General features: G+C 44.6%; 10 protein-coding genes across 10 annotated transcripts; 4 read left to right on the top strand and 6 right to left on the bottom strand.

Annotated features, from left to right (window-relative positions):
* Positions 1-11,686: 11,686 nt before the first annotated feature.
* On the bottom strand, positions 11,687-15,138 carry LOC128719225 (fumarate hydratase, mitochondrial-like). Its single transcript, XM_053812849.1, has 3 exons — positions 15,034-15,138; positions 12,026-13,169; positions 11,687-11,949 (listed from the first exon to the last, which is right to left on the bottom strand). The coding sequence occupies exons 1-3, from the start codon at positions 15,136-15,138 to the stop codon at positions 11,687-11,689; spliced, it is 1,512 nt and encodes a 503-aa protein (XP_053668824.1).
* A 282-nt stretch (positions 15,139-15,420) lies between these two features.
* On the top strand, positions 15,421-16,728 carry LOC128708186 (telomerase Cajal body protein 1 homolog). The gene has a single exon (XM_053803147.1). The coding sequence runs from the start codon at positions 15,421-15,423 to the stop codon at positions 16,726-16,728; it is 1,308 nt and encodes a 435-aa protein (XP_053659122.1).
* Positions 16,729-18,724: 1,996 nt separating this feature from the next.
* Positions 18,725-23,679, bottom strand: LOC128719430 (WAS/WASL-interacting protein family member 2). Its single transcript, XM_053813054.1, has 8 exons — positions 23,491-23,679; positions 23,222-23,411; positions 22,572-22,897; positions 22,412-22,470; positions 21,058-21,447; positions 20,609-20,733; positions 20,122-20,537; positions 18,725-19,168 (listed from the first exon to the last, which is right to left on the bottom strand). The coding sequence occupies exons 1-8, from the start codon at positions 23,677-23,679 to the stop codon at positions 18,725-18,727; spliced, it is 2,139 nt and encodes a 712-aa protein (XP_053669029.1).
* A 10,096-nt stretch (positions 23,680-33,775) lies between these two features.
* On the bottom strand, positions 33,776-34,355 carry LOC128706819 (biogenesis of lysosome-related organelles complex 1 subunit 1). The gene is made up of 4 exons (XM_053801760.1): positions 34,295-34,355; positions 34,140-34,212; positions 33,942-34,074; positions 33,776-33,877 (listed from the first exon to the last, which is right to left on the bottom strand). The coding sequence occupies exons 1-4, from the start codon at positions 34,353-34,355 to the stop codon at positions 33,776-33,778; spliced, it is 369 nt and encodes a 122-aa protein (XP_053657735.1).
* A 1,238-nt stretch (positions 34,356-35,593) lies between these two features.
* On the bottom strand, positions 35,594-37,475 carry LOC128719460 (alpha-(1,6)-fucosyltransferase). The gene is made up of 3 exons (XM_053813084.1): positions 36,367-37,475; positions 36,153-36,306; positions 35,594-36,082 (listed from the first exon to the last, which is right to left on the bottom strand). The coding sequence occupies exons 1-3, from the start codon at positions 37,473-37,475 to the stop codon at positions 35,594-35,596; spliced, it is 1,752 nt and encodes a 583-aa protein (XP_053669059.1).
* A 3,437-nt stretch (positions 37,476-40,912) lies between these two features.
* Positions 40,913-42,575, bottom strand: LOC128718846 (arrestin domain-containing protein 2-like). The gene is made up of 3 exons (XM_053812462.1): positions 42,461-42,575; positions 41,997-42,140; positions 40,913-41,910 (listed from the first exon to the last, which is right to left on the bottom strand). Exons 1-3 carry the CDS (start codon positions 42,573-42,575, stop codon positions 40,913-40,915), a joined length of 1,257 nt encoding a protein of 418 aa, XP_053668437.1.
* Positions 42,576-43,961: 1,386 nt separating this feature from the next.
* Positions 43,962-45,359, top strand: LOC128718847 (arrestin domain-containing protein 3-like). The gene is made up of 3 exons (XM_053812463.1): positions 43,962-44,082; positions 44,175-45,137; positions 45,238-45,359. The coding sequence occupies exons 1-3, from the start codon at positions 43,962-43,964 to the stop codon at positions 45,357-45,359; spliced, it is 1,206 nt and encodes a 401-aa protein (XP_053668438.1).
* A 3,008-nt stretch (positions 45,360-48,367) lies between these two features.
* LOC128719301 (arrestin domain-containing protein 3-like) lies at positions 48,368-49,660 on the top strand. The gene is made up of 3 exons (XM_053812926.1): positions 48,368-48,485; positions 48,549-49,427; positions 49,497-49,660. The coding sequence occupies exons 1-3, from the start codon at positions 48,368-48,370 to the stop codon at positions 49,658-49,660; spliced, it is 1,161 nt and encodes a 386-aa protein (XP_053668901.1).
* A 1,551-nt stretch (positions 49,661-51,211) lies between these two features.
* LOC128706672 (arrestin domain-containing protein 3-like) lies at positions 51,212-53,893 on the top strand. The gene is made up of 3 exons (XM_053801611.1): positions 51,212-51,326; positions 52,654-53,655; positions 53,739-53,893. Exons 1-3 carry the CDS (start codon positions 51,212-51,214, stop codon positions 53,891-53,893), a joined length of 1,272 nt encoding a protein of 423 aa, XP_053657586.1.
* Positions 53,894-57,208: 3,315 nt separating this feature from the next.
* LOC128719247 (jmjC domain-containing histone demethylation protein 1) lies at positions 57,209-68,344 on the bottom strand. The gene is made up of 4 exons (XM_053812870.1): positions 68,291-68,344; positions 62,596-62,756; positions 59,009-61,133; positions 57,209-58,870 (listed from the first exon to the last, which is right to left on the bottom strand). The coding sequence occupies exons 1-4, from the start codon at positions 68,342-68,344 to the stop codon at positions 57,209-57,211; spliced, it is 4,002 nt and encodes a 1,333-aa protein (XP_053668845.1).
* Positions 68,345-69,277: the final 933 nt, after the last annotated feature.

Raw genomic sequence — 69,277 nt, 5'->3', positions numbered from 1 at the left:
TTCTCATAAGCAGCATAATGCAAAGCGCAACATAACAGCGACTGGCTTTAAAAAAAATACACACACACACATCAGTGCGCAGATTGGGCACTCGAGCACGCTTCTTGCGCTTTGTTCGCCCGTACCTATTGTTTTCCTGCAATGGCGGAGCATGCCGCATTACAAGCAGCCATAAACAATGTAAACTGAAATGAAACTCAGGTACTTTGCAGCGTGTGTAGTGTGAAATTCGAGTGCTACACAAATAAAGTGTATGCCTCTCGTTGAAGTAGTCATTCGACGCGCCGCGCTGGTGGAGCAGGATGAATTGCTGCGAGCTTTTGCTTTAACACAGCTTCACATACATCCAGGCGCGCTATCGCTATCCTCACGGGTGATAAGGATAATGGTGCGCAGGCGCACAACCGCTGCAGTCTTGCCGTCAACACCCGCGAGGAAGCAGTTGGCGGGTGATGATGGAGAAACTCTTTCTTCAATGAACTTCCTTTCAGCTTCGGGAAGCCTTCGCATCCTTCCGGGCGGGATGCATCCGTACAACCAAAAATGATGAGCAAAAATAGGTCCCTATCGGTAAAGTCTCGATTGTTCATCTTTGCCCACCGGATGTAGTTGGATCGATAAAGTTCTTTTTCTCTCAGGGGTTCTTTTTTATTTTGCTACCGTTGCGAACTGCAGAAATGTTGCGTTGTTGAAAGTTTTCATCTCACAATTCTTTCTCAGGGGTCGGAAAAATATATCGACTTCATTTTTAAAGACTAAGCTATAATGTTTCACACTTGCATCCGGAGTGTGATGCAAAAAGACAGTCCGATCCATCCCTCAGGAAATAGCATACGGGTTGGCAATATGATGTTGCATGTCACAGAGTTTTTGTTGCACATTCGCAGCAATATATGCATACTGCCGGATGGAACAGCTATTATATGTTCTAATCGGCCGGAAACGGGGAGTTAATCGTGTTCGAAACCATGCGAATGGAACGAAGTAGTACAAACAGTACCCAAAGCTACAAAATGAATAGATAATATTTCCAATACTTTGCCTTACTACTAACGCTTAAGATTTGAAAATTACTTGATTAATATACACGGTGTGCACAATAAATTTGACAGTTCTTCTTGGAATTGAATTATTTTTAAATAAACAAATAAGAAAAAAAAGTTGTTCTACGAAGTTTATCTACGACAGCCCTGAAGTTTGGCTTACCCTGTTGGCTGTATAAATTACTCGAAGTAGCCACCCTCCGCATCGATGACTGCCTCTATCCGTTTCCGGAACCTGAAGCAAGCCATCATGGCCCTGGGTAGGGCCGCCAAAACGGACTTAATTTTTCGGATCAGTCCCGCTTTTGTGTTGCACGACGTTCGTTTGGTGTCGACCATCCCCACACGAAATAGTCCATCGGGTTGAGGTCCGGGCAGCTGGGAGGCCAAACCTTGAGGGCGCTGAAGTCGTAAAAATGGTCCACGAGCCATTTTTGCGATTTTTCGGCCGTATGGTAAGGTGCCGAATCTTGCTGCCACACATACGGCAATGGCCATTTTGGTCAACCAGGACTTGACGACCGTGGCCAGCAGGTTCACATAGACGTCCCCGTTCTGCCTCAGGCCCTGCTCAAAGAAATGTGGTGGCATCGCATCCCCTTCCGATGACACCACAGTGCTTGCGGCACCCGTTGTTTGTTTTGAACGTTCTGTGTCTGGTCCTGACAGAAACAGATCGTTCCTGGCTACGTCGGATGCTTGATCTTGTTCAGCATTTTTTTTAGCATGTGCCAGACGCTTCTCGCGGCATTTTTTTGTGTCAAAAACTGCTTGACAGTGTTTGGAACCGCATCAATTTTGCGCGAAAAGGCCCGAACGCTGAACCACGGATCCTGCTAAACTCGCCCCCTGCAATTCAGCAATTCAGTACTCGTCGTTGCGTAAGCAATCCGACCGTCTAGTGTGCTCCTTTCTTCGTGCAACATACTCAAAATCAGGTTTCAACCAGCTTTCGGATTATTTTAATCGTGTTTAACGCACACTGCGCCGATATCTTAATGTCCCGGTTTGTGTGTCCTGTGTCGCGGTTCATCATAATACAGGTTATCCTTTTCCATTATCCGGACGCGTTTCACTTATTCATTGCACTTGACATTTTTTTCATTTTTTGTGTACACTTGTGGCAAACGTATCGCTCGTTTTGATACGTTAACTCAATCGCGAGCTATAAACGAAATGGCCAAGTGTCGAATTTATTCTGCACACGGTGTACGTTGCAGCTTCCTTTCAGTCTTCAGTTCAAAGCTTCGCTTCTTTTAAACCATGAAAGTGCACTCACCCCGGGAGTGCAATAATGTAAAACATTTAAACATTATTTTAAGTATTCAAAGTCTTGCCAAGTTTTGGGGTCCTGCCCGACAAGGAAAGAGCAAGCGAGAAACAAAACAAAGCAACGCATTACGTTGTCTAGATTAAATAGCGTCATTGTACCAATAGTAGTGCTAGTATAGTTCACAACACAATTGGCCGCATTTTTTGGTATAACGGCTTAAATATCGAAGTTTTTCCAATAGGCTGCATTACGCAGAACTTCTTAAGATTTCATAGTGAAAATCATCTTTTTCTTAAGGTTGTGCATAACAGGAAAATCATTAATATCATATGGCATATGTCCACGAATATACCAAAAATAAATTAAATTGTGCAAAATCACGGCCTTTGAGGGTAATTTCATCATTTTTGACAATTTTGCCACTATAGGAACCAAAAAAAACTGGCTTGAATTTTGATCGTAGTAGGATTTGCATCGAAAACTCCTGTCAAACATAATGCAGCAATAATAGCAGGCTACTAGGATTGAAATTAACAAACAACCCAACGGACGGGAGAAGATTTACGGGACGAAACAGTATCCCATTTCTTGCCAATTGAGGGACAAACTGATCTCCAGAGTTCGGAAAAAATAGCACACAGGAAGATCGACCTACGGAAGATGGAGAACGAATCTGGATCATAACCTCAGCAGATAAACAGATATGGATATAGCTCGAAAACCTTTTTTCTAGCTAATATTTACTGTCTATAAAACACTTGACCATAGCGTATTGCCATATTGCGCGTGTGTGCTTGTCCATCCATGTGGTGCGTCAACCGGCCACTAGGCTAGTACATAACATGCAGACAATGACAAAACTATGAAACATTGCATTACCGCGTCCAAATCCGATAACAATCTCGTTGGAATCATTTTTCCCCCTACAGCGTTCCCCTGCATGTCACACACACACACACACACAGACCTAATGGGTACAAACTAAGGCCTAACCCCCGGTTTTACCAGACCGAGACGAGTGTCCTTTTAATAGGCAGCTTCGTCCAGCACCGGTCTGCGGGTGAAGAAGGTGCGCAAAGGGTGTGGAATGTGTGGCTCGTGGCTAAGACCACTGCTCTAAGCAACATTTTAGCAGGACCGCACACATATAAGTGCAGCCGGCACAATATGGCAGGACGAAAGGATCTAAACCCTCTGGCGTTTAACCCACACCCTACGCCAAATTGCAACCGTACACGCCGAACGTTTCGCGTGCGTGTATTTGTGCGTTTGCATCAGAAACACAATTGATTAAAGGGAAAATGTATGTTTTGCGGGGTAAAATATGCACGGAATGGATGCAATGTATGATTTTGATTTTTATGGCAGGACCAATGCACTGGCGCCGCAGTGCAATGTAAGCGAACTGTTTGCCTCATATTAGGTTTTGTATTACTTCTAACTGAGAAAATGCTTTGAAGAATAACGAATATAGAACCAGGCATGCAATGTGGCCATTAAAACAATAAAAAAAATCATTGCATGATTTTCGAAGGGATTTATTAAATGAACTCCCAGCATCATATTGATGAGCATTGTTTCGTCCTATGCAGCTGCCTTATTGTACACAGACAAAATGGATAACGTTGTCAGTTAATTTGTAACTCCCATTATGAAAACTATCAGACAACTTCGCTCGAAGTGTCTGCCGCAGCGTAGCGACATGCGGAATTCCAGATCTAGCCAATTGGGAATTCGTTTAAAAAAATCTCCCTTCTGGAGAACGGCCAAAGAACTGGTCGACATAGAAATCTAATTTCGACCAAACAGCAACATACGTGACAAAGACAAAGACAAATTGACTTCATCGTTCCCCCGTGAGTTCGGAACAGTAGACCAAAAGGTTAAGAAAAATCTGTATTTGTTGGAATCTGTTATACGAATGTTTTAGTAGAGGCCTTCCGCATCCGTGTCCACAAGGAGCATCAATTTTGCTCAGTGACCCACTGTCTCGTTGAGCTCGAACAAATACTCACACAATCAAAATTAACACGCTAATCGTTACTTTAGTCCTTTACCTACTCTACCCTACTCTGATATCATAGGCTTCATATACACTTAGACCCACAGACTTCCCGAAATCCAATTCGCCGTTTACAGAGAACTTACTCGTTCCCGCTCACACCACCTTGTCACGGTTGCTAATAAAGAACTGGTCACACACACAAGAAAGATCATGATCGATTGTTACTAGGAAGAAGTTACTTACTTACTTATCAGGCACTACAATCGCTTCGTAGTCTTGGTCGTGCAGTGTCCTCTTGCAGTGGTCCTCTAAACTGTTTATCTAACAGACACATCAACGCAATCACTCCATCTCAATTTGGGCCTACCACGTCTCCGCTGCCCATGCGGACGACCTAAAAGGACTTTATGGGATAGTTCGTCCGGTGTCATTCTCATGACGTGACCAGCCCACTTGATCCTGGCGAATCTAATCCGCTGTACGATAGTGAGTTCGTCGTCCGGCTCGTAGAGTTCGTCAGTGTAGCGTTCTTCCACAAATACGGGGCCAAACATCCTTTTGAGTATCTGCTAAGGAACTATTTTTTTCGATGAGTGTTTTGGTATATTTGGTTCATAGTATATTTGGCGCAAGAGGTTTAAACTTCGGGGAGCATCTCCTATAAGTCAACACGCTTTAACTGGCACACGCTTAATGGCATAGACATCATTGGTTTACGGTACTCCTACGTAGCGCATGCTTACCAAAGGATTGAGCAGGCGGTGGAAAACCTCGAGTAGGAGCACCAACAACAATGTTGATGTTGAAATACGCGCTAAGTTGCAGTCTACCAACCGGTCTTTCTACAGTCTGAAGAAACTTCTCCACTCAAAACACCTGTCGTGACGAAAGAAGCTGGGTCTATATAAAACCTATATAGTTCCAGTACTAACATACGCCTCTGAGACATAGACCTTGTCCAAAACTGACGAAACCCTCTTAGTCGCGTTCGAGAGGAAGATGCTCAGAAGGATCTTTGGCCCCGTATGTGTGAAAGCACAATGGAGGAGCTGATATAATGACGAGCTCTACGAACTGTAGGGCGAATTTACTCCGGTGGATCTGGTGGGATGGTCACGTCATGAGAATGACACCGGACGACCCACCCCAAAGAGTCCTTCTAGGTCGTCCACATGAGCAGAGGAGGCGTGTTAGGCCCAAATTGTGGTGAAGTGATGGTGTTGATGCGTCCGCCTGAAAGGTCGGAAAAATAGATTGGCAGACGAAGGCGCTCGACCGTAAACGACTCTCCTATGACTCCTGCAGCAGGCCAAGACCGCGAAGCGGTTGTAGCACCGGATAAGGAAGTAAGTAAGGTAGATAGATTAATAAATAATTTAAAACGGTTTCCGATATTGTGAAAACATTTTTTTTTCAAACTATTAGACTTTTTTTTAATATGTTAGTATTTTTTCTAAATTTTTTTTTAACGAGGCAGAATTCATGTTATATCAGCAATGTATAACAAGAATTTTACAGGGACCCCGTTCATTCCCCAGCTTAGGACCACCAGGAGTGTAAATACGCTACTACCAAAGCTGTTGCTCTCATCAGTAAGGATCACGTTAATGGGAATGGGCATTGTTGGACTGACCAGGCCTTGCCCCCCATGCCAAGAAATCTCTGGGGCTGAGATGGGCTGTGTAGAATTAACCTTTTACAGAGGACCTTGGGAGGTGCTCAGCCTATGGTCACGAAATATGGCCATCAGAACCTACATGTCCGAAACTTTATCGGATAATCTACTCCAATCGTTTTGAGGCCGTATGGGCGGGTCAACCGACCTTAAAGACCGGGAAAAAGCTTAACCTTAAGTCAACATGTTCGCAGTAGCCTTGTCATAAAAAAGTCCATTAGGTTGCAGACACATTTCCGAAAATCCTTTCAAAATAATAAACTAAGCTAATGATATGAAGCGCTGTAGCTGTAAAACACACAAAAAAGGATATGAACCTCTCCCGACACCGTCAAATTGTACCAAACTTCCCAAAAGGTTTTTGAAGCATTCAATTGCATCGTCAGTTGCTGCTGCTTGTGCGGAAACATGGCCGCAAAGGGGTGCAGCTGTGGACAACGGACGACCGGCTTGGGGTTGAACGTCAGACATGGACGGGATTGCCACGGGAACCAGGCCCACCATTCGTCCACCCGAAAATGTGTTTTCCTCACACTGAAATTGCGTGCTTGCATGTACGCTGGCCGTGATGAATCGTGCTACGAACGAACGCCTGGGACACCCGGGCCCACCATGGCAAACTATGCCCAAGCATGCCACGGCACAAGCGTGTACAAAATCGAAATGAAAAATGTCAAGCCTAGCACAAAACAAAAACCGGAGCGACTTCAATTATTCCCCGCAGAGCGGTATGGGCCCGACGTGCAGCGTTTAGGAAGCAATAGTGAAAAATTTGAAAATTAACAAACAAAAAGCAAAATGCCACGAGCCACCGTGGAGTTTGATTAGTTGCGAGTTGCTTTGGCCAGCTTTCGCGGATGGCTGACGGTGTAAAGTTTCTCTATTTCAATTTCCACCATCGGTCGTCGTCAGAGTCTAGCTGTCCTGTTTAACAGCGATTCCCACTTAACAACAACAAAAAAACAAGCAAGAGACACGCATACAGACACACTCCCGCGAGGCATATTTAGTTACGCACGTTGCGTTTCGCTGTCGTACATTTGCATGCAACGCTAATCTCAGATGGTGCAACGGGGTTCAAAACGTCATGGTTTCAGGCCGAGGATACGCAAGTTTAGAGCCGTTTCTTGTATCTCATTTAAATCGAAAGGACACGCCATCCATATGGCACAAGCCGAATGGAGTGCTGGTGGGGAAACAATGGCTGACCGCAAGCCGCAACCGCGGAGAACTGGCCTCACTTCATGCTTGTAACATAAATATTCAACATGTACCGGAAGTTGGTAGGAAAAATGGCTTCATTACCAACAAAACACTAACTGCTTTGGGTGATATTCAATTGTTTTAAAATTTGCATGCGTAAAACATTTTTTTTTTTCTACGTTTTAATAAGTAATTTCCCTTTGTAGTCTGAAACAGCGCAAACATATCTAAACGGCACATAGTTTTTAATTTTCTATCAAAGAAGGAGTTGAACAGAGGAATAAAAATGATGAATAAAGCATATAAAATACATAAAACCAATAAAATAAATGGAATGAATAAAACTTGCACAATAAAATATGTTAAACAAAAAAATATTCATCATTGTTAAAAATATGATTGATTATGAGGTTTGATTTAATGACTTATAAATATAAAGCTTGTGCAGTAATTACAGTACTTCGCAACATTTAAAGCGATGTAAGCATTCCAATTTTATTTATTTTTTTATACATTCCTTTTTCTTTATGCACAGGGTGTTCATGAAAAAAAAATCGATAATGGTTTAACTTGACTATGAAGTTTCATTTTGGTTCATTCTTGGGTTGTTTATGTTTAGTTATAGATAGTTCTTCACAACATCCTACGTGCTTCATTGCAAATTTGTGCGTATGGTAAAGCAGTTATAAGTTTCATACTCGTCCAGTACACCCTTCAACGATGACAGTCGCCACCATTGGTTTGCATTATAAATTGTCTATCAAAAATTGTGTAAAGTTAGCCTGGTTAGCGTCTAACGGATAAAAACCTCGTAAGAAATCATTCAGACTGGTGTTTAAATGAATACCGAAGTGTATATTGATATTAGGCAAGGCCATGTACTTCCCTGGATGAAGGACAACTGCTCCGAGAATCAAATCTTTGTCCCATCTCAGAATGGAGTACCATTCGATACAACAATACGCACCGCTGATGATAAACTGAAAGCCAGCGATTTCTAGTCCGCTAGTAGGTCGTACTTCAACCCGATGGGTCATTTAATTTGAGCGCCTATTTAAGCAGCATCCTAAAAAAAATATTTCAGTCTATTGGGAAGACCTTGGAGAGATACCTGACAACACGCCCATAATAGGCGATATCCAAGGTCTGATTTGGAGCCAAATGTGTCCTAGCTTTCAGCGTAGTCGTCCGTAAATTGTAAAATGAATACATATAAAGTACGGTTTTTTGTTAAATCACTCCTACATGCGAGTCGTTAAAAATGAGTTTTTTCTATAAAATTACTTTTCGCATTTTGTCATGCCACACCCTGTACATGTTGTGGGCACTGTATATGCAATTTTATCTTTTAAAAGCTGGGTTCCTTACACCTGCTTTATTGAAAGAAAATAAAATGATTTGACTTTGCAAGTTTTTTTTAACTACCACTTATAATTAATCTAAACAAAATAAGGCGTCTTATATTTATGTTACTAACTGTAGCAAAAGGCTAGTGTTATTTTTTTTTTGCATAAATTCTGTTAATGTTATTCACCAGCGTTTTGTTAAGAGTTCTAACTCTACACAAATAAACCCAAATCCCCGAACATTCTCCGGTGTAATTGCGCCTTCAAAAGGTTTGCGATGCAATTTACCCCTTTTCAACACGTGATAACTTTCGTGAAAATCTATTGCAATCAGATGCAATTTGGTTATAGCTACGGCACAAAAAGAGAACAAAGAAAAGGTAGAACATTTGTTTCCAATCGAATTTTCAGCCCAGCATCCGAATGGAAATCCTATCTCCCGGGCCCATAAGTTAGACGATAGACGGCACCACAAAACTCACCGATCGACCGACAAGGATTACACAATAAAGGCAGAACAGAGTTCGCACAAACAGTGGTACGACTGGCGCCGGCAGCAGGTTTACCCCTGCCTGTGTGTGAATTATATGAATGGGAAGCAAAAATGAATTTTGATCCCGGCTATAAAGCATCGTATTAATGAGATACGTCCGAGATGGGTTTTAAAAAGAAGAACCGAACCGGAATCGCAAACACCACCATCACTCACCGCGGGACGGGGTGTAGTGACGGCCGGTACGGTAAGGTAGGTTACAAATCATGATGGGAAGGTCGCAAAAAAGCGATGAAAATACCGTCCGATAGGACAACAAAACACGACCAAAGCCAAACCGGGAGGAGAGCAAAATCATTACGCTGGGATAAGGAGATTAAACTTTATGTCTTTTTTGCATCCCTCCATCCCCCGTTACATATACGTAACACGCAGCGAGGAAGGCACCGGAGTAACAGACAGTGGATGTAAATCCCGAACGCATCCATCCAACAAGGGCGAAACAGAGCGACATCGAATTGGCGTGGTAAATGTTCGATTCCACGGAAACTGCTGCGCTATGGCTACGAAGCGAACCATCGGATGCATCGAAGGGACCACGCTCTTCACGGTGGAAATGAAACGGTGGAAAACCCCTTTCCAGGGACGGACAGAATAATGCGGCCGCCCCGGTTTGCAGTTCGTTTGCGAGTCGCACATGCTCCTGCACTGTTCGTCCTTTGTGCCCCGCAATAATACAATTCGATGCGCTGCGTACGACGAAATCGCGCTTAGGGTGCAGCCACCAGGCCGAGGGTGAGATTATGATCGGTGCGTGCATAAAACAAACGCAACGACGACGACCGATGAAATTGAAAACGATCCTTGGCCCGTCTGTGTGACGATGATCGTGCCGTATCGCGCACATGAACGAACTGTTTCTCGTACCAGGGCGGCGGCACAAAGCGCAGACATGAGAGGTCAATGCTCTCGGTGTGGAATGCTCGAAAAAAGGACGAGGGTGCCTCGAATGGTTCGGGGTTTGTACGGAGATAAACTGTGTGCCGTAGCATCTCCTCCGTGCGGCAATCGTGCTGCTTACACGCACACACACTCGCACGGAACCGCGTGCAGGACATTTGCTCGACTGTGCACGCTCCCGTTATCCTGCCACTGACTGTGTGTTAACAAGCTAGCAGCCCCGGGATTTCCCTGTAGCACACACACACACACCCAGACAACTGCCAAGAAGAAATAGGAATTGATGGGGGAAACTAATAACGAGTGAACAAGTGCTCGGTGTTTGGAAGTTTGATCAATATTATGCATGTTTTTCACATACAAACATTCGCGTTTTGCACGAACCTTTGATGTTGAAATACATATTAGGTTTTCGATAATGCATGTATGTGTTTATAAAGAAAAACAATTAAAGCCTACGAAAGGATTTGCCGAAGCGCTGGAACGACTCGGGCTTCTCTGCCGTAGATGCAAATTGTGCAACAGTACACAAACGCTGTGGTTAGAAAATAATTTTTAAATTAGCTAAATAATGTTTCATAATCTATGGAAACGCTAACCAAGCTTGGTGTTTGCAAAATAAATATAGTTTGTTCCTACCCGTATTTGGTTTTAATGATCATGCCTCACATAATTAGAGTAACTCATACAATCCCAGGGATATAAAATCTTAATCCAAATGGGATTTAGTAGTCCTACTAAGAATTTCGCTTAACGGGGGGCACTGTTTATCTGCAGAAGTCGAGATATCTAAAAAATAAAATCTTAATTTTCCATACAAAATTTTTGCTTTTTTGTTGCTTTCCTCGAACTTTTTTCAGAAATATATTCTTACGGTTGTGTATAATCATTTGTTCCAGCATTAAAACAATATAAAATTCTTGAGAATGCAAATTTTTGGCATTTTTGATGCTCGCTTTTTGAACTCGATTTTACGTCAACTTTGTACATTAAAAACACAATAAAAACGACCAAAGGCCCGGCTCTAAAGGCACTTTTATACAATCAACTGACATCATTTGAAACAAGCTGATGATAAGAGCAACATTCAATTGCAAAATTTCTTACACTGTGATACGTGGGGTTAATATTTTGAAGATTATATCGAAATATAATATGTTCATTGTGTTTCATTTCTCATTTTCATTCATTGCTTTGCTGCCAAAATATAAGCGCGTGTTACAAAAAGCGCCTAACAGCGCGCTGTCTGAACGCGCCCTAACATGTGTGGTTTCTTTGATTCTTTTGTGTGCATGTTAGCGCCATCTGAACGTGAAAAATGGAGCAATTTAGCTGTTCCAACTCTCACAGCTTCTCTCGTATAACAATATTCCATGTAGTACAGCTCGACTATTGATTAATTCCGTATCTCGTCCACATATCCTTCACCCATTTCGGTTAGTTCGGATGTTACAAGACATATTTAAAGCGCAACTCACCAATCTACATGAAGTACCATTCCGCGTTTTCTTCACCTTGCTTCTCAATACATATTTCACCAAGCAGGATGAACACATCATTACGCCTGTTGTAAATAAATAATGCATTCTGTCTACTCGTTCATTTTGTTTTCAGTATTACACCACATTGCATCACTGCAGCATCATTGCCGTGAAAGATCCATTTATCCTTTACGGAAAATAGCAACTTTACTTTGGTCCGAGCATGTTCTCCGGTTTCACCCAGTCGGCAAACTGCTGTTCGTTTAGGTAGCCTAGCTTGAGGGCCGCCTGCTTCAAGGTTGTGCCTTCCTTGTGCGCCGTTTTGGCAATCTTGGCCGCTTTATCGTAGCCAATATGTGGGTTTAGAGCGGTAACAAGCATCAGTGATTCGTTCATAATTTTGTCAATGTTGGCTCGGTTTGCCTCAATGCCCACTACACAGTTCTTCGTGAATGTTCGCGCGCTGTCGGCTAAAAGAATGTAAAAAGAAAACATTTCGTTATGATTATTGAAATTTGTCACCTTTGTCCATCCTCGTGTACTCACAAAGCAACCGGATCGATCGCAACACGTTCGACACTACCAAGGGTTTGAACACGTTCAGTTCGAAGTGGCCGTTCGATCCACCCACAGTAACGGCTACATTGTTGCCCATAACCTGAGCGCATACCATGGTCATCGCTTCGCACTGGGTTGGATTAACCTTGCCCGGCATGATCGAACTGCCCGGTTCATTTTCTGGTAGGCTCAGCTCACCCAAACCGCACCGTGGGCCCGATCCGAGGAAACGGATATCGTTCGCAATCTTCATACAGCTAACAGCAATCGTATTCAGACATCCGGACACTTCCACCATCGCGTCGCGAGCAGCGAGCGCTTCGAATTTGTTCGGTGCCGAAACAAACGGTAATCCCGTCAGCTCACCGATCTTGGCCGCAACTTTCTCGGCGAATCCGACACGTGTGTTCAAGCCCGTACCAACGGCGGTGCCACCGATCGCCAGCATGTACACACGCGGCAGCACGGCTTCGATGCGATCCAGCGCAAAGGCCATTTGCTGCACGTAGCCACTGAACTCCTGGCCAAGCGTTAGAGGCACTGCGTCCTGCGTATGCGTGCGACCGATTTTAATGATGTCCTTGAATTCGTGCGACTTTGCCTTAAGGGCATCATGCAGCGTTTTGATGGCCGGGCGCAAATTTCCCGTCAGCTCACGGGCAACCGAAACGTGGATCGCCGTCGGGAACGTATCGTTGGACGATTGCGACTTGTTCACGTGGTCGTTCGGATGTACGGGCGTCTTTGAGCCGAGCTGTCCGCCAAGAATCTCGATCGCACGATTACTGATCACCTCGTTCACGTTCATGTTCGTTTGCGTACCCGAACCCGTCTGCCAAATAACGAGCGGGAAATGATCATCGTACAGCTTGCCCGAGATCACATCATCAGCGGCCTGTGAAATTGCATCGGCAACTTTGGGATCCAGCCCGTACTCCTTGTTGACGAGGGCAGCCGCCTTCTTCAGGATACCCATGGCAGTGATAACGGGCTGCGGCATACGTTCGGTTGGACCACCGATCGGGAAGTTCATCGTCGAGCGAACAGTCTGTGCGCCATAGTATTTATCGTTCGGCACCTTCAACTCACCGAACGTGTCTGACTCTGTGCGGAAGCCAACATCTTTACTTGCCTGCAAAAAATAATAGAATACATTAAAGCATAATGAAAATTATCAGAATGTTTGCCTTGGCATCCACGTTATCAGTGTTCGTTATCAACTGGATGCTGCAAGTTTAGTTGTTTATTCTGTTACTAGAAGAGAATGAACAAAATCGGAATAACAGTCCTCGTTGAATATGTTACACAGAGTTGAACCCCGTAAACGACGCTTAAAACACATCGCAACAACACAAATTTACATTCCTACCGATGACGTTTTGCCCTTCCAATAAATAAATCGTGATACAGATCAATGTCCAGCGTTTGCTTCATTGCATAGTAACAGCATGTTGCACCTAATCTCGTGTACGAATGCGTGTTTTTGCATTTTTCATTTGCATATTTACCATCTTCTATTTATCACTGGCCTTTTTATCACAATAAACAACTTGTTAGGTACACGTGTTAAAAGCAACTCGAATCGATCATTCAATCAAAGCAACCTTATTCCGTATGCAAGCAACAGGCAGCAACCTTCGCCACGAGAAACTTCTACGAGGTTCGTACGCGTAAAAAATCGTTTGTGTCTTCTCTTCTGAACACTTCTTCGCAGACTGAACGGACGCTTCGTGTGCTGCTGCTGGAAGGATGGTGTGGTAGATCCATCAGCGACTCACGAGCAATTTAATCGCGGAGTCCAACGCATGAGAATGATCGTCTTTGTGGTGGTGGTTCGTGTCTGGGTTTCGTACCAATTTCCATTGTTGCTTCGATAGAACCGGTCCACCGTGAAAAGGAGTGTAAACGTTGCAAAGGGCGAACTCACAGCAGGTGAGTGGTTTTTATTTTAATACAGTGTTTCTCAGCCCAACCCAAGACTGTCGCCATGAATCTCAACAAACGGTTGCCAAACTCACATTGAAATCGACAGTGTGAACGGTATGCAACAAAAGTTGTCCTATTTTCCTTAGTGGGTAAAGGACATTTGTGGGTCCGATTGGATACGTACATTTTCACTCACATCACTAGTCACGCTCGTACTAACGACCGAACCCACCGATGTCGTACTTTGTTTCATTTTTCTAAAGCGAAGCTATGAAATCGTCTGGAATAAGCACCCACTTTGCCCTTTTCCCTCGCTTGTGAGTTATAGAAGAGTTGTGACTTCAAGCTAACTACCGCGACCATTTTATATAGAAGGCTACAACAGAAACCTACATGTTTAAGATAACATCCCAAGAAAACCACTGTTTATTGTTGTTCGAGACTTAACCACAGAAGATTATGTGAACCATGCACATTGACCTAAAGCTAATAGCAATGTTGTAAGCATTATCACATCATGTGCTTATTTCCATTTAACCACCAGGACGAAAAATGTATAATCTAACCACAATATCTCACATACCGTCTAATAACGAACTGATTTCGCATTATACTACTAACCAATTTAATCCTTTTGATATCAGGTTCATCCATCTCGTGTACCTTCCACAAATTATTTTATTATGTTCAGTTAAGAAATACGAGCGATGTTGATCCGAAATGTGCTAACGCAATTAGTCTGTATCCCTAACAACTGTCAAGCGGATATCAAACAAGCCCCAGCAAACTGCCGGCTGAATCGGGATGAGAGTACTCGCGCGGTGAAAAAAAATGTACACCTGAATAGATGCGAAAATTTGCACTTCCTGCGCCCAAACAACAAACTAGGAGTTTGCCGCATATAAAAGTATCGTTTTGTTGGTTATTCTTGCCAATCCATCGCACCGCACCAAACACAATGCATTGCAAATAAATCTTTATGAAACGGATGGATCCAAAGTTATGTAATTTTCCCACTTTTACTTTTCCCACTACAGTCCGATTGGGGAGCATTTTGCTATCTAACTTACCGTGCGGCTGGTAGTGATGTGGCGGCTGGACTGGAGCGCGGCCAGCCGGGCACAAACCTTCACGTGTGCCTGACCACGAACAACGAATCGAGATACGTGGAACATCTTGATTTTCGCGTTTTTCCTTCGGCTGCTACCCCAAAATTACGGCACCGCTATTCAGACTTTGTTGACTTCCGAATGCGATCGACTGATACCAGATCTGTCGCTGCATTTACGAGAAAATCTTCCGTAGTCACGCACACACATACGAAACTGTATGCTGCAAAAAAAGCCTACCTTGCTGTCATAACATTCCTGCAGTGTTGCCAGCTTCCATCACCGGCTAATTTGACAGCAGCAGGTATTTTTTAGCGTTGTGCGAGCAAATTTTGTTTACGTTTCGAAATGAACCAAGACGAAATCGATCGGATCGAAAACAACTCAGATGGTGGTAGTACTGAAGAGCCAAACTCCCACGCAGAACAAGATGTTCCAATGCAGATCGATGAACCCATACCAGAAGAGGAGCAGCAGAGTACGCGCGTGATGGAAAATGATTTCTTCCAAGACAACACCTGCATTGAAGTGGCGCGCTGTTCGTGGGATCGACCGGTGCGACAAAACTATCTGCAGGGATGCCATTGGTCACCGGACGGAACATGTGTGCTTACAACGGTTAATAACGACGGAATGCACATTGTCGAGCTACCGAACGATCTGTACAGTAGCAATATGGTCTCCGACGACCGGCCCGTTGATCTGTTGACATCCGCCGTTCACGTAAAGGAGGGTGGCCTCGTGTACGATTGTGCCTGGTATCCGGGAATGAACAGTTTACAGCCGGAAACCTGCTGTTGGATCGCATCACGCCAGCACGAACCGATACAACTATGGGATGCGTTTACAGGCAATTTGCGTTGTTCCTACAAAGGTTACGATCAGTACGATGAGGTTGAGGCGGCCCTTTGCGTTGCGTTTGCGCCTCTTGACGGAGCCACAATATATGGCGGGTATAAAAAATCGATTAAATCCTTTGACAGCAAGACACCTGGGCGGGAATCAAGCAGCTGGCGAACGAAATCCACCGCGTCCTGTTTGGCAATCGCACCATCTATGCCGGACACCATCATGTTCGGCTCATGGAACCGTAGCATCACTGCACTGGACGTCCGGTCAGGAGACTGCTCACCCGTCGGCAACTATAACCCGGAAAACAGTCATACGGCAGGTGTTACATGTATTGTATTCGCACCGAATAAGGAACAATTATTCGCTAGTGGTGCACGGAAGGATCCTAAAATTCTATTCTGGGATATACGGTATCCATCACAACCGGTGCGAACATTGCAGCGAACGTGCACTACCAATCAGCGCATATCTTTAGATTTTTCTCCACTTGGACAATGGCTGATCAGTGGTGATACTCGGGGAATTCTACACGCCTGGAATCTGCACGAGTTAGGTGAAAACGAACGGCCCAAGGAGCTATTGTTTCCTCTCCACTGGGACTGCTTGAACGGAGTTTCGTTTCATCCACACATGCCTATTATGGCCACCGCCAGTGGTCAGCATCATTTCGCATCTGCAGGAAAAGATGTGGAAAATGGTGAACCAGACGTCAGTGCATCCGAAGAACCAACTTCGAAGGAAGTCAAAGTGGAAAATTCCCTTACCCTTTGGTGGATTGGTAAAGGGCAATTTTCGGATGAATGAACAGTATGGGAATTTTTAAATATTATTGTTTAATTTTGTGTCTGTTTTTTGTTCGCAGTCGTTTTGTTTTGCACTGACTTAATGCTTCTCTCCACCAGTATCTATGAACCATACGTGTTTAAATATTGTTCTGATTTTAATGCATATGTACAACAGATTGAAATAACAAATTGCGATTAATAAAGAAACACGACCACGAATATATTAAACTTTCCTGTTTCTTAACTTCACATTACCTTCGCTACGTTTTCTGTTCAGTTTCATCCATATGCTTCATGGCCATTTCTTCTAGCTTTCGAATAGCGAACCAATCCGAAACTGTGCCTGGTTTTTGTTTTCTAGCGAGGCTCGTTATTGCGCAAACTGTTACCGATCAACACGATTTTAAAACTGTTTCTCCCTCGATCCAAACTCACTGTTGTGTCTTATTTGTCCTTTGTTTTTTTTTGTGTTTGCAATGATTGTTCCCCAATGGTTTAATTTCTCTACCATATACAACACGATCTTCAACTGCTTGCTATGCCAGCGACTAATGTGTACCGGATCGATAGACATTATTGATGTTGATTGCTTTGTTTGTTAGTAGAATTGTACAACATGACGTTCTCTTTTTCCCTTTGCCACCCAGTTAACGTTGTGTCGCCGCTCCTTTGGATCTCTTGTGCCACATAGATAATTGCTTGTTAATTTTGTGTTACGAATCCTAAAATAAAAACAATTCAACCTTGCCCCTCTCATCTTCCTTCCTCGGTTCCAAGGTTCTGTATGTATGCGTTTAAGTGCATTCTTCCTTTTACATTCCGAATATTTTGACACAATGCTAAATAAAAGGTCTTTTTCGCGCTAGCGAAATTGTAAACCCGGTACGAAAATTTCGCTTCGTACGCAATGTATCCACTAGCCATTCGCTACCAGTGAACCGATGGTTCCTGCAAACAGGGACACTAGCTGTCCGTTAGTTCTCTCATGGGAATCCTTTCATCCTACACATAGAAGAGGTAAACATGTGTATTTATGTGCGGAACGGATGTAGAAACGGTTGTAAACGATCATCTATCGCAACATGTAACAGTGGGTTTTAGTTTACGGTCTACTCCGATAATCCTACATACGATTTATAGCTACATCCTGCTAAATTTTGAAACGAATCTTTAACTAAAAATCAACAACGTCCGATTGTATCACTATGTACATACACACTTTACTCTGTTTTCTCTATATTTCGTTTCACATTCGAATGACATACATGTATTTCACCCGAATGTCTGCTCTCTAACTCAACGTTCGCTTTATGATGCTCGAAAAATATTGTATTATTTTTTACTGAAAGTTTAAGGTTTACTATTATTTTTAAGTAGTTTTAGTTGTTGCTTTTAGTTAGATACTTTAATTTTTTTTTTCGAATGTTTCGAATGCTACTGTTGTTTTGTTTGCCTTTGATATGGTTTGATGATTTTTCCTCAAATTTAACCGTTTCACCATTGCGTTATACTAAATTGTTCACTGTGTTGTGTGGTTTGATGTGCGGATGTGTGTGTGTCAGTTTAATCAACCGAATTACGGGCAATGCACATACCACACTAGTGTTAAGTTCTTGTAATGCATATGTAAATCACGTTTACCTTCGTGCCTCGTTCGCGCTGCTGTAGCATTCACGATCGATCGGTAATGTATATGGATATATGATATACGTAATAATTGATTGAGCTTGATAATCACGTCCGTTTTGCTCCTTTTCCAGCATAGATGTATATGCGTAGTGTATGAAAGTATATATGTGCTTTGCGACGTCCGTATATACCGTAAATACTGTTTTTCCTACCGGATACACATTCCCCCATCCAGTTTCCAGTCAGTAAGCGATGTGCTAAATAAAATAAGAAATGACTTGTTAAGGAAGGTTGGGCAAACGAAAGGCCATACAAACGTACGTACCACATCAAACATGCATCTCTTAGGTTGATCGTTCCCCGCGCACTGTGACGCACTGATCGCCTTATTGCCGATGCGGTTGCTGCTGTGCACCTTGTGCGGACTGCTGTTGCTGGCGCAGTTCGCTTTGATAGACTTTCGGCACATTGAGGAACGGTATCGGTTGCGGAAACTCCGTCACCTTGTGGAAGTAGAACGCATACTTCGACTCGAGGTCTATCTCCGGCAACGGCATCTTAGTTATGGTACCACCGGTCGACGCACCTGTCGTCACCGTCGATGAACTGCTGCTGACCGACGTTAGCGATGTGTCCTTACGGTGTAGACTACCACCCGTTGACGTGGTGCTCGTGATGATGACGGTGCTGCTTTGACTATAATGACTCTGATTGTGACTACTGTTGTTACTGCTACTAGTGACAGAGGCTACGGCCGGTAAGCTACCGCTCCCGGTTGAATTGCGGATTGACGAAATTCGTTGTGGGGGTACTGGCGCCTCGCTCAAGTTCTGTAAAAATGTACAAGAGCAACAAAGCGCACGATATTGTAAAAAACAGTATATCACGCAGACACTCGCAAACTTGAACCTGGAGCGAGCAGTGCAAATTGTTGCACATTAGCAAACACTCTTCGCGCCGTTTATCTTATCGCTTATCTGCACAGGTGGGATAACAAATTAAGCTCGTCTACTAAACAACGAACGTTCGCTGTATGTGAGTAAATCAAATTTCTAGACGCGTTGTACTAACTTAACTTTTTTCAGTGCTATTCGAGATATAAGCATCATAATTACTGCACAAAATTACAACGCGGATCAGACACAAGTGCTACTGACGCAATTCTAAAACCACTGTGCTAAAGGTATCCACAAACAACATATGGTGTTTCTTCCAATGATGTTTGTTTGTTTCAATTATGTTTACGGCATTCGATTTTTAGTGTATTGCTTTTCTGATAATCCGTTTGATAGCTGGTCTACGTTTAACAATCAATATTAGGTTTTACCAAATACTACTAGAGGATAAAAACGAATTCTTCATACGATTTTAACCTCTCGCTTTGTTGTGAAGGACGACATACAGTACGTTTAATACGGCTCAAACTTGTCGGAAGGCGGACGTAATATTGTCCAATTCTTAATTCGTTTTCTATCTTTCCTAGGACAGAACTTTCCGACATTTCCTCTTCGTTCGTTAATTATCAAGTTAATGTAGCGCCATTTTGTAGCTTTTCATTCCGAAAGATTATCAATTATTTTAAAAATATAAGCAACGAACTAAATATAGCCTCCGCAAATGAAACATGGGACGATTGTACAAGGGTTTTTACAAAGCTCTCATAAGATTCAATACGTAGATACTACCCATAGAATTAGCTTTCATTTAATATTTTCTTCGACCTAATAACATTCTGTCTTGTCAAGCCGATTAGAAAGTGCTCAATGAAGATGTAATGTCTTACCAGTACAGATGTTACCGCAACCGGTGGCGGTGGCGCTGGGCTTGTTCGATGGGGAGGTAACGGCGGTGCTGCCGTCGTTTTTAAACTGCCCCCTTTCGTCAAAGTGGTTCCACCGCCAAGAACGCTTAAGTTGCCGGTAGAAATGGAATTTGCGGATGATCCACTCACTGACAGATTGGCGTTCGATACCTTTGCCCGCAGCTCATCGGCCAGCGTAAGCGATGACACGTTGTTCACCGAACCGAACGAGGTCGGTTCGGTCGCAGGTGAACTGGTCCCAGTAGTGTCGTGTGACGATGGTGCCAAGCTGAGCGATGGTGGCAGGTGCGTTAGGTTCGTATTGCTGACACTCCGCACCGGAGGCGGTGGAGGCGGTTTCATCGTTGGTGGCTTTGGCGGTGGTGCGGATGGACGACCTGGGCAAAACAATTGAATGATCAGAATTATTCTGTTGCACATGGGTATGCGATCTTAAGTTCATTCATACCCGTTACTTCCCGCATTGGTCGTACAATCGATTCCGACGACTGGAACATGGCAGAGGGTGGTCCGCGCATCGTACCGAAATGGTTGGCAGGAAAGACTGGTGCCGTTTGCGAAACCGGTGGAGACCTAAAACAAAACCAATCGAGCAATCAGAACCGATTAAGCGATTCGTTGCATTTCACCCCTGTTTACAATGTGCCTTTCATCACAATCTTCTTACGATTTTCATACAAATTTGCATTCGAAAACACCCGCAATCCAATGCAACAAAAGCTACCCATTCGTTTACTACACACCCAAAACCAAATGCTTTTAAAACGGTTCCTTTACTGTACAGAACATATTACTTGAGCCACTACGGTATTTGTGGGATGTGTGTGCGCGAATCCGTATGACGCATTACGTCCCTTCCAGTCGGTCAGTTTCAAGGGAAAATTTCACTCGGCCTACCTTGGACTTCGCATGCTCTGATGTCGACTCACGGTTGGTCGTGCCGTACTTCCGCCATCTCCGGCCGTCCCACCCAGTTGCATACAGGGAGGTTTCGGTGCTAGATTTGGTTTGCCATAATTTGGTACCGGTTTCGTTGTCACCGTTGGTACACTACCATTACCTATGGCATGGGCCGGCGCCGGGACCGTCGTCGTATTACCACCAAAGAGGGCAGATCGATTCGGGATCGGTGCGCCGCCGGTTGCATTTATTGTGGGACTAGTGTGGGCAGAGGCAACGGTACTGCCGCTGTTGATGGTGGACATCGGTCCGTTCGTTGCCGACGGTTTGTTGAATGCCGGCAGCTTGATGTGGTGGTTCTGGTGGTTCGGTGTTGCAGGTGCTTGGCTATACTTACCGAAACCGGAGCAAAAATATGTTTCCGTTTCCAAAAAAATGCAAACGTAGAAGGAACAAAGGTGTTGGGAAATGGTATGAACATTATGATACACAATGATACATATGATATGGTATACGCGGACAAGGATAATAATTGTGTTCGGTCAAAAGAATTCAACACAAAGAAAGGAAAGGAAATAGCGGAAAAATAATGCAGCATATTAGCAAATTCAAAAATAACACAATAATATTACCGCTGATAAAAAAGATAAAAAATGCAATGCGACTAGTTCGTTAACAACTTCACAAAAAAAACGAAAATCGAAGCACACGAAAGCACAAGCTTTATAAATAGTTTTAAAAAACGGTAAAACAAGCAAATATACAAATATTTCACTAGCATTTTTTTAGCGCTTGGTAATCTTAATCTTTCTTGCAATACGTATTTATAGCTTCAAGCGTCACCCATTTAAATGAAGCATTCAAAAACGTTACCATGTATGCACATAATTATCTCAACGCAATGATGCCCCACTCGTAAATACTTTAAAAATAGTATCGTATAAACATAAACACCATTCGGGTGTCTTATGTGCGGCACAGTGGCGGATCTATAGCACACATAAAACGTAGAAAAATTTCGCAAAACCAAAAATAAACTCTCTCCCACATGGGGAATGGTGTGTAGCAGCAACACGCGTTTGACTACGTTTTGCTACACTGGTGCCGAACTATGCCGAAATTACCTAAAGACTCCCAATCGCAGATTTGGTGAGAGAGATCGCTAACATTCCGCTCCTGTGTGGATGGAGTACTGTGCTCAAGTTGCATACGAAAATGTTTTGTACAAATCATAATGCAATTGCAAACAAATGAATTCAATTCCAAATAGAGCATTCTATCCTTCCGCAGCTAAGCAATTGACCATTGCGATGCGACTAGACGTGTTTGACGAGTGTCACGAAATACCCACCTTTTTTGACTGGAGGCTGCAGCCGTCTTTGACGATGCGGTGTCTTTATCTCCGGAAGGCTAAAAGAAAAGGGAACAAACGTGTATCAGTCAGCAACTCAATACGGGTTCTATTAATTGAAGCCTACCGAAGCGGGAGGGAATAACATTCCGTTGCTTACCCGTTGGATCGATGTTGGTGGTTGCGGTGGTGGTCCTCGGTTCAGCCGCAGATTCGCTTCGTTCGGCACCGCTGCGGGAGGGTTCATCATGGCCGTGGTAGCGTTACCGCTGGTGTTACTACTGTAACTGCTATTACTGCTATTGCTGCCCTGCTGCTGGTGTTTTTGTTTTTTGAGCGTTAACTTTTGCGCGAGCTCGTCGGAGAAGTCAAGTGGCGCTGCGGAACCGCCACCATTCCCAACCCGGCCATTGTTAATCGGCGAACCTTTCGAAGCGTCCGGCGAGGGTGTTTTGTTTTGCTGTAATCCTACCGAAGAAGCGTTTCCTTTACAGGGTGATGTGAGAAAGAAAGAAACAATACGCGTTAGAATGACGCTCGTGTTCGTGTGCACCGTATGGCGAAGGGATCGCTTTCACCCTGGTCCAAACACATCCCGGCCATGCACCACAATATGATACGGGAGAATGATCTTGAACTACTGCAACAGTACCGGCACTGTATTGCCCGGATACGAACAATCAGTGACAGACACGGAGGGGATCGTCAGATAACGTCAAAATCATCCCAACCGGACAAGCTCGTATTACCTACTGCCGGTCAATACCACAAGGCACAGCGTGGAGTACACATTACAGATCTCTTGTTTACCTGTTCCGGTGGCCGTTCTACTACCGACCGGCTTTAGTTTCGGCATCGATGCCAACCCCTCGAACAGCCCGCCCAGCTTCGGTTGTCCAGCACTGGCTGGTCCGGTTGTTGGTGCCGCTGCACTATCATCTCCCGATGGCCGACCGGGAGCACGATTGTTTGCCCTCGTCACTGCTCCATCCGAGGCAACCTGGAGTTGGGGAGAAAAGGTAATCCATTAGAAATAATCCGTAAAACAGCATCAGTTTATTCCGTCGATTGTTCCTTACCTTGCCTTGTATGGCCGGTGCACTTTTGTCCACCGTGACCGTCTTTTTGAGCTTGGTACCCTTCTGGATCGAAAGGAGCAGAGCGTTCCGCCCATCGGCCGACGGTGGTGCACCGCCACCAAGCTTCAGGGCCGGCGGAGGCGGTGGCCCTGGAGGAGGTGGCGGCCCAGGCGGCGGCGGCGGAGGCATTTTTCAGGAAGCTAAATGGAAAAGAAAAGGAAAACAACACATAAGGACGAGAAAAGATTTTTTTTTGTAATTTAACGTCTCAATTCTGTTGTCTCTCGGCGGCCTTCCGTAAATTTGTATTTCAAAGGTTTAATTTTACTTATAGCACGTAGTACATTCTTCTTTATGGCAAATTTATGGCAAACGGGGGACAATTTGCCTTACTGTTCGTCAAACGAGAAGAAACAGAAGTTTGGTATTCCAGGCATGAGCATAGGGCTTGGCATTTAGCCATGCTGGTACGACATTAAGCAAACGTACTCGGTTGTAGTAGTGGTGAAGCCAAACCCTTCTCCACTTGTAGGCTGGCTGGGAGATTAGATTATGAGACTCTTTATCAAAGCACCCCACAAAAATAACAAAAAAAGTAAGCGGCCATACTGTACGGTGTTTCTTCCCTCAAAAGAGCACGTTCTGAGGACAAACGAATGTACAGAACAGAGAACGGATCGGTATCTTGCACTGCGGTATTTAGGGAGAAACTTCCATCGTGCAGCAATTGCATAAGTGCGAATTGTACAGTTAAATTAAACTCGTCACGAGCTGCCGTACCGTTCGCCGGAAAGTCAGCTGCAGGAGCCTAGAAACTAGGTGGACATAGAGCGGTAACCTCCCAACATTTCGCAGAATGCCTTCACTATTACTGATCCACTAGAAAGTGAGAAAGGATGTTGGAATTTTTAATTATCACAATTAAGCAATTACAGGCAGTCCTCGACAAACGCGGTTCCTCTCACAAGCGGATACAAAGTTTCGCGGTTTTGGAAACTTTACAGCTGAGTTAGTTTATAGCACGAACTCTAAGTAAAAAGGTGACAAATTGGTCTTCTTCCTTTGTTGGCTTCCTTTTTTATAAAAAAAATATTTTGTTTCAATTTGATTTAATGTGTTCTTGCGGAAAGTCGCCTGATTTGCTGAATAAATTGAGTGCAGAGAAGGAAGCTAACTATGCAACTTTGAATTTCGACTTACGCCGAAATTCGAGATTCGTGGATTCTTCCCGGGTTATAGCGGTCCGCTATAATAGCGTATCTCTAATTCTAATCTAATTCGATTCATTGCTTTCCAATTGTTGTCAGTCAGTCTTACATATTGGCTGCTTGCAGGATTTAACAATAGATGGGATACAACGAGCACAACGTGCTGAATGGTACAAACGAATGAGATAAACGGTAAAATTGATAATGGAACACAAAAAAAACTCTACTAAAACGCAAAAACTACATATAGAATCACGTGCACCATTTAGTGAATGCCAACTCGGACAGGATTCATGTTTTGAGTTGAGATTTGAGATCAAGATTTGTGTTGAGATATAAAAAAAAAAAATATTTTGCAAAATTGTAAACACATGATGTACAGATAAAAAATTAAAAATTAGGTTTACTTACTTATATACTTGTAAATAATTGCATTTCGTTTCCTAACTAATCTAATCGTCAAAAACATTTCATAACTCAATTCTTGAATCCGGCCATAAGTAAACAGCTTGTTCGAACAGGTGTAAGTTTGTCGTTTTTCAGTATCAATCTCTCTGTTTGTCTTGTTCGTTTGTGCGATTCAGTAAGTTGGGCACGCCGTATCCTATCTACTGTAATACCCTTGTATAGTCTAGTCAAACCCTTTGATTTTGCAGAGTTATTGCGGCATGTAGTTGGACGTAATCGTAGCAAAATGCTGCTGATCGATGGAATTGTAAAGCTGTCCGATCATGTTATCAAACAAAATATATTATGATCTGATTATATACAACTAACAGGCAAGCGGATGTAAACAGCACTTAGCAAGCTGACAGGGAACCATAAAACATAATTGCTTCTATATTTAACATAATAAATTCGTATATCTCTTTATTATCCATAAAGAACGTAGATAATTTACATATTATTTGATATGTGAAGACAACAACAGAAAAAAATCACACCGTCAAACTCAATTATGAATCAGCTGAGTTGAATCCTATGGTATAATGGACTACAACAGTGTATAAAAACAAATCCATCGATCCATCAATTGTTTATTTACAAAGCACTAATAGAAAAAGAACAACGAACATTCAACGTTTTGCAGCAAACAGACGAGTCTATTTTTTGGACTAAACCAAAAGAAACGGTGAGCTTGTCTCACATGCTCCGAAATTAAATGTTTCCCTCAACGTTTCCCAATATACAAACAGTATGCTCATGCATATATGCTGCTCCGTTCGCACCCGATCAGGACGATCACGTTGAATGGGTTGGTGCTCTTTTCGCTTCACGATCGAACTTCTTTTTTTACTTTCGTAGAGTTCATTACCCATTTTCGACAGTTTAATGTTTGCAAAACGACGATGACAAACTACGGTGGCAGATGGTTGCTGCCGCTCCCCCGAAATGTTCCCATTGTGGTAACGATGCTACACACCCTACAGCAGGATCGTTGATAATACAGAAGCTGCAGAAGTGCTGGATGTATTCTCAACCATCCACCAGAGCCAGCGAGTGTGTGATCGTTGGTTTCGCTGCTGATATATGCTGATCAGTGGTAATCGGAGGAATTCCGGATGTCGGCAATCGGCAAAATGCAAAATAAACATGTGACACACATTCGGTGACGATCGTGCTATGGACACCAAACGGAAGGGGAGGGGAGGCGGGATGGGGTTTGGGGATGTTATTCGGTGGTATGTAAATACAGTTCAACGCATTATTCATTGGCAAACAGTGGACAAGGCACATGAATCAAATGCAGTTTGCAGTCAATAGAGTGGAACGATTCGGACCGGAAAGACGAAGTATAATTGTTGTAATGTTTAATTGACGCCATATGAACACCCTCCCTAGGACTGCTCTTGTAGTGTTAGAAAAAAAAACACATTCTGGGGAGGAGCATTTTGTAAACGAATGAATGATATTTAAAAACTTAGTGAAACCATTTTAAAGAAACGGTCAATGGCATCAAATTGTTCGCGTTATTTACTTATTGCCAGACACCGCTCATGTCTGATTGTCAACACGCTGTGATGGTCGAATTATATTGCACTATTCGGCTTTATATTACACTAATAAACGGATGTCTGTCGCTGTTTATCAATGCAATGATCGGTTGATTGACACTCGAAGCGCCAACACTCAGGGCAGAACCGCGACCATCGCTGGTACAACAGATAGGCCCACCGGTCGGTTGCCCATTTGAAGATGTGTTTGTGCTACCAAAACCGTTTGCGACACGATCAATGGTCGCAGGTGAACCATCGTGAAAAGCAATGACTTTAAAAGCAAATACCCCCCTCCCGAACCATCATCTGCCATCATCTTTTTCTGCGAGTTGTGGGGGACAAGTTTCCCAATCGGGCGCTGGTATCCTTGTGCGTATCGGACGGGAATGCCCTTATCTCGAGTGGACAAGTTAAGGTACCATTGCGAGTCGCTGTGCACATACCGTCCCGTCCCGAAACGTAAGATGTACAGTGATAAGATTTTGTAAAAGGCGATAACACTTTCTCCAGTGCTCTTAGTAGTATCGCGGGTGACATCGTAATGTAACGAGATGGAAAACGGGTGCGATGGTGGGTGAATTTCAATATTTAATAATATTTGTAAAGAGTTCAAATATAGTTTCGTGCTGTACGGGCTAAATAAAGCTTTTCCCAATAAAACACAGCTGCCGTTTCGTTCGATGTAGCATAATTTAATCTTATCGGCCGTGTGGCATGTTTGGCGATAATGTGCAAGAAACAAACCCCCCAAAATGTAATTGTATTTCGCTACCACATACAATCGGAAAGCCTACATACAGCGAAAAGAAGAAAAAAAAAAGCGTAACCCCCCCCCCCCAAACAAACGCAGTTTAATCTTTATCAAACCCGACTGATTGGACTTACTGCAGGTCGGTGCGAAATACGGCCTTAACTCCTCGCAGTTTGCAATTAGCCGTTTCGCAGTGCGTGAAACCAACAGCTGGTAAAACGTTGGTACACAACCTGCGTTGGCAAGCATACAACAGTGTCTCAAAGAAGAAAAAAAAACGAACACCTCGATTGCCGCCATGGGAGTATTTGAAGGCTGCACCGGTAACCTCGAGTATCCGATGCCAGCCAGCGTTGGGTTAGGTTTGCAACCGGGTTGTAGCATCGGGTAATTAGTATTGCAAATTGAAATATGACCCGGTTTTAACACCGCCCGCGACCTTCAGCACGCACAACTAACTAGCATTGCGAGGGAATTAGTTAATCAAAAGACATGGCTTCTATTATTGAAATAATCAAAAAACATTGTTTAAACATTAAGAACCCCTTTTCCCCTGCAATGAACCTCAAATCAGCTTGATCACATCAACCGCATAACGCACACATACGAGCGTTAAAAGGTGTAAAGCTGTCCTGATTTGGAGTTGGTTTACGACTTATCTGCGTCCAAAACAAGAAGTCTGGATGTCGACTCAACTCCGACAGCATGCGCAAGGTGCAGATAATTCACGAAGGAAACAGAAAGCAAAAAAAAACAATAAAATTACTACACCAATATTACCCCCCGCCACTGACAACTTTCCGCCACTCGTCGACCGTCGACTAATCGTTGACTGTCTTTATCACCAGAGGGTGGGGAGAGGTAGACAACACACACACACACACCTACCGGAAATGTACGATTGCGTGGTGACGCTGTGGGGTGATAATGTTTTCAAACGACCATGAGTCAATTGATGGGAGTGCCGTTTTGGTGGGGCATAAGACGATTGGGGGTATTCCTCCCGCGGATGATGTCCTCATCATCGGCGCGCGTGACTCATCATTAAGTATTCACGGGTTTCTTCTAGTGTTTTTTTTATTGTAAAACTGACAATTTTTAATTTTTTTTAGTTTTTAACCGTTTTAAGTGGACAAGACATCAGTTTTATTAACTTAAAAAAAACGATCGCGATCGAAACAAATAAGACATAAGTTTTATTAAGCTAAAAAAATCGATCGCGATGGAAATAAATTGTTAACTGCAAACAAAAGTATAATGCAGTTCCACAGATTAGGAATGTATCGTCCTGTTTCTTTGAGTACCACTGAAATAACAAAGGCTACCGGTTGATGACCGGTTTTGGGATACATTTTCTATTAGTTAAGCCATTTATATACCTATACTCTCCTAATGTTAGTCATAGAAATCATTGTGAGGTCTAAACCTGTTGAAGATTATTGAGCCATCGGCTTCTATCGCTGGTTTATGCATAACGTTTTTTTTACAAAAAGTCAATTGATTTACGAAACCCAACATAACATACCAATTATCATATCGAGATGTTTTCGAACGAGTTCTGCCGAATGTGGTTGAGACTTTCCATCCAATTACAAACCTAAATTTAAAGAATAGCAATTTAAAACTTTCCCAATTCCTCATGGGATACATTTATAACACAAAAAAGGGATAGAGAAAGCTCTAAACGTGATACAAAAATGCCCCTCTAGTCAGGTAGCTGCAGGGTTTGCAATATGTTATGGTAATTTGCATTCGAAATGTCCACAAGTCGCAGGTCGCGCTGATCAGGAATATTTCAATCCCAGCCAGAAAAAAATAACTTTGGCAAGTCAATAATCGAAGAAAGAAGTTCAACGGAAAAGAAATGTATGGATTAGGCCAGACTTCTCCAAACCATTCAGGCCACATTTGTTGAAGCTACCGTACATGGGGGCCAATTACTCAGTAACGCGAGCCTTTTAAATAGACATTGTTGTTCTTTAAGAATCACAAAGGTGGTCGGACCGAGAATTATTTTATAACGTAGCCGGTTAGTAGGTCATAACTACGGGAGAAAGGTTGGGATGGGGTTTTTCTTTGGTCCTGTCGTGTCCGGTGTCTATGACCGGTGTCACTATCAATACACCACCGGACCGCATATCTTCTAAATTTTAACAATAACGTCGCGAGGCACACTAAAGGCGATCGACGGCCGTAGTTTGAGGACCTTTGGACAAGATCATGACCACAATTAGAAAAATAAATCGAATAAGCCTCCATGTTAGAACAATTTCTGCGGAGTTAAGCTGTTTAGGGAGTAATACTGTAAATAGGAAACCTATCGGAATGTTCCGGATGTCTAGCAATATGTGCACAACTCTGGGACACAACCAACAACAAAATCTTTTCCCAATTCTACTCTTTAGTGGCACTGCTATGTTACCCTCAAGAGTTCCGAGATTGCCAGTACTGGCTTTGTTTACCCTTAGCGGCTGAATGCTCAAGTCCTCCGTTTGGGAGATGGATCCGGATGGGACTATTTACCGGCACACAGTCGTGTGGTACCGGCGTTATTACCAAACATACCACCGGGATGCCCAGAACTCTCTCAATTGTGCCATTCAGTGATGTTATGTTATGTTATATCTCAAAAAACCCAAGGTCCGGGCAGCACGCAATGAGTAATTTTACACATGGAAGTGTTCCGTCTAAAGCTAATGATCCGCAACTGTTCAATAATGTTCATATGCGATTAGGACGATAGTTCCATAATTTTGGAATATTATTTTTAAAGAGTAGAATACCAAACAATTGCCATGGCTTATGCTACATAACCATGATTGGGTCAACAACCCTGGATGTCACTCGCTTGGGGATGAGAGTTGAATCCTTATCTTAACCTGCACGTTTCCCGACCGGACATGCATTCAACAAACTCTTACTGTTCACTGTTCAACCGAAAACACCCATTCGTCATCGTTCGCTTATGCTCAGCTTCATTGCATAGCAAGCAACGCGTGGCCTTCATGCATGTGGGGGCGCGATATCCATCGTTACACGCGCCATCCCAGACACATACGTTTATGCGACATCCGCGACACATCACACACTATGCGAGGGGGGTGCGCGTACATCGCACGCCGACAGTAGTACGGAGGTGGCCCGTGGGCCGCAATGCCCGTGTAGGCAGCCGTGAACGAGTCGATTACTCACCGCCCGGTTTGGCCTTGCTCCTCGCTGGCACCGCAGGTACAACGCTAGTTGCCGCCGTCGTGCTGGTTTCCGTTGCTCGCCGCAACACGATCCGATCGGGATCGGTAGGAACGGTGTCACCGAATGGACTGCCCGGCGCCGTCAGCTTTAGCAACTCGATGCAATCGAGCGTGGAATAATGCGCGCACAGGAATTCACCGATTTCCTCGCAGTTGCAATAGCTCACTTAGCACACTTTGTACACAAACACTGTTCACTACCGCACTTCTCACTATTTGGATTGTGGCGAAGAATTTTTTTACTTCTTCAAGAGATCTGAAGCTAGTAATTCCATTCCAGCACGGCCAAGCGCTAGCACACACATACACTTATTAATATATGTGATATGTTTTCACGCGATGACAGGCACAAGTCATGTTACTGATTCTTTCGATTTCGTGCCGTTTATCGTCGATCACCTGAGCGCCGATATAGAGTTGGGACGAATACTTGTACACTAGATAAGCTGCTCACTACTGATTTGCTCTCGATTTCTTATCTGCACTGTACATCCAACCATGGGGTTAACATCTTTACACGACACTCGGAACACTTATGATTACACCAACTTTTCATTACACATTTTCATTGCTACGAAGAAGAAATACAACAGAATACAAAAGATGTGTGTTTTGTTAGCATCGAATTCTTCATTTTCTAAAACAATCTTTTTTTCGATTGCTTCGATTGCTTGCTGAATTGGCCACCAACCATAACAAAGCGAAACTGGAAACAACTACGCCTACTACGCCAATTGTAACGAAGGACCCCTTTTCAAAATCAACCCCGCAAGAATACTGGAAAATATGACAAACTGTGTACCGGAGAACTGACTCGTCGTAGTTAAACTGCTTGCTTATCAATTGCAAATCACGGTCCCTACAGGGTAACGACGACAATGGGGACAACAGCGGTGTGCAGTTAAATTCGTTATCAGAAAGTACACCACCCTTTGTTTAAATTTACGGTGCTGGCAATCGTACCGTTCCGCTGGAACAGGACGAAAATCCTTTCGTGAATGAAACAAGACACAGTGGAGTAACTAGAATTGACAATTATGCCTTCGATCGAAGATTCTCTGTGGAATGAAACAAAGAACCATTTGGCACATGGAGTAGTGCCAGAGTGACTCATAGTTGCTCGTAAGAAGGCGTGTTATGCGAAGGTGTACGGCAAACAGGAGTCACATGCGGAATTTGCTTCTCGCGCGGGAGTGACTAAAGATTGCTGAACCATTCGAACTCGGGATGGATTATCCAGTAGGCAAATCGATGCCTGCTACTTTTTTGTGGAATAACGCTCGAAAGCATAACCGATTTGACAATGGTCCGTTGGCTCTTTTGTTTTCTTTTCGTTTTTTTTCCCCGTTCATGTGATTTCTTTTTTCTCCCTCGAGACATGACGGATGACGTTTTCTACTTGAATCGGAATCTCTGGTGCTGATGCTGCCATTGTTGTTGTTATTGTCGTTGTTCCCTTTGCACAGCGGAATACACATACACATCGCACCGTCTCATTTTATCGCACACGTACGCATTGGCATACAATCAGACACGACAGTGTCGTGACTTCATACGGAGAAATGATGTGACTGGTCATAACTATTAAATCTTTGGAATGCTTTCTACAGTGGGCAGAACTGTTTGCCGAGCACATTTCCGTCCAGTTTTTTCTGATATTATGTTCACCTATTAGTAACAACACGACAATATTGCATCTGGATGCATCTGGGATCTGGGATTCAAAGCCATTGGAGATACTTTGAATTGTCGAAACTCCTAATGTTTTCGTCTTTCGAGGTCATACCGCTCGATGACGTACGGTGGAAGAGAACCAAGGGGGGACGGAATGGTAAATCGTGAAACCGCGATGCTGTTGTTGCACAAAATAAAGACTCGCGAAATTTTGCTCGCCACATACACGCAAACACACTACTGGTGGACCCCGTTTCGTGTGTGTGTGCTCCAAATATTTCGTTCTTTTTTGCACACTTTTCTTCCTTTGCGCCTCATTTCGCACAACGTCACACACTATACCCACTAAAGCAACCTTCGTTCCAGGCTGATGTATCAAGCGCACAGCACAACGCGATGCGTTTCCGTTTGGATTTTTTTGGGATTTACTTTTCCAGGTGCTCCCTATTGCCGAACGGGGTCCCATATTCAACACGCGTCTCAGTACACACCACTATCATATCGTGCTGCTGGCCAGATTACAGCGCACGGACGAAACAGGTGCGCGCTTACTGGGGGTGAGATTTTGTTGGCTCGTACGCGATATCGATGAGTTTTGTGTTACCGTTTCGTCGTACTTTTCGGATGCAGCCACATATGCACAATGCCGTTTTACGTTTATCGCCACCGAAAATGCACACGCATAAATGCTCAGTAAAAGTATTGCCACGGACCCGTTGCTAATGTAGACGATGTTGACGGAAAGTTGGTGGCAAAGCGCCTACTACCCTGTGGAGATTTTTTTGCCTCCCTACAGCACTACTTGGTATTTCGTTCGGATGGTGATTTCTTCTCGTGAACTGACTGTCTGGCTCTCTATCATGTGCGCTTTGCCTCTCGTTTGCTCCTATTGTTTTGGCATTCAGTGGCACAAACACACACCCACACGCACGCACGCATACATGCACGTACGCAGAACAAGTGACAGCGAATAGAGCTGTCAATTGCAACAGCAGGGGGTTATATTGCCAAGTTTAGTACTCCCCTGCACAGAAGTAATGACTGGGCGACAGCAGGAGATCTGAAGCTATTTTCACACGCAAATCTCTCCGTTTGTTGCTGGAACCGATTCTAATTATAGTGATTGAAGCACCAATAAATTGTTTTTTCCTGAATACGTTTATTCCGTCCTCAAAAAACAGCTTGAACACATTGTTTTAATTTACGACACAATGTCTACAGGGTAAAACCAGAGCTGAATAACGGAGTGCGGTCGGAATGTGATTTAAAATCTTTTTTTTCACCAGACTCTCCAATTATTACAAAACACCACGATTACTACTAATAAGCATGAAACATAGTACAAACAAAAACAAGCTTCCGAACGCATTGAAGGTTTCTGTGGAACCGTGAAAGTGCAGCCACTCATTTTTCTCTGCTTGTTTTGTATGCAATTTCCAGTGCAGTTGTTATCACGTTCATGTCGTTTTCAATCGTTTTGGCCCAATTCTCCACATCTCCTATTTCCTACAATTTTAAATCATGTTTATGATCACAAAACTGAAAGGCAAAAAAACAGATCGATCACTACCTTCAAAGAACCATTGAAGTTTTCTATCAATGCAAGCCACTGGGACGTCTGCTTGGCAAAGTTTGTCGCTCCAACGTGCAGCTGTTTGGCTTCCGCATCTAGCCGTTTCTGATTGAGGTACGCTTGAGCAACGCTGGAAAGAAAAGTGGAATGGTATTAAGCCAACGTTCATCAGTGTATGTTTGGTAGCCTTTTTACCCGACATTAAGATGGTCTACCAAATTTTGCGTGAGCTCATTTGCAGACATGATTGCTTCCTTTCGGCGACGCTCTAGGTGGCGTAGGTAGCAGCAGCAAAACAGAAGAAAGAGAGACTGTAGAAATCTCTTATCACACTAAAACCGCCAACTTACCTTGATCTTCCTTTTTAGCCGCTTGCTTAGCTTGATGATCTTTTATCATTGCCGAGAGCATCGTTTTGTTTGTGCTTTAATTGTTGGTAAGTTTGCAAAACCCAAGATTGAACTTTTTCCACCAAAGAACGTTCCACAGCACAGAACGTTTGCTTTGTTTACAAAACAATTCCCCCATTTTCGCCCGGGCATCATCTGGCATTTTCGCCACACAGTTTTTGTTCGTCGACTATCGCACTTCATCGGCCGGTAGTGTTGATCGATTTTACTGGCTCCGTTTAAATTCTTTCTTTCCGAATAGAGGTGAAAAACAAACAGTTTCTTTGCTTCGTCATAAATAAACTTATTTTCTTATTTTGCGAAGTAGACATTGCTTATCATACTTTCATTCGGTGTTCATGTTGGGGGGGTGTTGGCTTGTTTGTGTGTTTTCTTACTTGTACAATTTGTACAAAAACAACTAATGCATTTGTTTCGGCGGTTCTTCCCTGCAAACGAACAACACTAAGATGTTCCGTCGGTACTATCCAAGAGTTTTGAGTGTCTGTACTCGCTCCCATATTCGCTCGTTATAATTTACTATTTTTAATTAATTGCCGCGATTGCCTATCGTTTCGAAACTTCGCTATAAAAACTAATCTTAAGCAAGTTCGTTTAGCTCGCTTTGTTTGTCCTAAATTTCGCATCACGATGTTAATTTGTTCAAATGTTCTTCGGCCACCTTCAATCCGTACCGTAATTTCCAGTATCGTTTGTGTCGTTTTTACTAAGCGCAGCCTGATCCTGTGCTAAAGCGCATAAACACACGCACTGCATACGATGAGCAAATGATACGGGGTGATTTGTATTCTTGCTATTAATATCAAGTACTTTTGTTCTGGCTTCAAAATTCATATCAAATGCAGTCTAGAAACTTTGCATCAACGACAAACTTTTTGCATCGTACGTAAAATCAATTAACTTAATTGATGAACTAAAAAGCAAACGATATAAAATGGGATGTAAAGATAACGACTGGCAAATGTGATCTACGGAAAACATATATTCAGTATCACACGGCAAAAGCAACATTCGTTCTATCGATCGCACATTCTTCCAGTGATCCCAGTTCCGACGTATCTTGACGACGTGGAAGCGGTTATCATCTGACTCCTTTCATTCATTCACACATTCACATACACACACACACACGCGATGCACATGCACACTAGCTGAACTTTCGTGCATACCAGCGCAAATAGGATCCATGGGTTACAATTCTCTCACTATCAAATGGCGACGCCCTTCGCTCAGTAAGGACTACTTCACGTCCGGATAAGTGGGCAACTCCACGATTTCGATCTTATCGTTCACCTTGAACGAGGGAAACAATCCCACCTGATTGGTGCGAAGGTTCTTACCCTTTGAGTACCCGTTCCAATGGTTGCCAGCAACGCCGACCAGATCACCGGCTCGTACCTGAATTTCGTCGTGGCTTTTCGGATCGTGTGGCAAGACAACCTCGCGATTGTGCGAGTTCTGCCCACCGTAGTAATAGATGTCGTCCAACGACCGGAATCGTCCAGATGCGTCCGGGTACATGCTTTGCATGATTTCGTACGCAACCCGGCACACCTGCGAGCTGAAGGTGCACACAAGGTAGTCGCTGAGTGAGAGCAAATGTATGTCCAGAATGATCCCATTCAGCGAGGAGTCGGTGTATCGTGTCGACACAGCCGCCATCTTGGCCACGTTTGGATCGCCGATCACCTCGTATTGAGGATATTTAGTTTTTGTCTCTTCAATCACCTGTAACGAAAGGGACAACAGGGTTATATACCTGCTACATCCCTTCTAGGCAACGCAGGCTGCATGTTACCTTGGGATCGTCGCTTGCTACGAATACACGCCGTTTGTCGATCTTTTCCTTCAGCTCAAGCTGATCGTAGTACTCATCAACTGCAGTCATGTACTCCTCGATACCGTGGAACGCAGCTTCCGTACCGACTTTATCAGTGCGCCGCACATGCACTCTACAAATAAAAAAGTAATTTAAGTACAATCACTTCATTACATAAACATTCTATAATTACCCAACGATTGGTTTTTTGAAACCCAGTCGCTCGATGCCATTTTCCAGCATCTGTTGCGTCTCGCCAGTTGGTTTCAGCAGGTACTTGAGAAATTGGCCGATCCACCACACGATCGGATCACCGTGTAGTTTCATCAACCGGGGAGCCAGATCGGCCGGTATCGCTAGCGGCAGGTACGGTGGACGTGGATTTAGCGAATCTATGATCGGTAACGTTAGCACCTGTGTGTTCGTCTGTCCCGGCCAGCTTGCATGGGATGCTCCGTTCGAGTCCAAGCATGTATCGGAGATGGGCTGAAACACCTCCTCCCAACCGGCTTTATGATAACGCCAGCCTTTCGATTTCAGTATCAACGTGCGTTCGGTCGCGTAAGCCATTATAAAGCAATAAACGACATGATGCAACTGGCATCCGTACCCACAGCCTTTGTTTAACCGGCACAGCAGCTTCCTTGCGGTGGAACAATTTTCCGGATTCTGCAAACGTGTCAATCGCTTCTGTACCAGCTCGCTCAGATCGGCCGCTTCACGATGTCGCCAAGCTTCGTAACCGTCAACGGTACGCATTCGATCGATATCCGTCAGCAAGGAACGTTTGTGTTCTGCCGCCAACGAAAGGAACGCATTCAGCGGTTTCATCAACTCCGGTGCGGATTTCTGCGCCTGCTTTTGTACCTTCGTCACCTCCGACTGCAAATAATTCCACAGTTCCTGAGTGTTTGTATCGACGCGACGCCGCAATCGTTCATATTCAAGCGACGGTCCGTTGCGTGGCCGTCCAAGGGCAAACCATCCCGCACTGTCATCTTGCTCCAGCTTGCTGCCCAGCTCGTCGATGAAGTGTTGTTTCCGATCAACAGACGTGCCGGCATCAGTCATATACTCGTCGACCAACATGCGCAGCTCTTGATCGATCTGTTTTGAGCGTTCCAGTTGCTGGACGGCTCGTTCAAGCCTTTTCAGCGAATCGTCCCCGCTGACGGACGTGCTGGATGCGACGGAGGTATTCAGCTTGGAGTAGAATATTAACACAAACAGCACCCACACGAACAGGAACGGTACGAGCACACGGGCCCACGGATTAAGCCCCATCAATTGTCGGACAATCATGGTTTGCTGGAATGTAACTTTAGTTCGCCTTGTTTCCGACAGAACACAACATCTGATCGTGCGATCTATGCGCAACTATCCCCGGCTTTGATACCGCCGTTACCCGATTGTTTGGGGCGGTATTCCTCGCGAGATAATGTACGTTTAATCAACTGGTGGTGACGTGGAGCATTAGTATTATCTCGTTTCACTTCGAATCACGTTCTGTTTTCTTTTCTCCCGCCCAGGAAAGCATTAGTCTAGATCTAGGATCCAACCAATCCGACGCACACCCATCAACTACGTAAATTATGAACGAATGACATTGCCACTTGCAACTGGAGAACATTCACAAACGATTCTGCTGCTTGTTGAAGGTTCTATGCCTCAATTTCAAATAATTTTGCTAATCTCGTACCCTTCAGCACATCCACTTGCGGCGTTTATCCGCAGATGTGTGTTTTTTTCTAGATTCCTTCACGCCACGATGAACATTCGCTTCAGTCTGGCAGTTCCACCGCTAGCACAACACCACCGGATGCTGGAGATGCGCTTTAATTCATTGGCCCGTTTGCAATCGACGTAGGGGCAACCTTTTGTCACGCTAATGTGCACCATTTGTTTGTCCACGAAAGGATTTTTGCAGATGGTGTGGATTAAACGCCTCCTCCGTCGCCCACCAGCTGTCCTGTGGCTTTACGGTACCACCGACAGTTTTGTTTTGATGAAGCAGCGGTCGATACGCGAGACCAGAACGAGACCTGTCGTACGGTGGTCGGGAACGGTTAATTCTGCTTGCAATGTTGGCAATGTTTGTGGTTTCTGCGTTGGTGTATCTTCCGCGGAAATGGTTTCGCGCCGCGTGCTACCGTACTGCGGACAGTTTAACAAAGCCACCAAACTCCAGCTACACGATTCGCTTCCAGTCTGCTGCAGCGACAGACTTGACGTTCGAATCGGACCGCCACGAACGAAATTAGCCAGCAGAAGCGCACGTTTAAAGTGGATGGTTGACTACTTCATTTTTTTCCACACTATCCGCGCCGAAACGCAATACAAACATTTTCAATTCTTTCCTTCCATTTATGTAATGCCGCACCTATATCTTGATTGTTTGTTGCACTTACGCAATTAAATTATAACCGTAACATTATCTTTCATGTTCAATATCCTAGGAGATAATTTATAATATTGCACGATTACGAAATACCGCTGCCAGATGTTATCAGCAATAAATAAAGCTTTATTGGTTCTTCCACATCGGTTTCTTTATCGACACCTTAGTCTCAAGCTGAGATTCCCATTGCTTGCTGCTTCGTATTTGCTCCATCTCACTTGCCACAGCATCCGCCGGATTTTTCCTTGCATCCACCGCTAGCACAGGCACACTTGCAACCCGTGGAGCAAGCTTGACCATTGCCACATCCGCTGGTGCATTTACAATCTGTAAAATAACATTGACGCGTTAGGACAATCGCTTTATTGACGCCCTCGCAAGAGACGTATCACTACAAAACTTTCGTCTTACCATTTCCACAGCACTTGCAAGGCATCTTTGGGGAACTTTTTACGTCGACGGCTACTCGTACAAGAAGTAAAAAATCTGATTGCTCGTGGCACAATAAGTATGTCTCAGACGAAACTGCACCGAAAATCTGCCGCTTTTCCGAAATGCTCACTCTCTTCCGAACGATGGTCTACTGAGATCGATTCGCATGTGCATACCTTTATACCGTTTCCGTCCCGATCCGGATTGCGGCAATTGAACCGTTTGAAAGCATGCTCGCGTGCACTTCCGCACACGGGAGAGCTTCAGCGTGAGAGAGTGTCGTGTGCAAACGCGCGTTTGAAACATGTTGCTTTTGTTACGTGTGTCGTGGCTTCCATTCAACTGCTGTTTAACCGCTGTTTTTTTATAATTTCATGCTATTTCAATTGTTGTTTTTTTTCATTTTGTCTGATGTAACTTTTATGCCAGTTTCTATCGACAATGCGACGCACACATCGTTTCTCCATCGTACATACATTTGGCTGATCGAAGCGAAGCGGATCGAATTATACATACGTTGCGATTATGAGTCAAACAACCAATGAGTACAAGCGTGTGTGTTTGACTTGTCGCTGCAGTATCTAATCAGTATCGCGAATAAACATAAAAATCAGCAGTCAACGACGCCATCGTCAATTGTCGATGCGTTGATCAATGTCGCGTTTGCACCCAACACCAACATGAGTTTGCACACAACCAACCGCGCGCTTTGTTTGCTCGAAGTTAAAATTCCCACGAACGAGGTTCGCCTGCGTTGCACACGGAAACTAGCAGTTTAGTGCGGGTGCACAACGGCTGACAATATAAGGGTCTGCGCATCGAGCAGAGAAGGTATAAGCAGTATCAAGTGCAGCAAGAGAAAGGTAGCAATTCAACTGGAAAAGTTGGAAGATAAAAGTGGTGTGTAGTAAGTAATTGTTTTCACTAAAGCATACAAAAAAAAATCCACAATTCAAGATGCCTTGCAAAACCTGTGTAGCCGGTGAGTATAGCATATCTTAGGTCGCTCTTAAGACACTTTACTAGCGGTCTCTAATATACGACTTTACTTTCACCTGTAGATTGCACTTGTACCAGCCCTGCCTGCGGCAGTGGATGTGACTGTGAGTCCCGCTGTAACTGTCCGTGTAAGAATGGCGCCAAGGAAGGTTGCTGCAAGTAGCACGATGGAACTTAAACAACGCTTATAAGTAATAGGATAATCCCCGCCCCAAATTCGGATGATGAACAATCGAGTGAGAGCCGTACAAGTTGTCATAAAACATTAAGTACACTTTTCATTCCCATCATTGTCAGTGCACCTGCACCCGTATCGGCATCCTTTAACTTATAAACATGGAGAATCGTTGTATACGGAGATTCAAAATATATATCGTCGAATAATCGAAGGCTTTAAATGCGTAACTCTAGGGCAGAGCGCATCGTTGCGAAGAGTGCCCTGCGGAAAGTGTTGTTATAATGAGAAAATGCAACTAGTAAGTCTGTTTCCCGAGCTGTTTTGGAATAGTTTAAAGTATTGAAGTTAGTGTTGTGGTTAATGAATCATTCGAGAAGAGTCATGCTTATGAATCTTTAGTGAGGAGACTCGCAAAAAGATTCATGAATCCTTCGAGCATTTGATGGTTCATGCCCCTTGGAGACCGGAAGCGGAAGTAGTTGGGTTGTTCGGCCCATGTTTTGCAACCGATGACCGGAGGACAAGCTCATAGCCGTACGTTAATGGATTCATGAATCTTTGAAAAAGATAATTCGATTCATTCATTCAGTTCCAAGATTCATTCTGTTGTATGAATCTGAATCAGTTTCACCCAACACTAGTAGTAATACATCTATTGGTCTGGGGCCAGAGAAAGATGTCTGTGTGTCATAGTAAAGTGTAACGAGATGATAAACGCGAACCCGAGACTGATCACTGCTTCGGCGGTAATGGTGGTTGTGATGCCATTGAAGGAAGCGGAGGCCACTGGATGTCGTTGAAGTTGTACGATGGATAGAGGGGTACGTACGGTTTGGTACCGATTGCGTTAGTGTCGGTATCGTCTGTTATCACCACCGCCGCACCATTCATCGCTTCCTCGTACGTCGGTGGAGGCAGATAATCTGGAGGCAGCGTATCCGCGCGTACCAAACCACTGGAGGATGGCAGCTGTGCTGGAACGTTGCCAAAGTTAAAGCCACCACTCTGGCCACTCACACCGGTAGCCGTCGTCTCCGGTGGTATGGCGACACTCGAGGGCTGTTCCAACATCAGCGGTGTCGTTCCGATGATCAGCGGTATCTCGAGCACCGGATCCGAACCGCAACCTGTCACCCGCACCGTTATATGCAAGCGATAGCCGACGGATATGATGTTCAGGTCGCCACAGGTCGGTATAACCGTTGGTACCACGAGCCGCTGCTTGTACTGGATCAGCGCTTCACTGCCAACACCGTCCCCGATGTGCTTGACGATCGTGTGCACCTCCCGGCGCGTTCTACTGCCCGGATATTCCGCACGGTACGTTATTTCCTGCAGCAGCTTCATATTGACACCCTCGATGATTCGGGACGATTGATTGTTCAGGTCGATCGTGAGCGGTATCGCCTGGCCGGGTACGTAACCGGTGTAAGGCACGGTCACCCGCACGAACAGCGGTTTCGTGCGCCAAAACCCGCAGCAAAACACGCGCGCATCTTCCATCCGGGTCGGCAAACGAATGCTGGGTGACTGGAGGTTAAGGTCACGCGGCTGGATCACGGTGAATCCCACTTTGTACGTCAGGTTGAACTTCCAGGGACGTACCATCACCACCTGGGCCGTGTACCGGCAGTGTCCGTACGATCCTTCGAACGAGGTAGGCAAATGGGAAGGCAGCTCGCAGGCAAACTCGTAGATGTGTTCTCCGGCCGGTAGTTCCGTTGGATTGCCTGAAGGTGATGTTGAAAAAGCAAAAATCGACCATTATCATTTTGTTGCTCAACTTAACCTTATCGTGCCAGCGCCATTCACATACCACTATCTGGCGATCCGACCAGCACCTTCATCGATGACAGATGATCCCGTTTGGCGGTGTAGTAAACCGTGCGCCGTTGTCTTCCCTGGCCCCGTTTCTGTGTCCACTTGACATTGCTGACACCGAGGATGCTGAGTCGAATTTCTGATGTAGTCGTGGTGAGTTGAGTGATAAGCCCCAAAGAAACGGAGAAGAAAAAACGAAAAACACTTTAATTAAAAGTCACTCACATTCTTGACCTAATCCGAACAAGATTGTACGCATGATAATCAGTAATATCGGCCAAGAAATTGTTATAATTTTTCGAGCGAGGTTAAGTTTAGGAAATCCCCACTTGCTCAAGAAACTCAGTATCACAATCGTAACTCCGACAGGCCGTAAGCTTTGCCCTTGACAGTATCGCACCGCTCACAGCACACTACGATCTCTGCGCATTCTATAAACAAAGTATGAAAATTCCGCACCATAAAACTTTTTCGGCTCGGTCAGCTTGATATGGACGTGGCCCGTCACCTGTTGTCCGCTCTGGTACGTCCCGTGGGTACTGTTGGTAAAGCGTATGTCGCAGTGCACTTTCATGATGGTCCCTGCTTTCACGAAAACGCACGCACACGGTATATTCGACTGGCGGTGCAACACACTACAGACAACACCGTCGTATATGCTGCTGGGCTGCTAGCTACTGAACCGGCTCGGAAAACGCGATCGCTCCCTGCGAAGCTGCATCGCTTTCGAAGGTGGTTTTCGGGTGGGGGGGGGGGGGTAAGCGTGATGTCATAGTGTGACCTTCGGCGATACACTACGCACACGATGTTGGCGTTGCCATACAATTCGATGCGGTAGTGCTGTATTGGTGTAACATAAGCGGGTTTCTCTCTGGCCTCTCCCATCACCACACACCACACGCATTCAAACTGTAATCATACCATTTGGACTATTTTGGGGGTTGGGGTTCCGCGCGGTTTATCATGATGAAACGTTCGCATTTCCTCATCAAACGCACACCACGCTATGCTCTGGCTTTCTCACTCTTTCTTTACCATCGCACACTCTGTTTCGCGCGAAGCAATACTTGCAACGCTGCCTTGAGAGGAATTCCGGTCCGCGGGACTTCTCGTGGTCTCGTGGACCGATTCGAACACTTTTGATGGTTTGTAAACAAACTTTACTTTATCAGTAAAAAGTAGCTCTTTCACATGTGTTAAGATGCGGTTTTCAGTAGTCTCGAGCATATTGTGATGAATAACCTCCACACGCTTATCTCTAAACAAAGCATGAAAGAGAAAAACCATCCGCCCGGCAGTTGTTTACTTTGCGGGACATAATTATGGTTCAGGAATGGAGGAATGTAACGGAAAGGAAAGTGAAATCAATTCCTGTATCTTTAATTTCAACACGGAGTTCATAATGCGGCACTACTTTCTTCATGGCAAACACACAAAATATATAACTTCAATAATAACATACACGTGACATCGAATCACTAACTGCAAACAGTCATCAATGTTGCCTGAGTCACGCATCGTAGTTCCAGTAGAACGTTCATCCGACCTACCAACACAACACCTGTTAAAAACAAATGGGACAATCCACGCCCGTAACCTGTCGCAATACCCGTATTGTTTTGTTGTTGTAGTACACTAACGGGAAAATTATAACTGACTTGTGGAACTGCCAATGGGTTGTTCCTCGTGCCAAACGTCACCGCACACCGATTGATGGTGCCATTTTGCTTATCTTATCGTACACTCTGTACTGCAATCGAAGGCAGTCGCACGAGGCGGGTGGTGTCCGAACGATTGATAAAATGTGCCACACGGCCCTCGAATCGGGGCGGAGGTCCCATAGAAAAGCTGCACGAAACAGCTGCCCAGTAAGAGCGCAATCGTGTAGGAGTTTGCAGGCACGCTGTGTCTCTGCCTTTATCCTTTGGTGTAAAGATTTCCCAAAAAAAATAATAACAATATGCCGGAAGCGAGCGAGTGTCAGATACGGTTTGATAACAATCCGTGTGGAGTGTATTTCCCTGGTCAAACCCTGTCCGGTTACGTCGAACTGCGCGTGCTGGAGGCGTTCAAAGTTAAAGGTAGATTCGGTGCTAGTGCTGAAGTTTCTGTAGATCGATGAGTCACGCGCATTTTCCCCCCAACCTACCCCTGCTCCCCCCTTATTCGACAGGTGTCAGTCTGCAAATTAAAGGATTCGCCGAGGTAAAATGGTCCGAAAGTAGTGGTACGGGAAAATCCCGCCGTACCGTGCACTACCATGGCAGGCAGGACTATATCAACACCGTCACGTACCTGCAGGGGTCACCGGAGGGCAATCCGTTCGATATTGCACCCGGTACGCATACGTATCGGTTCGGCTGCCAGCTGCCCCACAATCTGCCCACCTCGTTCGAGGGCCAGTACGGTCACATACGGTACACCGTCCGTGTGGTACTGCACCGACCATGGAAGGTAGATCCAACGTATAAGGTTGGCTTTACCGTGCTACGCCACGTGAATCTTAACGAGAATGCGCTGTCGCTGTCGCTACCGTGTAAGCTCGAGGTACAGAAGGTGTTTTGTTGCGGACCTTGCGCCTCGGACCCGCTGTACATTGCGGCCCAGGTACCGATCGGTGGATACGTGCCCGGTCAAACGATCGCGGTGCATATAGAGGCCTCGAACCGTAGCAAGAAGCGGGTGAACGAGTTCAGCGCCAAGCTGGTGAAGAACGTGTCCTACATCAGCCAGACGCCGTACAGTCGCGTGAAGCTGGTGCCGGAAATTGTGTCGGAAGTGCGTTGCCAGGGTGTTGCCGCCGGTGAGCAAGGTAGTTGGGATCAGTTTTTGGCGATACCGGCCCTACCGTCCACCAGCAACCAGTGTCAGGTGCTGACGCTCGGCTACGAGGTAGAGGTCGAGGCAAAAATTACCGGCCCCAACATTAATCCGCGCATTCGCATTCCGATTACGCTCGGTACGGTGCCATTAGCGGCGCATGCTATCCCTACAGTGAGGAATAACGATCAGTTACAGGCGTATCCCGTACCGTCCATACCGGAACCGGTGGCGATGGTGGAACCTTCGGCGCCTCCGGTGCCATACGATCAGCTCAAACCCACCGTTGCACCAACCGTACCCACGGATCAACTACGTAAGTATGGTTCCCAATGCGGATCGTTAAATTTGTGCACCGTTACAGAACAATTAACTGATTACTAACCTATTCTCCCGGGTTTGGTTGTGCTCCTCAGCGCCTCCGACGTACGAGGAAGCCGTTGGATCTACGCCGGCCAACATACTCGAGGAGGGCGAAGAAAATACAGGCAGCAACAACTTCACCCCGCAGTACATGGTTTACCGGTTCAATGAGTAGAAGGTTGATGGCGAATTCTTCGAAACGTTCACCTTTACATAATTCCACTATGAGCAACACGTGCATAAAAGCTACTTTCTGTTATATATTGTAATAAGCACTATACTTTATTTGGAGTAATAAATGATATTTTTCGAACTTAACCACAGTTGCAAGATGCGCCTATCTGAGCCTGGCTGATGTAGAGCCAAATTGGAGGTGGAATAGTCGATCTTATATCTTAATTTGATGAATTGCTACATTCCTATCATTGCCTAGCATTGCCGAAATGACCAAAATATGGAGGTGCAGCACTAGAAAACGAAATCCATCGAATTATTACTGAGGTATGGGATAGTGAACCCGATGGCTTGTGATTGGAATCTTGGTATCATTTATTCCAAATACAAGAAGGGAGATAAGCCAAAGTGCAGTAATTAAAAGTGTATTACGGTGTTAAATATCGCCTGCAAAATATTCTTCCTTATACTACAAGATTGTCTTGTCCCATTCGTCGAAAGATAGTTGATAGTCTATCAGAGAGGATTGCGAAATGGGAAATCAACAACTAATCAGATTTATACCTTGCGGCAGATCTCGGAGAAGATGGCGAAGCAGCAGCTACACTCCTAGTAGGAATTACAATGACCAACAGCACATGCTAGGTGATGGTAGATGGAAAATTATCAGAGCCCTTTGCTACCACCAAGGGTCACCGCAATGGAGATGTGTTTGCCTGCTGTCTATTCTTCAACCTAGCGCTAGAAAGGGCCATCCGCCACTCGGACTTCAAGGAGCATCGTCCGTAAGTCAAGCCGGATCATGGTGTACGCTGAAGGCATGAACTTCATTGGTTGACGACACTTACACGAAGCGGATGCTTACACAAAGGATTGATCAGGTGGCGGAAAACCTCGGTTTGGAGGTAAACGAGGCAAAAACCAAGTTGATAGTGGCACCACCAGCGGACCTGCTAACAAATCCTAACTTACACAGGGCGTACATTTATACCTATTTAGGTGAGCGCCTTTTCGAAGTCGCCCAAAACTTCACATATCTTGGGTCAGAACCCAACACCGACAATAATTTTAATGTTGAAACATGCGCCAGGGTACTGGCTGCCAACCGGTCTATCTACAGTTTGAGAAAACTTCTCTACTCAAACCTGTCCTGTCCTGTCACCTGTCGCGATGAACCAAGCTGGAATTAATATAGAACTAAATTAGTTCCAATACTCACATACGTCTCTGAGGCATGGACTTAAACATGTAAAACTGACGAAACCCGCGAAGTCGTGTTCGAGAGGAAGATGCTCAGAAGGATTTTTAGCCCTGTACGTGTGGAAGAACAATGGAGAAGCCGCTACAATCACGAGTTCTATGAGCTGTATATCGAGCTCACTATCTTACAGCGGATTAGACTGGACAGGCTCATCGGGCTGGTCACGGGACCGGACATGGTCACCGGTTGACCCAGCCCATCAATTCCTTTCAGGTCGTCCACATCCACAGAAGAGGTGTGGTAAGTCCAAATGGAGATGGAATGATCAGTTGTAACGCCGGATAAGTAAGCAAGACGATCTTATTCGATCTAATAATACAGATCAAGTGCTCCTACGATTATACATCCACAACCAACCAATGTTTAACAATTTCTCAGGTGTTACTGTCTTATGTTTATGATTTATGCTTCGGATACCCCGAATCGGGATCTCCTTTTTGAAGTAAGCTGGGATCACTTTTGCCTGGAGAATAGTGTACCAAGACCAAGCCGAATCATCCGATTCTATACAGGCATCTTGGGGCAGTCCGGTGGCATGATGGTAGCGGTAATAGTCTTCACACGAACGGATCGGACTAAAATCCCATCCGGACCAATCCCCCGTGCGCAGAACTGACTATCCAGCTACGGATAACTAAGCCCACAGAAAGCCAGAATTGGCAGGCCCCCAGACCTCTTGTGAGGTTGTTGTTGCCGATAAAGAAGAAGATTTAGGCCTCCTATAGCGTGATGTGACATGATTTATATCATTTCTGGAGTATTTTTCATCACTTCTTCACTGGAAAACAGTTCCCCGAAACAATCGAACACAACTTTGTCTGTATGCTGGCAACACTGCCAACCGATACTACCCAGTCAGGACGTAAAGTGTGTTTTTCACCGTTCCACGAAGCAGTATGCCATGGACGAAGAAATACGGATACGCAACGATGGGTAATGAAGCATGTAGCCGCTGTTTTGGGGGAAAGGGGGTGTGGGCTAACATTTCGGGAGAGCATCTGCGAGCAAACGGCACCAGGCCGCGCGCATAAACGCTCTCCCAAATTTACCGAAAGGCAAACAAACGGCTCTTCCGCCAGCATTTGGGGTGTGCACGCGGCCAAACAAACACATTTGCAGCTCTCGACGCCCCAAAGTCGAAAACATCATCCTTGTGCGATTTACGTCAAACAACGCAGGATACACACAGCAGCACACTTTCATCCCTGCCCGGTTTCACGCACACTAGGGGGATGGGGAATGGGGTGGGGGGTGGGGGCAGTATTTTGGCAAATTGGGTGTGCTGGAACGTCGTTATTGGTGGTACAGTTGCTTGCGTCGCCTCAAGGACGGTGAAACACATTGGAACAAGCATGTTTCACGTATTTTCGTCCGTTTCCGTGTAGTTAAAAGGGATAGACAAAATGGCTACAGCACAAGTACGGCTACGGGCTGTGCCGTGCTTTGCGGTGTAGTGCTATTTGGATAGAAAGTTCCTAATTTTGCAACCAGCAAAAACAAAAGCAAACATCTCCCCGGCAATCGATACAATCGCAATGACGTGCTAGTGTGTCTCCCGGTGAGGAGGGTGATGACTTTTTGTGCAAGAACTTAAGTTACACGATGTTACCGTCGTCACCGTTGCACGTTCTGGATCGCGAGAAACATTTAGTGGCTCAATAATGTTCGGTCATCGATTTTAACCCCGAGGGGTTTCGAAAAGTAACCCTCCACCCGAACGCGCTAGAAAATTGGGGCTTGGAAAAAAAATGCCCGACCCCGAGTGCCACATACGGTTCGATAACAACCCATACGGAGTGTATCTTGCCGGGCAAACACTAGCCGGCCAAGTCGAGCTCCGTTTGACAGAAATACTTAGCGTAATTGGTAAGTGGTGCGTTTCCAGCACTAGATCGAACAACATGGGTTAAAAAGCTTTCTCCTGTACAGGTATAAGCTTGCGGCTTGATGGACTTACCGAAATCGAATGGTCGGAAGTGGTCGAATCAGCTACAGGACAGCCGGGTGGTCGTAAGACGACACGCTATCACGGCCAACAAACGCTTCTCAACTCGACCAGCTTCCTCTGCGGCTCGTCTATTGGGCCGGTGCGAGACCTAGCCGTCGGAACGCATACGTATCATTTCTCCTGTGAACTGCCTGCCCACCTACCGACCTCGTTCGAGGGTTACCACGCACGCATCCGGTACACTGCCAAGGTGTCGCTGCATCGGACGAAAGCACGCACCGATCCGATCGGGCAGACCAGCTTCACCGTGCTACGGCATCTGAACCTGAACGAGCACGGCGAGGTGCTGATACTGCCCACGAAGAGCGAACTGACGAAGGTGTTTTGCTGCGGACCGTGCTCGTCCGAACCACTATACATATCGGCCCAGATAGCCCGGTGCGGGTACATACCGGGCCAAACGATTGTGATGAAGATAGACGCGGTAAACCGAAGCCGCACAACGGTGACCGAGTTTCGCGTCAAGTTGATCCAGAAGCTGTGCTACACCAGTCAGCATCCCACGGTGGAAGCCCATTCGGATGCGCTGGTAGTGGCGGAGTCGCGCTGTTCCGGCGTTACCTCGGGCGAGGTAGTGAAACACCAGCAAAATCTGCTCATCCCGGCACTGCCACCGACTTACACGGACGGTTCGCCTATCTTCAGCATCAACTACGAGCTGGAGGTGGAGGCACGGGTAACCGGACCGAACATTAGCCCACGGCTGGCAATGCCCATCACGATCGGAACGATAGCGCTGGAGGCTTCGGTGCCGAGGGAGAAGCTAAAACCGCTCGCTAAACCACCGTGGGATCCGTTTAGTAAGTGAATCTTTGAGTACATTCAAGTCGCGCGGGTGGCAATAGCCACTAATGTTTTCTTCTCCGAAGGTTCACAGCACTACACGGATATCATCGGTACGCGTATACCGGTCTCCAATATCGCTCGCCGATCGCAGGCGGGAATGGACGAGCTGCCGAACAATTCCAACAACGTGCGGCTTCACTACATTGTGCACCGGAACGGTGGCGGCATGCCGCCCGATGAGCACTGAAATCGAACAAGTCGAAACGGCGAACAAGTTGTTGTTATTTCAAGTTGCTTGCTATTTACACTACAATTAGGTATTACTAATCGTTTTTGGTTGGAAATTGAAGCGAAAAAAAAGAAAAGAAAACACACAAATGAGTACAAAGTCAAACGGAACAGATAGCTAATCACACATGTCAACAATTGCACACAACACTGCCTCTCGCCGCTTTTGGCATGCCTGAATTGCTTACAAAAAACAATGATATACAAAACAAAAACGCACGCATAATCAACTACTACCGCGCACGGGAATGTCTCTCATTGTATTGATGCAGGAGGTCCATTCCGTTATTGGGTACTATTCGTGAAGATGTTAAACCGTATGCTGCTTTACTAAAACTCCAATTCAGCCTCTTAATGTATGTGTGCTTTTCCGGGCCGGGGCTGCATAGATAAGCCGAGTTGTACACCTTTTTAAAAAAAACACATTCAATTACACGCCCAACTAATCGTACGCGTATTGCGCTACAACGTTTTTTTTAATTCATAAAAATATTGCGCTTATTGTCTACAGAAGCTCTGAAGCAAACAAACCAAAAAAAAAATGAAGGAAACCTCCGCTCTAAACTACCTCAAGTGCCATTGAGATTTGTTGCAAATATACATAATTATGTGAATATGCTGCTACCGACCAACAGCGTTCGCCTGTGGAGGGTTCTCTGTCACGTGCATCCGAACTTGATTTAGCTAAAGGACTTTCAGGATTTTTACCATGCACAAGTTTTAATGTTGATAATCGTTTCTTTTGTATTAATTTGGTTTGTTAGTCTTTTTTACATCTTCAAAGCCTGCTTCGTTTACGTTAAGTATGTTTTTGTGATTTTTTTTTTTCTTCATTTCACATTAATTAATCCCTTTCAGACTTGTCCTTAACAAGTGCAAATAAAACTTTAAACAGCAATTGAAAAGCAAACATAAAAATGTGACAAAGCACCCAACACCGATTAAACCGATGCAATCCGCACAAGGTTAGCGATTTAAAATGCGACCTTTCTGGCAACATTGGCTTTGCCGTGGTTTCACTTTACGCACACAAAACGCTCTCAACCAAGCCCCGCACACGACACGCACACACAGGCACAGGCGCATATTTCGTGCTCTCCCGCACACTGAGAGAGTGGAATCTGTCAATATACAACACCACGGTCACGCAACCGGCGAGCGGTCTCCTCTTCGATTGGCTGTAGTCGTCGAGACCGTGGCGCTCGCTAGGAACGAAAACTGGTTCTGGTGCTTTTGTGCGTTTGCCACTTTTACCGATTGTGTAGTGCGGCGGAAGTTGTTGAAAATTACATTCAACATTGAAGCAGCTCCCAATTTTTGCCATTCGTGAGTTCGTTGGCAAGTACGTGTGCAATTCCTGTTGAAGTGGTACTGTGCACCAACGGACTACAGAAGCTCGTGGCTGCAAGTGGAAACAACCATTAACGTAGGTGGAGCCGCTCTATTCCCTTCGGTGGCAAGCGTCCGAATTAGTTAGCGGAACGAAAAGAACCAGAAACCCGAAAACAAAATGGGGCTGAAGGAATGCATGATTGAGTTGGATAATCCGTACAACACGTACTACGCCGGCCAGACGGTGAACGGTAGAGTGACGTTTACGTTCGATTCGGCAAAGAAAATACGGGGTAAGTGTATCGTGTAGCGAGTGTCGAGAACCCAGCATATGGCGTTAGCAGGAATTTGGTAGAAAGCTGGATGAAAAAAACGCCAAACTACTGCATAATTACGATGGATTAGCTCCATCAGTAGAGGGACACCGTTAGTACGCATACATTTCGATGACATCATCTGTCAAAAAACTGTCGCCCGTAGATTTATCGACGACGCAGAAGTAGGAAAAGGGGACAGCCAAATGAGAGATGGGCGGTGTTTTTTTTTTGTATAGCGGTTGCAACAAATCCATCAGCAATACATGTTCGCTTGAATTACGAGGACCACATCGGTGAAATGTTGGCAACGAAACATAAGTAGGCAAGAAAACAGCCCGTTCACATCTCCCTGACAACGGTGATGATGGGTTAATCATGCTTTACCCGTAGTACAAGTGTTGTTTTTTTTTATTTCGTTCGTACTATTACCTCCACTGCCTTGGAATGTACGATGCTTACTAGATTGTGCCCTCGGTCTGTGTGAGATAGTTTCCACATTAAACTGATTGGCCTTTGTGAACCCAATCATTAAACAACCGAAAATATGCTGGATGAACTGGTGTTTTTTTCTCTCTACTCTTTCATAGCACCAGATTCTATAGGAACAAACCCGGCGCACCCGAAACACGCAGTTAACGCAACCATCCACACATATGGGAAGAGCGTGTGCGAACAACGCTTTACCCCCCAACCGGTTCAAGATGTTTCGGAAGAAGTGAGCATGTTTATTTTTATATGCGCTCGTATCGTTCTTCCTGCCTTCCTTGTCCAATTTGAAAGCGCTTACGATGTTAACCTCCGCGCAAGTGGGCCATATTTTTCGTCTTTAAGCACATCGAAATGCGAGTACAGTTGAAACAATTTTGAAGAATGAATAATAAGTATCTTAGTTAAACCATAAAAACCAACTTCCCAGCATTTTACTACTAGATTGGAAAATGGACAATTTCCTGTTTAGTCAGTTGTTGCTAATTGTATTTAGCAGCTTAGTTTTCCATATGGCAAAGGCATGCACGTCGCAGATTGAAGATAACTCAGTCGCAGCATACTAGGATTGGCGTTTCCTAAATAAACTTTTTTTTCCTACGGATTTATATTTGGAATGTACGTTTCCTTATCTAAACACACACCCACACTCTATATTAATGTTATTGAGCTTCTCAAATATTTCGTTTAACAATAATTCCAGTCACAATTGGTTAATCTTTTACGTTTGCATTCCACGCGGAGCCTCCGCCACAAATACGCTTAGTTGCTAATATTCCTAAACTTATATTACATGGTTTACAACGTTTCATTGCAGGCATTGTAATCAAGTTTGCCGGTGAAGCAGAAACCAAATGGAGCGTAACGGAAACGAAGACCGATCCGAACGGCAAACAGTACGAATCGACGACTAATCTAACCGGCCAGGAGGAATACTTCCAGATACAGTATTACCTGCTCGGTGGCAAGAATGCAGCCGAAACTGAACTAGCGCCAGGAACGCACACCTACCCGTTCACCTGCGCTCTTCCGCCTACCCTGCCGTCTTCATTCGAAGGCGAATGGGGTTTTGTACGCTACACGGTCAAGGTGACGCTCGATCGGCCATGGAAGTTTGACCAGGATGTCAAGATGGCATTCACCGTCATTTCGCCCGTTGATCTAAACCTGAATCCACGCGTTAAAGACCCGTTCAAGCTGGAATTGGAGAAAACGTTCTGCTGCTTCTGCTGCGCTTCCGGGCCACTGAACGTGATCGTTCACGTCCCGGTGACCGGATTCGTTTCCGGCCAATCGGTCCCTGTGACGATCGAGTGTGACAATGCGAGCAACGTTCGCGTCGATAACATCACGATAAATTTACGCAAGCTGCTTGCCTTCCACGTGCACACGCCGAGGCGTGAAACGAAGCGCAAGAAGGAGTTGGTCACTAGCATTTCGATGGGTCCGATCGAGGCGGGCAACAGCCAAACGTGGCAACAATTTATAACGATACCACCACTACCACCATCGAACCTGGTCAACTGTGGTATCATTGATGTCGATTACGATATCAAAGTGATTGCCGAAGCGTCCGGCATGCATGCCGACCTGGACGGTAACATACCGATCGTGCTCGGTACGGTACCGCTCGAGTCGTTCCAACCACCACCGCCGTACACGGATAATCCGCAAATGCAAGCGGTCGATATTATCGCGACCGAAACCGATCCTTCCATGTTACCGACACAACCAGTCAGTCCGGCCAGCCCACCCAGCAACGGTGCTGGCGGTGCGCTTGGTTGGAACATTGGCAACAACAAAGCTTATCCCAACATACGTAAGTAACATTCGGCGGGAACAATTCGACTAAGCTTGTTCTAACGATTGAATAATGTACTGTTTTCGTTTGTTTCCTTTTAGCTCCACCGACGTTCGCTGAAACTTCGTATAAAGCACCGACGATTTCCGGCAAAAATGACTCCGAATTTACGCGCATCGTCGGCGGAGCGGAATATGCTCCCCGGTATCCAACGTATGCGTTTACGCCAACTGCACCGCCTCCTCCTAATTATTGATAAGGTATCGTTCTTCGAATCTGTTAAACGGTGGCAACTCTTTTCTTCTGGTTCTCGAATAGTTGTACGTACTCGTGTTAATTACACAGAATACGTTAATCTTACAATATTGATCAAATTTCAGTGTCGAGTGTATACCCAAATTGTTGCTAATTCTAATGTTACTAAAGCTTTTCACTGTCGGCACGTGCATACACGATCTTGGACTCTATCACCATTATAAATATGGTAACGGATTTCATCGCCGCCAAAGGCAAACGAATTAACGAATATTGTCATGGACGCACAACGAAACCAGAATGCGCCCTTTGATTACTGCTCGGTGCTCTCGCTGCACCATCGTTTACACTATTTACATACTCATTCTATCCCCTTCATCTTACGCTTTGCTTCGTCGTACGCTTTGTCATAAACTATGGTTAACCATAAAGCGGAATTATTATTATTGTTGTGAACACTCTACGCTGGTTGCGCATGTTTCCTTTACGTACGCTCGAAGCCCGTAAAATGCTAATTTAGTGTTTAGCCATTGAAACAAACCATATACCCACTTAGTGCATCAACTGAAAACACTTTTTCGACTGTGCAATCCCACTGCACATTATTTTTCGTTTAATTCTCTAATAGTATTCTGCAAAACCTCAAATCTAAGTGTAAGGAAAAACTACATCACACAAGCTGTCTGTCTCAGTCCGAAGTTCCATTATGTAGCGTCCAACGTGGTGTTGTGGTCCACAATGAAAGTTTCCATCCAACATGCACCCATCGATGAAAAAGGCTTAGCTTGGTTCAATCATGTATAGGAGACATGGATCTACACACAAACATAGATGTATTAGAACGAAGATGCCAAAATGAGAACGCTGAGAAGTGTATAACAGTGCATTAATCCAGTTATGATGTGTCGGTATGCAATACCAACTTATATTGTAACGGAAGCGAGAGAAAAAAAAACAGCAGTTCGCAGTAACAGTGCCTACAAGTTTTATAATAGTTATGTGTGTATTGTACGCACAGCAAACAAAAAAAAGTAACAAAAAACCTCAAATAAGAAAAACAGGACTGCGATGAAGACGGTAACGCAGAAAACAGTCGCAGATAGAAAGCAGTACTGCTAATCCAGTACATCCTAAGGTGACTGATGGAACTCTGGTTGGTTTCGTGACATTATTTGACGAGTGAAAAAACTATCTTCCATACATCTTTTAATACAAACCAACCAGTAGAATGTCAATAAGGCTACAAATATTAACCATGTATAAAATGTATTGAAGCAATTTGCTTCTACAAAGCACACTCAAGGATTGACAGTTTTTTTTAAATAAACATCCACTGAATTGGTGGCCGGCAGTCGTGAAGATCCGATAGTTTTGAGATTAAACCTAACCAACGCATTACCGAACGTTTGGAACATGAAATTTGAACAAAGTGTGTGTAATCTTATACAGCAAAAACAAAACTATGTAACAATTTATGCAATGAGAAATAAAATGGGGGAAAAAAACAAACATTACTCCTTTTTCAATAACAACGTGACCGCAATTTTCTGTGTTTTAAATGTCCATCCACGCCTGGTAATAACTTACCGCGTATGGTAAAAACAAATCTTCTCAATATTTTTTATTCCTTAGATTTACCCGAGACGCCAATAGAAGAACGCCAGCGTAGTTAGATTGTTTCCACTAGTTTTGCAAGGATTTATTTACAAATGACGTATCTTACAGTTACCGTTGCATGGCTGTAAACTATAGCTAAACGTCCTCGCGCAGCTTCTGCTCATCCGTCTCTCTAACATGGTGCTTTGAAAACACTTTTGAATTTAGAATGATTGATGCTATACTATAATATCCAGCGCTTTCCTTTTCTTACTATTAAACTTTTTTCTCGTTTTTAATTATCTATGTTGTCAAAGGGCATTACTTGTGATGAGTGTAGCTTGCTTTCATCGTGCCGTTACTGTATTTATCTTCCGAAATTCACTGTTTTCCTTACTGCGCCGATGAATGGGGGGAAGGTTCATAAAGCTTACTTTTCTACACGGCGTGCTCCGATTACCTTACAGTTTATGCATCGTATGAATTGGGAAATGAAGTCAATGAGCATGATGGTCCTAGTACCACAAACCATTGCTACTTACATACAATTGTGCGCTTGAATGTTGAGCTGAAGGTAACAAAGAATCGATTAATCGAGAGAGACACGGCTGAAGTCACGTTCAAGAACGTTCACAAAAGGATGAGCATAACAATTGTATGTTAAGAAAAAATACTATCCTCGATATGATTACAAGTCACAATGTAAAAAAAGAAAAGAATATTTAGAGGATGCAACCTAGTCTAATCGGTGAAGTGTTTATTGCAATCCCTACCTTACCTTAATCCTTATTTTCCTTTCTTCCATACCTTCCGATTTCCATTTCTGACTTGCTTTTCTGCCTAATTCACAAATACATACTCTAACCACACACAAACACACATACACAATTCTTTAGTATTCGATATTTTGTAAGCACTGCTCATTATTGCATTATAATTGCACTACAGATCATAGGAAGAATGAAATTTAATCGTCTAAACTAAAAATGCAACACCATCCCCGGCGCCACCATTCAACACTGTTTCATTGTTGTTTAGATTGATAACACAGACCAAATGATCGACAAATTATACACCTTTGAAAATTTAGCTAATGTACCAAAAAATAATAGATCGTATACCTGAATACTACTGACTGGTTCCTTTCTTTCTTTCTAGTCTACGCAGTTACGATCGACCGGTCTAAAGCTTACTTTACATCTGTGTTGTTCCGTTATTCTTACACGTGCCTGTATTACTCTAAGTACGGGCATCACGGTGGCGTCGTTGCGTTTGGCTCTAGAGTGCCCAAACTTTGCTCCTATTATCCAATATTACGCTCGATTTGTTCACGTAACTGACTGCAGTAAATTACTTTCCTGCAAGGTGCAAGAGGAGTTCCACAGCGAGGAGTTCTTAAAAAATGAAACAAGCATACTAATTAAACTGGTGCATTGATGCTTGTACCACACAATACACGTATGCACACTTAAATGCATGATGATGCACTTGTTCTTTACGGTAAGGGCGAATAAAAACTTAAAAATAATCTTTGGTTTCATTTAGAAATGAATTCGATTGCTTCACTTTCCCAATGTATTCCTTGTGCTCCTGTTTCCAGGGCTAATGGCTCACTGTTTGGCTTGCTATGGAAAGCACCGAAAAGTTCTGCACCAATCTATGGGTCTCTTTGGATACCAAAGAGCGCTTGCTATTTGGAAACGTAAGTGAACGCCGCCTATCACTGTGCCTTCTGCGACTGTTGTTGCTGTTGGGCAGGGGGTTTCCGCTTGTCCGCTAGCTTAATGCCGTGAAGCTGTAGATCGTTCTTCGAGGTGGATGCAAACTTGATCATCGACTGTGTGCTTACCTGCGGCACGTGACTGAGATCAAGCCGCGTTAAAGCGTCACATTTGGCGAGATGGTCCAGTGATAGCTCCGTAATCAGTTTGCAGCAACTTAGGTCCAGCTCAATCAACGTTTTAATGGCTGCCGGTGAAGTGCCAATCTGTGCGATGGCCGCATCCGTAATCCGCTGGCACGAGCTCAGATCGAGATGTGTGAGGTTCGGTAAGCCCTGGGTAATGTAGCGCAATGCTACATCCGAGATATCGGCCCCAGCTACCTTCAGCATTTTAAGGTTACGCAGCCGCGACTTGGAGTCGGCCAGACCGGGGCGTGAATCCTTCGGGGGCGATAGTATTTCCCTAATCGCAAAATCATTCAACCCCGCAATAAAACTTAAATCAAGCACCTGCAGCGGAGGGCACATGCAAGTGTGCAGTCCAAGCACGGCCTGTATATGTGTGCCTTGCAGAGAGAGATTCTTGAGCCCGGGAATGCGCGATATGAGCCACGTGACCTGCCGTTTGCCAAGCCCTATCCAATCCATTATCAAATGTTCCGGTTGCCGACGCACGATCGCTGACAGCAAGTTGGGGGACAGTTTGTACTCGGCACAGTTCATACGCTTCCAGAGCGATTGATCGACAGCTATGTTGGACCACGTCTTACACACCATCGTACAGGTCGCAAGCGTCTCCGGGGGTAGGTAACGAAACACAGCCAATAAACAGGTAGCATCCAGGGCATAATTCCCGGACAATGGCATCGTCGGTGTGTGCGTGACCGAAGCTGGGCGGATCGGGTACAGTGGTTTCTTCATTGCTTTCGTTGATGTGCTGTGGATCTGATGAGCCAACTGCATCCGTTGGGAGGACTTTTTCCGCGGCAGCGTACCATGATTGTTCTTTGTATCATGCCCATCGTTGACAACCTGCCCGATACCATGATTATTATTACCGTGGTTCACATTTATGGCACCACCTTCTTCACTCTTTCTTCGCTTCACCGGAATACTACCACCACCTCCGCCGGTCGATGCCAGCTGCTCGCGTTGTAATTCACGCCCATCTTTTATTACGCTTGTCGTATGCTGGTTTGAATTATACCCGTGAGCACCGTCCAACGGTTCATCCTTAACTTCCACCTTCACTGTACCTCCCATCGTGCCGGCACTGGAAGAGTTGAGCGAATGTATGTGCATTTTCTTCCCCACACCGGAAGCATCGTTTTCCGAGCCGCTCGAAATATCTTCATCCTTGATCTTGGGTTTGCGCTCAAACAGGATGTTGCCACCTTTACTACCGACTATGACCGCACTCCCCGACACAGCAAAATCATACAACATGTCATCCTGAAAACGTGGCGCTCTCGGTGCAGAAACGTTTGATCCAGACATGATGCCATCTCCGGTACTATTCACCGATCCCTCGCCACCACTTCCACCGTGGCCACCACTGCCTATTCGACCGAACTCAGCGTTGTGTGCGGATGATGCGTCGCTGCTTACTGACATGCGACGTATTTCGGAAGATTTTTGTCGTGCTCGAAAATGTCGAGGCTAAAATGAAAAAAAAAGGTACTTAGTACAACAGATCATGTTATGCGGACACTTCAGCTGAAGCATAATTCCGTGTTCTTTTTCTTTTTTAATGCTTCTTAGAAACTATAATCTGTTCATTCTACGATACAAACTTACCCTATAGTCCGTATTTTTGCCCATTTTACAGCACGTGGGACATTCCCAACTGTTGGGCAGATCATCGTTTACGATCCCCTGGGCTTCCGGCGCAGCACGCTGAGCACAGTCTGGATGCGATATCTCGTAGCATACCGAACACTCCATCAGCGCAGACGGACCCTCCTGCATTTGTGCCTGCAATTTTGCCTGCGCCGGTGCCGTAATCGGTGCCTGACGCCAACCGTCCAGATTGCAATGGATACACTGTGCCGTTACCGGCAACATTGGCTGCAAGCACTGCCGCATCATGCACGTCTGCTTTGCCCGGCCAGGACCGCCAAACTTCACCATATCAAGACAGAAACTACACTCCCCGCAATCGGACCGCTGGCATGCCTCACAGTTTTTGCATCGTGTCCGCCGCCTGCGCGGCCCATTACCACCACCATCCCGCCTATCACTGTGTCCACTGTTACCGGTACCGTGCTTCTTGTACGGTCCTCGACCACCACCAACATTAACGCCACTCGAAGGCAACCGGTTGCCACTCGTCGGTTGGGGCGAGACAAAGTTACGATCGTCACCATTGCCCGAATGATGATTAGTGTACCGGGCGGGTGGACCCATTGTGGTACCCCCGTTCGAACTGCCGATCGGTGAACGGGAGGAACCGAGCGACGCTACCACCGGTCCCGCTTCACCCGTGTCACACGATAAATCCTTACGCTGCCCCACATGATTGTGACGAAGTTGGGAATGATTCTGTTCTGAATGGTGATCCTGCTGCTGTTGAGTATGGTGAGACGGCCTATGCCCTGTTACACTTTCGCCATCATTCACCCGGTTGTCACCATTTTTATGCTCCTCTTGAAGCCTACGACGGTCCCCCATTTCTTCGGGATCATCGTCCTCCTCATCATCACCCCGGTTTGCACTTGCGGCTCGGTCATCTAACGGTCCCTCGTTGTCGGTCGTACGATTTCCACCGCCATCGCCCGAATAATACTCATAATGCTCGCGGATATACGAATTGTTGCTCACGTTCAAATCTGGATGCAACACTGGCACACCGGTAACGGCCATCTCCGGTACATCTCTGCAGTGTCGCTCGACCAATGTCCGCACATCCTTAATCAGCGCAACCGGATCCTTAATCAACTCCGGCACGTTCTTCTTCTGGGCCGGCAAATCGTACAAGTACATCACAATGTCCTTCAACCCGAACAGCTCGTAATGGGTCAGGTGTACGTGTGGTTTGCCGGCCAGCTCGTGCTCCCGACCCGGTTCACCCTCGAGATGTGAATGTCCCAGCAGCGTGTACACGTACTTTGCCAGCACATACCACAACATCTCGGTGAAAAACGGATACCGAAACTTCTGTGGCACCTTCGTATTATCCTCGACCTGGGTGATCTTCAACTGTTTGACGATGCCGAACGAGTGCAGAAAGTTACCTCCGAATACGAGCGAATCCGTCGGCGTATACACTGCGTGGATCCAACCGGTCGGTATGAAAAACGTATTGCCGGCCGTCAGGTACACTCGGGCGCACTTTTCCACCGTGTCACCGAAAAACACGTCCGACTGCTTGCCGGACAGTACCCACTTCTCGTACAGTTGCAGGTTTTTCTCGGTCGGCGGTATCAACCAGAAAACTTTGCTGCCACGCAGAATGTGATACCAAACCGAGGTGCCGCCGAAATCGACGTGAAAGTCCGTGTAGCAGTTTTTCACCGACATCAGACAGTACTTCTGCACCTTCGGGTACATCATATCGTTCAGCAGGTTGGTCGATTCGATCTGTGATTCCTTCAGCTGTTTCGGCCACACCACATCCACCCAGTCGATTTGACGCACGATCGCCGGACTTTGCACGTAGTTCTCCAGCTTGGTGTGTGAAAATTCGAGCGATATCACGTTCAGCAGCTTTTTCTTCACCGGGTCTTCGTAGTACTTTTCCCACTCCTTCATCGTCATCTCGACGTTCTTTTGCGTGTTGACGTCCATCACATCTAGTACGCGGCGTGAACCGACGCACATCCGGACGTCGCTGATGGAGAAGTTGGCCGTCGGCACCTGCAGTCCAAGACCGGTTTTCTCCTTGAACAGCAGGGGAATGTTGAAGCCATTCTGTTGCAAAAACCTGCCAAGGGAGGATACAACGAAAGAGCGTTGTTAGAACAGTACTGAAAGTTTTAATATTACCATCAGGAAATGTAGAATAACTATTCTAAAATTTAATTACACATAAACATGTTAGCCCAATGCCTGAGGAAACTGCATTCGACCATTTTTAATTACATTATTTTACCCAAAACAACCACTCACTCGCAGCACACCACACCACAGGTCAACAATAAATTAGATGACACCGATCTATAGCTTCCCCGCTGTGCCGGGGAACCTGATACACATACATACAGACAAAATTTAATGCAATATCGGGTGCAGAACGAGCCCTTTTGTAGGGCGCCAACCAAGAAAGTTTGGTTGAGGTTTCGAGGTTTTGCAGCGTGCGGCTGTCCCCAAAAATTGGCCGCAAAAACTGGCTGACGTACGAAAGTGCACACACGAAAACGCCGGTATGGGGGATGGGCGAAACAAAAAAAAACTGTCATAAAATTGAAAATGTATGGAGGTCATCCGGTATCTCTCTCGCTCGCCTTACCATTTCTCTTTCACTCTATATGGGAATTGATTGCAGCGACCCAGAAGGATGATAGAGCTAATAGGATCGGATTCTTTCCAGCCGGTCTTACGACCCGGTTACGCCCGATGGCACACGATTTCCCGATACGGAGACAGCAGAGTTAGATCACGATTTTCGATAAACTTAACATAAATGCTAACCAAGCAGAGGGTTTTCCGGAGCAATATTCGTACATTGAGCGGTTCATTATCAATTTTCATTAATTGTAATTTACACAAGCAATTAAACACCATATCTAACGATGCTTCCTTAAGAAAACGCAAAGAGAAATACGCCATCTTTTATTCGACAAAATCTAGAACCTAACCATAAGTCTAATCCAGAGTTAGAATTAGATTAACGAATACACAGAGCGCGCAAAAAATGGATTTTAGCTCAAATTTATAGCGATTAATGTTACTTCCAAACGGTTGAACGATGATACGAGGACAATAGCTATGATTTTTTAAATTGACGATGGCGTAAATAATTAATAATTGGCGTAAATAATAGCTTTTTTGGGATTTTTCTACCCAAGATGTACCTAATCGTATTTGAATTGGATCTTAATTATCCTTGCAAAAGTATGAAAAACATCACCCATGGTAAAGTAGCTTAAGCAAACGTTACTGACCGTACAGTGACAGTTGAAGTAAACCCCAGCAACTGCATAATAACTGTGTCTAAATGGCAACATTGGGAACGATCAGCGAACAGAACGTGCTAACAACAATTTTAAACTGCCTCGTGGTTCGCAACACACGTGGCAAACCTTAAACCACCTGCCAGAAACTCTACACTTGACTCATCTCTCCACAGTTAAAAAACTGTGGACACATTTTACACTTCACAGCGGTAATCGAAAGATAGTCCATCTTTTGGATAGATTCACGCGAAACCGGCACCACAAACTTACCCGACTGTTAGATTTTCGCCTTTCATTTCCCGCACCATGCCGGACTGTGCGAATCGGGGTGATTCCAACTTTTCCGCCACGCTGAATCCTCTCGCACCTTCGTAATCATCGTCCCCGAGCGTCCAATCATCCGAATACAGCTTCTTTTGTTTACGTTCGCGCTGTGGGTGGAAATGAAAGAGAAAAGTTACTTAAAGGGTTCTTCAGTTACTAGGATGAAACATTGGTTGTTATGGTTGATTTGACAGATTTGACAAAACAAATCTGCAGCTCCCAATGCGAATGTCAAACCTGACTCATCTAATCATTACTTTAAAGCAACTCACCATTTAGAAATACAACAACAAAAAACTAACGACATACAGTGTAATGTGTCCTTCGGCAGAAGAAAATATGACACCGACCGCCGACAAACACACACATACGCAGGCTTTGCTGGCAGCTAAGCAATCGTCATGCACTCGTCATAATTCCGTATGTACGTTTGTACGCCTCTGTGAGAAGATTGGCGATTTTATGACCGTGAAAAGTGAAAGTCACTTCTCAGCTGTTTCTTGTCCGGCGCAACGGCTGTCGAGTGATGATATTTTCATAAAAGCCGCCAAATTTACCACGTGTAGCGTGTGTGTTTTTCGTTGGTATTATTAATTATTTTCATTACAAAAGAATGAAAACAAACATTCACTGCAATGAACTATCTCTTGTGTCTCTCGACTGTTCCTTGAGTGTGAGGTATACTGTTGTATGTTTCATGTTTCAGATATTCATATTTATAATTCGAAATTTTCTAGATAGAATGCATCGGAAACGTAAATTGTTTCCGTAAGTTATTCTTCTAAAAATGTGACATAAAGTTCGTTTGAACATTATTCATGTGGGGATAGGTTCTATGAAAATGCTGTGCCAACATACGATGCAGGCAAGGCTTCTTGCTCCAATGCAAGATTATCCAAACTTTTCAGCCCGCTACCGGGTTCTACATTTTTGGTTGAAGCTAACATAGCGTAGGGCAGCATAATGGATCCTTTATGCTTTATGCCTTTTGTTTAATGAACTAAAACAATATTGAATAGATGAACGGTTATAAAATATTACAACTTTTGTTTGAAGAATCCAGTTTCATATTTTCTAATTTTTAGCAATAGCATCGCAGGCTGCATTGAAGGCTCTCGAGGGTCGTAGTTTGAAGACCCCTGCTCTAGGGGTCTACTACCAAAAAAACTACAATTTAACATTTGGATTAAGTTGAACATCTAAATTGTGGCTTGATTTGTGAACGAAGGCAACATATTTCCAAACACTGATGATCGTGAGTAAAATCCCTTGCGGATTGTATGAAAACCACGAGACAACCACCGGTTTCAGCATGGAAGGTTCGAAATTGCGAAAACCTCCAAAAACCTGAATGATAAAAACCGGTTTCGTAAGCCTGTTTTAGGGCATTGGATGTCGAGCATGGCATAAAGCATTACGCCCAATGTTCTAGATGTATGCGAATATCTTCGGGCGGCGCAGCAAATCGAACCCTATGCCAGGAATTAAAGAGGAAGGAATTAAGCATACAATTAGTGCACCCAAGCTTTGGGGCATTTGCAAAATTATGTTACTCGGTACAATAACGATCAATTGATATTTGTAGGTGCATTTTCTCATTACACTAAAATCAATAAAGATACCTTTCAAAGAATATGGCCTATCGTGCAGGCCCGAAGGAAATCCCGTACCATTTAACACGTTCATCGCATTTTCCTCCTTTCTTGACATCAGTTATAAGGAGTGGTGAGAGCCGAAGAGTAGTGAAGGGGAAGTGGGGAGGATTGAAGACGAAGAGAATGAATGATAGGGGAGGCTATTTTACGCTTTCAAAGGTAAACAAAACCGAATGATAGCAGGCTGGGGATAATCCTCTACAATACGAAAAAAGTGTGCTGCGTTTCTTTTCTTCGTGTTAGTAGTGCGTCGTTTCCGCCTAGATGTGTGATGGTAAGATTCCTCCAAATCGTTCAACAGTTTCGTTTTTTTTTGCTCATCTTCGACATGTTGGCATTGTTGCAGGTATTGTCTATTGCAACAGAGATAACATAAATTAATGTATTCGATATCAAATTTCCCCTGTGGGCCACGCGTTTTATTACAATCTTCGGCACAGCCGTGCTCAAACCGACAATATATTCACGCCTACTGTTCGTCACATAAAGCCCGCATGGTATACTGTGATGATGATGACGATGATTGCATCAAAAGCGCCGGTTACGATCGATTGATGGTCCATGTTCATCTTCTAATCACATCGTCCGTTGTGCGATAATGGCAACCGATTTTAAGCTTAATTTCCACACGCAAGTGCGGCTGAATTGGCAATGTTTATCACACGATAACGCCGGAAAGCTAAGGTATAGGTCAAGAGTAGCAAACTCACCATGACCGTTAGGCTTTTATGCTTTGACTTACACAGTTTGCTGTCACGCTCGCCGTGAAGTTAGCACGCGTAAAGGTGTTTATTTTCAATCTTCTCCACAGCTACGTAGTGTCTGCTCCAATAGCAGAGTAGTGACGTACAGATGTATCCCTTTTCACACTAATGTAGATTTTGTCTGCTTCGTGAAACGTCATTTAACGACAGCATGTGACTTTACACCGCTTTACATGCCCAATACCGTGTGTTTTATGTTTTTCGTCGCAACGATAAGCTACATACTGACGCATATTTTCAAGGTTTTTACGGGCGTGACATACCATATGATGTATATCTTCCTGCCGAACTATAAACCAGCATCAAAAAGCATCGATTTAGAGAGGAAATGTGTAATGATATACACATGCTGCTCGAGATACACGGTACTTGAATACCTTTGTCTACATTTATTACCCTCGTTAGTTTACTGCCTAAAATTCCAACACATAATAACTAATAATATGTTCTGATTAAATAGAATAAATTTGTTTTAACGTCCATTAATATGCGTTAAATGCCAAAGCATTAAAATAATTGTACTCTATAACTTTCAAATATTAATATTGTTGGTCCCGGATTCAACAAAAGCGATAATTCATGATACACTGATCGATTCGTGTCTCACGTAAATTTTGTCCTTTAAGATCTTTATCGTCATAATCGTCCTGCCAGCCGGGATATGCGACCATCGGGATAGAAAAGGGGAACATCGTGCCATTGCAGCTGCCGGCCGGTGTTTCTATGTATATAGCAAATAAACGCCACCGCATATATAGTCGCGGGCAACGACGGCCAACTGAAGAATTCACCTTCGAAAAATATTACCAAGCGTGTGCGAAAGGAAGCTGGCCTGCTGATCATTGCCGGCCGGGTATTACAGCGCTCATTCATTTAGCCAATGAATAAAAAATCCCCATCGAAAGATTGCACTCGAACCTCTCTCGAAAAGCACGAAGCTCATCCCCAATCGCGTCAACAAAACGGTATAGAGCAGGATGGGGAGCGAAGGAAAATATGTGTGTACGCGTGCGCGTATACGTTCCCCAAATCTCAGTACGCTAGTATCGTGCTCCGGTTGCTGAAGCGCGTCGCATCCTTTTTACTGCTTGGTTTGGGATCCGCGAGAAGTACATGCCTATTCCCTCCTGCATTTTACCCTTTGCTAGCAAGAACAAGGAAAAAAATATCCTATCGAGAGCAACACTCGAAGCAGGTTGCCGCCGTTACGAAAAGAACAAAACTGAGAGCGAGAGAAAGAGGGAGAGAGAGAGAGAGCGAAAAAAGGTCACGCGCGGTGCCGGATGGCATCATGAAATCATCCCCACGCTTGCAGCAACATTTTTCGCATTACCGGGTGGAACGGGGTGGAATAGACGTTAGGGAATGACCAAGCCGAACGCGTCATGCTTATTGTGTCTTGTTTCGTACACATTTTGCAACCCACCGTTGCCGTCAGCATTCGTCATATCTTACTAACACCACGAATTTGATCGTAGCAGGGCACCGTGTTCGGAAACTAAGCAACCATCCTCCCAATCAAATCGTCACCCAGCGTGCCAAGCATTACGTTGCGATGTCTTTAAACACGTGAAGGTTTTGTGCTAGCAAGTGGCAGCCAAGCTAATTAAACAGCTAAGTTTGCTAAATTATGCGAACACAACATGATCATTTTATTGACAATTTGAAAAGCTGTGCTGCATTTTTGGAGTGTGAAACAATGGCCCTTAGTGGGTGCATGCCGTGAACAATTCTATTCCACAGTACTCCATAAGATATTGAAAAATAGTCCAACTCTTCTATATTTTGTTATTCATTATTTTTCAATCATATAATAAGGCTTAACAGTTCTAGCGTGAACTGCTAAAATGTATGCGATTAGAATGAGGTGCACCAGTCACAATATGTCCTCAAAAGATTCATGGATGCCTTTAAGTTAATTTACGAATAACGAATTAGAATGTTTGCTAATAAAGTACATTCCGTTCAATCGGTCCATTCGAATGTGGACAGTACTTCGATTATTTCCCCTGAACGCAGAACTGGCTATCCAGACTACTCGTAAATTAAGTTCATGAAAGCCAGGAATGGCAAGCCTAGACCTCTTGAGATTGTAGAACTATTCAAGAAGAAGAAAATTATTTTTTTTAAATACGTAAAAGTATGATTTCTCTGCGATTCTAGAATCATTGAGCATTTATGCACCTTTGCGGTCTTAATAAATATGTGATTGTTTGGGAAGCTGACTCAACTCTTCATTAAAAATGCATGACTCTTCTTAAGAGTTGTATTAGATATATGGTCAAAAAGCCAACGACAAACTAGTCTAACTAGACTAGTTGGGTTGTTGAAGTGTTAATATTGTCAGTTCAAACATTTGAGCGACCGTGGGCGTTATTGAATCGCACATTGCCGGTGATACAATTTTATCGGCTAATTCAGCCCTATGTTATGGCCATTTAGTCAATGTTTAGTAGAAATTACCCTTTAAAGTATCGCTTCCGTTTTAGCTTATGAGTGATATAGAAGTAAAGTCATGCCTTTCGTCCGTTGATTGTAGCGATACGTCGATAATGTCCACAAATACATTTAGTTAGATGTATGCACCAACAAATCCTTGCTGAAATGAAAACAAAATCATAACATACCATCCAACGTAGGACCCCACTCTGACGATCACACACCACTTTCGACGGTTGTGGCCCACATACCAGCAGGTTGGCTATTTCTGGAACGCGTTCATCCGTACCGTTGCCAGGTTCGAGAATACTTTTTGCCAGGTGTGCTAATGTCTGTTGCAAGCACACCCAGCACATCCGGCAGGGTAGATTTCTTATCATAAATGTGTATCTTCTCTCAAAGACCGCGAGCCAGTCCGAATTGCTAGCTACCTTTCATATCCACGATGATTTCGTTCTATTTAACAGACTTGCTAAATGTCTTAGCATAAGTTGCTTGGCGAACTGATTCATCTAATCATAGGCTCATCTTCAATCCCTTTTCATCTTGCCCTACGTAAAGATTTCCTAATTCCTTTCACTTTTGTTCCAGTGCAAGACAAGTAACGAGGGCAGGAAAAAGTGTACCTCTTACTCAAGTAATTCGCTGTCCCCACTCCCCCAGGTTATGGTTAGTATGCCACGCCGCAAGGGAGTTTTACGCATTCACAACGCAGGCCCTTTTTCACACCGTTTTCTTCATGATATGCGATATGTGTTGTGAGGTGGCTTCTCGCTTACTCACCAGTTGTCTGCGACTTTTCGATGGCGATATCGGCGGCACCTTATCGGTTGACATTGTGCCGCACGTTTTTACGTACGATATTCAACCAAACGAAGCCAATGTGCTGATGTGTTGCTGCTGCTGCTGACGATGATGATGATTGCTTATCTGGTTCGTGTGCTAGTTCTACCCTTTCCGGCACGGAACACCATACACTGCACACGCACACCTTTCACACATACATGCAGGAGAGCGAACAAAAAAAAACACTTCACCACGTTCAGGTGCGCGCTGCGCTATTACACAGTGACGATGACGATTATACGGTAATTAATTTCCTTTTATTTACTTTGTCACTGCAGGCAGAGCTAACCGCCTAAAGAAATGGGTACACACAATCACAGCTGCTGAGAAGCGAGGCTGACATATGCTTTTTCGCAGCACTGTGCATCCGCGCTTGACGTCACACACGCAACACGGCCACAGAGAACACAAACGTTTTTCACAAACAAATAAACACAACGGGCGACAATGCACGCACGGTGGGGTTAGATTTTTCACGCACTTGCTCTCTATCTCTCTCTCTCTTCTTTATGGTGTCTGTTTAACACACCTTGCGGTACAGTTGGTCTAAAGCAAACGGCATTTATTTTCCGCCCTCTTCCCGATTCGTGCATACACTTTTACACACATACATACAGACACTTTGCATTCTTTATCATTTTGCTCCAGTTAAGCAAAAATCAGCCACCTTTTTATTCCTCGCCGATAATGATGATTGTTGACGTTTTGCTTACTGTTGCTTCACCGATAATTAGAACCTACGAAAAGAAAAAAAAACACATACATCCAATAAAGAAAACTTGCGAGTGGGAAGATTAAAAGAAGCGAGATAAGAAAGGAAGAAAATAAAGTGTGAGTTACTACACGCGAACGCAGCACCCGAATATAAACGCATTCCAATAAACTGCACCCTTGACACTTTCTTCGCCTTCCTTGTGAAGTAAA

The sequence above is a fragment of the Anopheles marshallii genome, chromosome 2 (assembly GCF_943734725.1).
Source record: "Anopheles marshallii chromosome 2, idAnoMarsDA_429_01, whole genome shotgun sequence".
NCBI lineage: Eukaryota > Metazoa > Arthropoda > Insecta > Diptera > Culicidae > Anopheles > Anopheles marshallii.
Note: the sequence above shows the minus strand (reverse complement) of the source record. Positions and strands in the feature narration are given on the sequence as shown.

Excerpts from the sequence above, each read along its gene's own strand:
- LOC128719225 (XM_053812849.1), bottom strand. The coding sequence starts at position 15,138 with ATGTTCCACGTATCTCGATTCGTTGTTCGTGGTCAGGCACACGTGAAG. Across the intron at positions 13,170-15,033 it reads ACATCACTACCAGCCGCACG|GCAAGTAAAGATGTTGGCTT; the intron begins GTAAGTTAGATA and ends TATTTTTTGCAG. Across the intron at positions 11,950-12,025 it reads GCGATCGATCCGGTTGCTTT|CCGACAGCGCGCGAACATTC; the intron begins GTGAGTACACGA and ends ACATTCTTTTAG.
- LOC128708186 (XM_053803147.1), top strand. The coding sequence starts at position 15,421 with ATGAACCAAGACGAAATCGATCGGATCGAAAACAACTCAGATGGTGGT.
- LOC128719430 (XM_053813054.1), bottom strand. The coding sequence starts at position 23,679 with ATGCCTCCGCCGCCGCCGCCTGGGCCGCCACCTCCTCCAGGGCCACCG. Across the intron at positions 21,448-22,411 it reads GCAGCCTCCAGTCAAAAAAG|CCAAGCACCTGCAACACCGA; the intron begins GTGGGTATTTCG and ends CGGTAAGTATAG. Across the intron at positions 20,538-20,608 it reads ACCAATGCGGGAAGTAACGG|GTCGTCCATCCGCACCACCG; the intron begins GTATGAATGAAC and ends TGTTTTGCCCAG.
- LOC128706819 (XM_053801760.1), bottom strand. The coding sequence starts at position 34,355 with ATGCTCTCGGCAATGATAAAAGATCATCAAGCTAAGCAAGCGGCTAAA. Across the intron at positions 34,213-34,294 it reads GGCTAAAAAGGAAGATCAAG|AGCGTCGCCGAAAGGAAGCA; the intron begins GTAAGTTGGCGG and ends TACGCCACCTAG. Across the intron at positions 34,075-34,139 it reads GTAGACCATCTTAATGTCGG|CGTTGCTCAAGCGTACCTCA; the intron begins GTAAAAAGGCTA and ends TTTTCTTTCCAG.
- LOC128719460 (XM_053813084.1), bottom strand. The coding sequence starts at position 37,475 with ATGATTGTCCGACAATTGATGGGGCTTAATCCGTGGGCCCGTGTGCTC. Across the intron at positions 36,307-36,366 it reads TTCAAAAAACCAATCGTTGG|AGTGCATGTGCGGCGCACTG; the intron begins GTAATTATAGAA and ends TTTTATTTGTAG. Across the intron at positions 36,083-36,152 it reads TAGCAAGCGACGATCCCAAG|GTGATTGAAGAGACAAAAAC; the intron begins GTAACATGCAGC and ends CTTTCGTTACAG.
- LOC128718846 (XM_053812462.1), bottom strand. The coding sequence starts at position 42,575 with ATGAAAGTGCACTGCGACATACGCTTTACCAACAGTACCCACGGGACG. Across the intron at positions 42,141-42,460 it reads CGAGCCGAAAAAGTTTTATG|AAATTCGACTCAGCATCCTC; the intron begins GTGCGGAATTTT and ends CGACTACATCAG. Across the intron at positions 41,911-41,996 it reads GGTCGGATCGCCAGATAGTG|GCAATCCAACGGAACTACCG; the intron begins GTATGTGAATGG and ends CATCACCTTCAG.
- LOC128718847 (XM_053812463.1), top strand. The coding sequence starts at position 43,962 with ATGCCGGAAGCGAGCGAGTGTCAGATACGGTTTGATAACAATCCGTGT. Across the intron at positions 44,083-44,174 it reads GGAGGCGTTCAAAGTTAAAG|GTGTCAGTCTGCAAATTAAA; the intron begins GTAGATTCGGTG and ends CTTATTCGACAG. Across the intron at positions 45,138-45,237 it reads CGTACCCACGGATCAACTAC|CGCCTCCGACGTACGAGGAA; the intron begins GTAAGTATGGTT and ends TGTGCTCCTCAG.
- LOC128719301 (XM_053812926.1), top strand. The coding sequence starts at position 48,368 with ATGCCCGACCCCGAGTGCCACATACGGTTCGATAACAACCCATACGGA. Across the intron at positions 48,486-48,548 it reads AGAAATACTTAGCGTAATTG|GTATAAGCTTGCGGCTTGAT; the intron begins GTAAGTGGTGCG and ends TCTCCTGTACAG. Across the intron at positions 49,428-49,496 it reads ACCACCGTGGGATCCGTTTA|GTTCACAGCACTACACGGAT; the intron begins GTAAGTGAATCT and ends TCTTCTCCGAAG.
- LOC128706672 (XM_053801611.1), top strand. The coding sequence starts at position 51,212 with ATGGGGCTGAAGGAATGCATGATTGAGTTGGATAATCCGTACAACACG. Across the intron at positions 51,327-52,653 it reads TTCGGCAAAGAAAATACGGG|GCATTGTAATCAAGTTTGCC; the intron begins GTAAGTGTATCG and ends GTTTCATTGCAG. Across the intron at positions 53,656-53,738 it reads CAAAGCTTATCCCAACATAC|CTCCACCGACGTTCGCTGAA; the intron begins GTAAGTAACATT and ends GTTTCCTTTTAG.
- LOC128719247 (XM_053812870.1), bottom strand. The coding sequence starts at position 68,344 with ATGTCAACCGATAAGGTGCCGCCGATATCGCCATCGAAAAGTCGCAGA. Across the intron at positions 62,757-68,290 it reads CGAAAAGTCGCAGACAACTG|CGCGAACGTAAACAAAAGAA; the intron begins GTGAGTAAGCGA and ends TTCCACCCACAG. Across the intron at positions 58,871-59,008 it reads GCAAAAATACGGACTATAGG|CCTCGACATTTTCGAGCACG; the intron begins GTAAGTTTGTAT and ends TTTTCATTTTAG.